A 70166-nucleotide genomic window follows, 5' to 3' on the forward strand; every position below is an offset into this window, starting at 1 on the left:
ATTGATTAACTTTAAAAAGTCATTGGACTACACTGAATTAACACTGAACTGCATTAAGCTATATAATCACACTACTAGCTTGGTAGAGCTGCTTAACAGCAGCATTTAAATTTACAATCTGTAGCCTGCTGTATAAAGTGTTTAGAAAAGAAGGTACAAACGTTGTCTCTTTTAAAGATTTAGTGTACACAGATTTAGTAATACCTAAATGCATATTCAGTACATATTTACAAAGTACTGCAAGGGTGAAAAATTTATTTGTTTCTAAAAATACTTTGTTTCCTAAATTAAACAAAGGATCTGTTGATTTTGAAAGATTTGTCTAGGTAAAGAACTGTATAGATCTGTGACAATAAAGGCATTTTAACCTCATTTAAATGAACACATGTTGAGTTTCCTTCTTCAGTGTGTTGAAGTTCCTTTTATGCAAGAATACTTTAAACTTTTCAACAAAACAGTTCCGTTCTTCGTAAAAACTGGCTTCACAAACACAGATGAGGACACAGTTCACAGTTCATCTGACTGCAGTCATAGTGCTGTGTGTCAGCTTCACTCAAAAGAGACAATAGTTCATGTCCAAGAATGAAAACCTGAACAATGAGAGAGAGGAGCTAATACTCAAGAACACAAACTTGATCAATGAGCAAGATCAGCTGAAACTCAAGAACACAAACCTGACCAATGAGAGAGAGCAGCTGATACCCAAGAACATAATCCTTACCATTAAAAGAGAGAAGCAAATAATCAAGAACATAATTTTAACCATTGAGGGAGAGAAAAACCAGCTAGGAAATTTCAGTCTTTGTAGCTATTTGCTATCCTTTTCTTATTTTTTTATATAAGAGTAGTCACTTGTAAGTTGAATGTGTCCGGCATCTGGTTTCATCCACTTTTCAACTTATTATTACCTGTATGAATTGTTTTGCTGCTTGATACTGCAAACTGATATTTCTTACCATATTATTTTATTGTATTGTTGTAATGATAAACAACCTGGGCTGCATTTCCAAAAAGCATTGTAAGCATAAGTACATCTTAGACCCACTACCACCAATTGAGCTATGATCCGTTTAGGCTTATGATGCTTTTGAGAAATGTAGGCCTGGCCTGTACCACTGCTAGGATACTACTTCTATACTACAAATTACAAAAAATTAAAAAAAAGTGATCATCCAAAAAAACGTCTCGGTTACTTTTGGTAAGCCTCGTTCCCTGAACGAGGGTATAGAGGGGGGCCGGAAAGGATTTAACCTCCTGGCCCCTCTAAGCAACCTGATAATGAGGTCATGCTTACCTAAAGACTTCCCATTCACGGAGTCATGGTACGCAGCAATAGCGGGAACCTGGACTTTGAGGGTGGAGGGAGACAGCCATGCTCCAGGCCTTGCTGCAGAAAGGAAAGCATGACCGGAATCGGGCATCTTCGGGGGTCCTCTTGGCGAGAAGAACACCACTCGACGAACAGGTTCCACTTCAAGGCATAAGCGTGTGTTGTAGACGGTGCTCTTGCCGAAGTGATGGTGTCCACTACCTCCTGGGGTAGGTCACCTAGAACCTCCACGTTCCGTCCATGGACCAGACATGAAGTTTCCAAAGGTATGGACGCGGGTGCCAAATGGTGCCCTGTCTCTGAGTCAGTAGATCCTTTCTCAGAGGAATTGGCCAAGGAGGGGCTGTCGCGAGGAGCACTAGTTCAGGGAACCAGGTCCGAGTGGGCCAATACAGCGCCACTATGAAGACTTGCTCCTCGTCCTCCCGGACTTTGCACAGTGTCTGTGCGAGAAGGCTCACTGGGGGAAACGCATATTTGCGTAGGTCCTGCGAACAGCTGACAGTGAGAGGTCTCTGCAGAAGCAAACAGGTCTACCTGAGCAGCTCTGAACTGTCTTCAAATCAGCTGGACCATCAGGGGATGGAGTCGACATACTCCTGGGAGCATTGCTCAAGACAGTTTGTTGGCCGAATGGTTGAGCAGGCCTGGAATGTGAACAGCACAAAGTGACCTTAGAACTATCTGACTCCAAAGGAGGAGGTGGCAGGTGAGTTGCAACATGCGATGAGAGTGCCCACCTCGGGACTCGGCCATGAAACCAGTGCTGGAGTGGTCTCATATGTAACAGGCCGAGTGGTGTTACTGCCGCGGCGACCACCATAAGCCCCAGGACCTTGGTAGGACCTTGTACTGATATGCCCGTCCTTCGAACACAAACCACAGAAAAGGTCTGTGGCGCGGAAGGAACGATACATGAAAGTACTCGTCCTTCAGGTCAATCGCTGCAAACCAATCTTGAAGACAGACAATGAATTAAGGTCTATAAAACCCCGTCCTCATATCGGGTGGAGGGACCGGCTCTATCACGTTCTTCGCAAGTAGGCAGCAGTGGGCTCGACACCCAGACACGTGAGGCAGCAATCTTGACCATCACCCATTGCCAGGTAACGACCGCACCCAGAAACGCACGGGTGAAATGGCATCCTTATTAGGATGATCCGTCATCTTTACAAAGATGCACCCGTGAAGCTCTTTTAGAGAACTTTGCACAATAGAAAATGCTCTTTTAGTGTCTTTTAGGCGCACAGGGGAATTGGCCACTTGCAACACGACAGGGGGTAGTGCAGCCTGAAGTGTGCAACCCACTCGACACAGGACGACCACTGCTGAAGCGCCGTCTTGCCAACACACGAAGTTTAAACTCGAAGTAGATTGGTCTATCGAAGCGATATCCCAATTTCGTCGTCATTGACGTGACGTTGAGAGTGACCAACTGAAAGGAAACCCAACTATTTCATTGCTCTCCCGACTCACCCCTGTTCGCTGGACAGTCAATATTTCCCGCACAACTGCACTTCTACGTACATAGATCAGTTACCTGATAGATGTTCACTAATAAATGACTACTATCTGATTATCTGACTATAATACTACTGTCAAAAAGACCTCAAAAAGCTTAGTCTATAAAAAAGCTGTCAAAAAGCTTAGTCTATAAGTTGAAAAATGGGTCTGGAGTTCCAGCGACCCAAGAATTTTGTCACATGAATACATATATTATTATAATTATAGCTATATATGTGTAATATTTGTGTATTTATGGTATTTTTAACTTGAATTGGCTAATTTAGTAATGTTTGTATATAACTGGGCTTAAAAGTATTTGTATATTGTTAGGTCAAGTTAGTTAATACATTTACTAATGTTAATAAATGATACCTTATTGTACTGTAAGTGCTACCATCTACCATCTGACTATCATCAGCTTTTTTTTTAAATAAGAAAATGTAACATCAAATAGACACTTATATTTCTCTCTTCATATCTACTTTTGAAATATCTAGCTATGCAGTTTCTGTGTGAATGTTTAAACACAAGAGAGACAACAGCTCTTATCCAAGAATGAAAACCTGACTAATGAAAGAGAACAGCTAATTCTCAAGAACACAAACCTGACCAATATGAGAGAGAGCAGCTAATATTCAAGAACAAAATCCTGACTGATAACAGAGAGCAGCTAAGAAGTGAACTTCTGATTTGTGGTAAAGCTTCTTTAGTGTGTATTTAGTTATGTGCTATTCACCTTATTTTTATTGTATCTGTAAGGTTTCCCCTGAGTTTCCCCTTCTTGTGCTATCTGCTTCCGCCTATTGTTGTTCAAAACAGATTGTTATACTGCTTGACAATGCAAACTGGTATTTATTACCATATTATTTTAATGTATATGTAACAAATGCTCATAGTCACGGGAATAAGGAGGTGGGAACAAGCAAACATTAAAATTAGACTTTAACAACAAAATAAACACAAAGTGCGACAGCCCCTCATGGACGACTGTTGTGCACAAACAGAACCAAAACACAAAATAAAGTCTGTCTGTAGCACAACTAGTTTTACAGTTTCCTGCAATTTGTGGTATAGCAGTTAATGAATCAGTAGTTTCACACATTCTCAGAAAATAGTTCATGTCCACGTTGAGAAATTGGGTGGAAAGAGCAGATATGATTAAGCATAAGCTCTTCTTTGTGCTATTATATCATGTCTGGACCGACAAAACTGTTTTTCTTATGAAACGAGCCTTTTACATCACCGCCAGGTATGACACAAAATCCTCATTATTCTTTTATCATTATTCTTTGACAGCAAAGGGGTTAAGTCAGGTTGCAGTCTTAGTAACTTTAGTGTATATAACACAATGATTATCCGTTATAAGTTACAGACGGATAACTATAAATTAGAATAAATGCTAACAGCTGAACTGGTTGTGTTTACAGTTGGATGGATTTTCTATCAATGCTGTTTTTACTACATGTCCAATGATACAAAGAACTGGACTGAGAGCAGAAGAGTTTGTACAGAGAGAGGAGCAGATCTGATCATCATAAACAACAGAGAGGAATATGTGAGTGAAAGACTGCATTTTATAGTTTTTGGCAGCTTAATGTGAGACGGTCAGATGTAACGTGTCTGTTTATGACAGAAATGTGCAACTGTGTTGTCTGCTCAGGATTTTCTTCAGAACATGTCTGGTGCTGCCGCAGTTAATATTGGTCTGACTGACATTGATGTGGAGGGCAGATGGAAATGGCAGCAATCTGACCTCTAGGTGAGAAATCACTGAATTGAACTTATTAGTATTTAATACATAATTCTCACAGTCAGTATCATATTACACAGAAAGCAGTACATCTAACTGTACATCTAATGCTGATCTGTAGTTTAAGCTACTGGGGATCTGGACAGCCAATTGGAGACAACAATGTAGATGAGGACACACACACACACACACACACACACACACACACACACACACACACACACACACACACACACACACACACATACACACACTTGCATGTGTGGTTTACGGGGACTCTCCAAAGGCTTAATGGTATTTATACTGTACAAACTGTATTTTCTATCGCCCAACACCAACACCAACCCTACACCTAAACCTACCCCTCACAGAAAACTACGGGCAATTTTTAATTTACATAAAACAGCGTTTTGTAAGTTTTTTGTTCTTTTTTTTTTGTATGCTTTTGTTTTTTACTCATTTTACCCACGTTATAGTACCCATGTCATTATACACATTTGTGTCCTATCAATCATATATACCAGTACACACACACACACACACACACACACTACTTACAGTAGTTCACTAGTTAGTGCAACTATCCTTTCTCTTAGTAAAAGGCATAGCATGTTGGCATAGCATTAATAAAATAAGCAACCTTTTTAGATAGCTAAAAAAAAAAAAGACGAACAAAAAGATGGAGAACAGATCCTTGTAGAGGTGTTCAGTTTTGCTTTAAATATGTTAAATATTTAAATCTCACCTGAGAAGCCTGTCACTTGGATTTCACATGGGCCAGATCTAGGCCAACACTATGTTGCTGTCTGGGAATACAGAATCTTAATATTTCGTATTAATGCATTGTGTATTACTATAACCGCCATTATTATTTTTGTGACATGCTTTGGTAACCCAGGCAGCAACATAGTGTTGACCTCGATCTGGCCCACATCTGGCCCGCATGATGTCGACCAGATCTGGGCCAAAACTGCTTGCTGTCTGAGAATGTACACACAAACTATGCTAATAAAGACAATTAAACTGAATAGAAAATCAGACTTAAGACTTATTTTTACACTGAAGAGAGACAACACCTCTTATCCAAGAATGAAAACCTGACCAGTGTAAGAAGCTAAGAAATTAACTTCTGACTCTTGGTAAAGTATTTTCTATATAGCAGACATTGCTAAAACATGGCGTTAAAGATGGCATTCAGTATACTATCTGTAAGTTACGTGGAGGTGAATGGAGGGAAAGCTAATAGCTGAAATGATTGTGTTTACAGATGAATGGATTTACTATCAATGCAGTTTTTACCTCTTGTCCACTGAGAGGAAGAACTGGGGCGACAGCAGATAATACTGTCAGAAGAGAGGAGCAGATCTGATCTTCATAAACAACAGAGAGGAAAATGTGAGTTTTGTGTACATGTGTGGTGTTTAGCTTCTAATTGAAAGATGCATCTGGAATGTGTCTGTTGTCTGTTAATGATATAAAAGCATAATTGTTTCACATGCTCCGGAGTTTGTTAAGAAAACGACTGATAAAAGAGAATTCTGGATTGGTCTGACTGACAAAGAAGTCGAGGGTTGCTGGAAATGGGTTGATGGCACCAACATGACCTCTGGGTGAGAAATCACTGAACTAATTATATTATGTAATAAATAACTCTCACAGTCAGTATCATATCACACAGAAAGCATCACTGAACATTTAATGATGATCTGTTGTTGCAGGTTTTGGGCATTTGAAGAGCCCTTTGGACTAACAATAGAGAATTGTGTTGTGACGTATTTGACAAACTGGCCTTTTTAGGATGTTAGACGTGATGATGGTTATCAATGGATCTGTGAAAAGAGAACTGACCCTCTCATACGGCACTAGGAACATCATACAACTTTTACAAAGCTTTCATAATTAATGATTATCGTGTAAAGCAGGGGTGTCCAACCCTATTCCTGCAAGCAATCTTTGCTGCCGATTTTAGCTTCAATCTTAATTGAACAGACCTGAACCTCTCAAGGTTTTCAGGATTACAAGAAACTGCCAGGAAAATGTGTTGAAATTAAACTCTGCAGGATGGTGGTCCCCCATGAGCAGAAATGAATACCACTGATATAAAATATATACTTAAAGCCTTTTATCTGGATAATTAAAATGTTAAAATGTAAATCATTACTTTACTTTCTCTCTCTCTCTCTCTCTCTCTCTCTCTCTCTCTCTCTCTCTCTCTCTCACTTTTCACTTTTTTTCATTTAATGAAAGAGAATGGTAAACCACATTCAAGCTTAAAAAAGAATCTGTCTATATAGAGTTTAAAGCCCAGTTAACTATTTCTTAGGGTCTTTTGTAGAGTAATGTTTTCTGTTTATGTTATGACAGATTTTTGTTTTATTGCTATTTTTTAATAAACTAACTTTAATATAATACTATGAGCTGATGTTATTTTTGACCATTCTCTCATTATGTTTAGTATAAGTGGTAAGCTTTAGCCCAAATGTTACTGAAAAAATTTCCTTTAAAAAGTCAACCTCCTTAAAAAACACTAAATAATTCACACTGATGGAAGGGCATTCGAATGCAGCTGATGCTTAAACTGTTAATTATACACTGATCAACTCTCTGGACTTTGATGTACCAGCAACAACCTAAAAGCTATAAAAATTTTGAAAACATTACCATTATTAAAATTATTATATGCATTTGGACCTCATTTAAATAAACAGTCCACATTGTTGAAACACATTAAAACAAATAATGTCCTTCTGCGGTAAGTTAAGTTCCTATATGCATAAATATTTAAAACCGTTTCACAAAAACAGTTCCTAATGTATATGCAAAGTAAATACTGGCCACATAAACAGATGAGGAGCAAAATACAGTCCACTCCAGGAGAAAATTGTGAAAATCGTTAACAATAGAGGTAATAATCACTGAGACTGAAATACACTTTAAACAATATTAAAAACATTAATGTTAAAAACAAAATTTATATGAGCCTAATTTAAATTAACACAATCAACATTTCTGAAACAATGAAATATTTCTAATGTCCTTCTGCAGTGAGATGCAGTTCATTACATCATAAATACTTAAAACATTTCCACACAAAACAATCCTGGCTACACAAACACAGATGAGGAGAGCAACACAGTTCACTAGTATGTTAGCATTTGATGATAGCAAAACTGTAAAGAAATCGCTTGAAAAAGCGATTAAATATCATAAAGCAATTATAATGTAAAGCCACCCAATGGCCCAACAACAGAATCCAACAATGTGGATAAAGGTATAATGTGTATAGATCAAGTGCTTCTGCAAAGTTCACTTAATTTATTAGGATTTCGTTTCAGTTAGATTTTAGCTCCGAGTTCAATCTGATTTGACAAGACAGAGCAAGTTACTTTTGGTATGAGAGTCTCAACTTTCGAATTTTGTCATTTAAAAAAAATGTAAACAATGTAAACAAAAATGCTTTAAACTTTAAACTCGTGATTTCAAATTAAGTGAAGTGACATACAGCCAAGTATGGTGACCTATACTCAGAATTTGTTCTCTGGATTTAACCCATCCAAAGTGCACACACAGCAGTGAACACACACACATAGTTTTCACACACCCATAGCTGTGGGCAGCCATTTATGCTGTGGAACCCGGGGAGCAGTTGGGGGTTCGGTGCCTTGCTCAAGGGCACCTCAATCTAAACTCGAACCCACAACCTTAGGGTTGGGAGTCAAACTCTCTAACCATAAGGCCATGACTTCCCAATCAAAAAGCTGGGATTTATGCATTTGCCCATTGTCATATTCATGGAATTTCCACTGTGTGCTGTATGTAAAATGAGTTTTACCCTGGCTTTATTTGAAAAATATGATTCCCAGTGCACACAAACTTCCCAGAATCCAGAGTGCCCTGTTGTGTTTATTTCCTTTTTATTTCTATTTTTTATTAAATATTTATTTATTTGTGAAAAATACTCTGTCTTCTTGTGACGATTATCAGCTGGAGTGCACATGAACTCCAGTAGAGGGCACTCCAATCAGGACTTTTGTATTTGGTGTCCATTTCCATTCCCAACGCCATTTCCCATAATCCCGTTCTTAGGGCTAATAACCACCAGGTGTTCCCCATTACCACTCTATAAACTGTGTTTGGATTCTCAATAATTGTGAAGTCTTGTTTAGTCCAGTCTGTCAATTCCGAGCGTTTCTTCTTGTGTTTGTTCCTTCCTTGTCTGATCTTGGATTGTTTCTACTGCCTGTGGTTCTCTGCTGCCTGCCCCGACCTCTGCCTGGTATTGTTACTGATTCTGGATATCGCTTGACACATTTGATGCTGTTCCTGATTTCTGCCTGTCTGACCATTCTTTAACAAACTACTGCATATGGATCCGAACGTATCTGACTCCGCGTTACACTTCTAAAGTATCAGTATGTTTATTTCACACTTTTTTTGTCAAATGATTTCAGATTGCTTCAATATTAATAAAAATAAATTATATTGGCTATCGGCCCCCTGCTTTCCATGATATTGGCATCAGCTGTTAAAAAACACATATCGGTCTAACACTAGTAATGACAGATTGCTTTAAACAATAAATGCCATTTTGTGGCTCTTTAATGTGTCATGACAGATTGATTTGGTTTTAATATTTACTGTACTTATCAGAGCATATTTTATTTAAACCGTGGAAAGATGTCAGCACAAACGACTTTTCAAGTTTAAGTCCACTGAAGTTGATCTATTCTCCTGTCTGATTTGTTTGTTGGACAAAATGGCAGATTTATTGGTATAAATAGTCAGATCACCTGTCAGTCGAGCTCTTTGCAAAGGGTCAGTTCAGAAAGTATAATGCAATATGTATGAGTTTCATTTAGTGTCTATAGTTAATTTTCACCCTTAGATCTTCAGAAAAAGTTTATTTTTTATTATTCTTTTATGTAATGTAATTATGTCTTCCATGATAACTTATGTTTTAATAATGACTTGGTTACAGGAGGAAATGTTGGAGCCAAAGTATTTTTCAACTTTCCAGAAATGTCCTGGAAAACATTTTGAATAATCAAATACTGGCATGTTCCTGGTATAATCATCAAACTTCTGATAGAACAAACCCCTCTGTGACGTTCTGTGGTGGCCTGAACTTCCTGTACATATTAATGCTCAAAATATTTCCAGACATCAAGGCACACATCAAGAATATAACAAGGTCCGCCTCAGAAAAGCGTCTATTGTTAATTACTTGTTGTTCACTGGAACTATTTGAAAGTAAATGCATCTGTTTTCCTTTCTCTCCCTCTCTTGTGTCCATTTTCTGTGTCATAACTTTATTTACTTTCAAATAGTTCCAGTGAACAACAAGTAATTAACAATAGACGATTTTCTGAGGCGGACCTTGTATCATTGATATCTATGAAAATGCTGATGCAATAAGAGGCGAAATCACAATGGAGATAGAAAACTTGAATATAACGAGAATCCAGCCATCTGAACACACAGGTACAGAATGTTTGTACCTGTGCTGTATTAAATTCTACTGAAAGGACTAACATCATGCCCGTGTTATCCAGGGAGTGATTCTGTGAGGATAAGAAGCTCCAGAGCAGCTGCAGTGAGTTTGGTTCTGCTGTGTGTTCTTCTGCTGACTGCAGGCACAGTGCTGTGTGTCCAAGTCTTTACAAACATTGTTTTAAATCAAGGGCAAAAACATCATGGAAGAAAGAGACCAACTACTATCCAGGAATAAATACCCCACAGAAGAGAGAGACCAGCTACTAAATAATATTACTAGCCTTTCAGGAGACAGAGACTGGCTACTAAACAAGAACATAATTATATAATAGTCAAGAATGACAATCTGATTATACAAAGAGACCATTATAAATTATATTAAAACAAGAACAAAACATGTAAGAGTATACATTTTATTTTTGTTTTCACAGATGGATGGATTTACCATCAATTCAGTTACTAGTACTACTACATTTCCTCTGAGATGAGGAGCTGGACTGAGAGCATACGATACTGTACAGAGAGAGGAGCAGATCTGATCATCATAAACAACAGAGAAGAACAAGTGAGTGAGAGATACTGTGTGTGTTGTTTAGCTGGATGAGTGATGAAACGACTCTAGTGACACTTTTTTAATAGAAATGTGTTATTGTTTAATCTTCTAAGGAATTTGTTAATAACATATCTGGTGGTGCTGAAGTCTGGATTGGTCTGACTGACATTGATGTGGAGGGCAGCTGGAAATGGGTTGATGGCAGCACACTTACTTCTGGCTGAGAAATCACTGAACTGAACTGATTATTATCTAATAAATGATTCTCACACTCAGTATCATATCACACAGAAACATCTAAGGCTGATCTGTTGATGCAAGTTCTGGTGGTCTGCAGAGCCAAATGGACTCAAAACTGTGCTCTAAATATTCAAAGATGGGCTGATGGGTCTGTGACAAAATCATTTTACATTATTACATTAAATATTTATTAGAGAAAAATTGATTGCTAATATTTGGGTAGTTTGGGTCTTTGTTTTACTTGTGATTGTATAATGAATCAGTTTGTAAATACAAATACAATCTCTGTATTTGGAATACTGTAAACCCTAACAATGAAACTTAAGTGAATAAAAAAAAACTGTTAAATTTAGAGCATCCAAATTAAACATTTTTCATAAATCCACACACACATGCATTGTATATATTTAAGAAACAATTATGTTTCATTTATACATTTAAATATGTACAGTATATAATATCAGTTATATGACTATAAATATATATACGAAAATAGATATATTTTCAAAATATATACTGTATGTGTGTGCATTTATACATGTTTAGAAACATACATGTTTCAACCCACTTAAACTGAACAAGTCTCTGAAGACTTCATGTAGATACTGAGTGATTCTGAATCAACATATGCATTTGAATCTCATTTAAATGAAAACAATCAACATTGTTGAAACAAATATTTAGGGTGAAGTTCTGTGGTGAGCTGAAGTACCATTATGCATAAGTACATTTTCATAAAAAAACAAACAAACAAAAAAAACGTTCCTTTCTGTATTAATACTGGCCACACCAACACAGATGAGGAGCAAAACACATTCCACTCCAGAAGAGAACTAGTGTTAGACTGTCAGCATCTTGACAACACAGATACTGTCAGTAGGTGATTAAAAATATAGAAACAAGAAAAGCTTGCAAAATGTATAAAGAAGATGGAAAAATCACTCATAAAAGCACTGATGATATTTATGAAAATATTGATGTTACAAAAGGAAAATTTGGACAAGAGACCACGGACAGTAACACAACGGGAATCCAGTCATCTGAACTCAAAGGTACTGAAATTAATTAAGAATTCATTTAATCACTCAACATAGTAAGCAATTTGGCAATAATGGCTTAAAGGTAGAAGCATTTGCCAAGTTTCCATGCTTTTCATTGATGTGTACTGTGTTAAGAGCATAAATATAGAGAATAACAGCATGTTATTCTTCAGGAAGTGATTCAGTGAAGATCAGAAGCTCCAGAGCAGCTGCAGTGTGTTTGGTTCTGCTGTGTGCTCTTCTGCTGACTGCAGTCGTAGTGCTGTGTGTCATCTTCACTCATGAGAGACGACAGCTCTTATCCAAGAATGAAAACCTGACCAATGAGAGAGAGCAGCTGATACTCAAGAACACAAACCTGACCAATGAGAGAGAGCAGCTGATACTCAAGAACACAAACCTGACCAATGAGAGAGAGCAGCTGATATGGAAGAAAAATGATTTCCAGACATGTCTTGGTAAAGTGGGAGAGGTTTTTTTTTTGTATTTTTTGTAGTTGCTACACGTTACAGAAACATCTGGTTAGTATTCCTAGGTATTTGTACATCAAGAGCAATTCTAGTGCACATATAATGTACAACATGGAAGGATTTGAAAGAATCCCTAATCTAAAATCAATTTAAAGTGTAATATGTAAAGAATGTACAAATGTTTCCTCTTTGAAGGGCCACAGATCACCATGTAAACTTACCGCTGTGCTGGGATTAAGTGATTTCATTTAAATTAATTATTTTATCTCAAATACGTGTGAATACACAATAATAACATATTAAGTGTATGTTGTTTTATTTATTAAAATCATAAATAGATGCTCTCTTACTTCTCTCTATCCCTAAAATCAACCTCTAATTTTGAACCTGCTGATCACTTAAGGTGCCCTCACTGGTCTAGGAATGGTTTTGAATGTGGTACAACAACAAGATATTTTATCCAAGTTCAATTATAAGCCAGATATCTCTTAGCCACCCCATTTTATTTAAAATAAACACCTCTCTGAGGTGATATATACATTTGGAATAAGGACGTTATCATCTTTAGGCAAATTCAATGTTCTTTCACTCCACGCCACAATCCAACTTACTAAATTTGTTTCTTTTGTAAGGATGTTGGGCAAAGTTAGTGAAAACAAGACAGGTTATTTGCATTTAGTGTAAATAGACACTTCATAACTTGCTCAGTTTAGAGTAGACTACAATTAAAATATGGTTGTTTTACACAGATGGATGGATTTACTATCAATCCAGTTTTTACTACATGTCCAGTGATACAAGAAACTGGGCTGAGAGCAGAAGATACTGTACAGAGAGAGGAGCAGATCTGGTCATCATAAACAACAGAGAGGAACAAGTGAGTGAGATATTGTGTTGTCTAGCTGGATGAGTGATGAAATAGGGCTATTGTCAGTTTATGATATAAATGTGTAATTGTTTTATTTGCTCAGGATTTTGTGAAGAATATTTCTGGAAATAATTTTGTCTGGATTGGTCTGACTGACATTGATGTGGAGGGTGTTTGGAAATGGGTTGATGGCAGCACACTGACCGCTTGGTGAGAAATCACTGAACTGAACTGATTATCATGTAATAAATGTTTCTCAAATAAAGCATTACTGAATATCTAACGCTGATCTGTTGATGCAGGTACTTTTTGACTTGGAATTCTGGGAACTCTGACTATCGAGACTGCGCTCTAAGTTATAGCTCATGGTGGTATGATTATCCATGTTACGAAACATCTAAATGGATCTGTGAGACAAGTACTTTACACATTGCTGTGTAATACATTTGTTTTGTTTTTCTCTCATAACATTACCCACATACAACATTATAAAAACTGATTAAATGTACTCTAAAAATATTTCAATAAATAATTGAGCACGCATGATTAACCTGTCAGTCTTTGGTTGATTTTATTTTTTTTATTATTTTCTGGGGAACTCTTATATGTCAGCAATTTCTCATCAATCTTTAACGTATCAAACATATTTGTTTTGAATAACAACTTCTTATTTTTTTATATAAATAATATTCTACTTTTTAAAAAAAATAAAAAATATATTTTAACAAGATATTCCACAGTTCAACAATTCTACAGAATAAAGTATAGCACCTGTTATACAAATATATATATATATATATATATATATATATATATAGATATATATATATAGATATAGATATAGATATAGCTGTTTCTATTTTGTCTTACTCTTGTACTTGTACTCTTTGTACTCTATTTTGTCTTACTTAGTGTTACTCTGTTTGTCCTGTGTATGACCACATGGCTTTGTCTTTGTTTATGTTGGCCATGCACTCCTTTTGTCCTACCCCCTTGTTTCACATTACCACGCCCCCTCATTTAGTCCTTGTTTTGTGCTCGTTAATTGATTGTTCTCACCTTGTGTTTGTGTGCTTTCCTTCCTATAGAAATATAAAATAAATATATTTGTTGTGCTCATTTCCCTCATGTGTTTGCTGGTTCATTTTGTGTGTGAGTTAGTGTTTGCTTAGCTTGCTAGCTGATCTTAACTGATAGAGTTTTTTCCATGTCTGTTAAAGTCTGGTATTTATTGGTTAAAGTTTATCTTGTCATCGTTTACTCTAGTTTCAGTTTTTCTTTTTGTTTGGATCTCATTTTTAGTTTCTTTTGAGTTTGACTTGCTTCTTTCAAGTATTTATTTTGAGTTCTTTTCTTGATTTTAGTCTTTCCAGTTATTTCTAGAACGTTATTGTCTTATTTGTTTCTTTACCTTTTGGTTTACTTTTGGGTTGTCAGCTTTGGTTATTTCGCTAGCTTCCTTTTTTACCTTGTTTGTCATAGCATTCTTGTCTGCCTTTTGCTCTTGTTGTTGTTTCTTGACATTTTGTTGTCTTGAGTCTTGTCTGGTGTTTTGTGAGTTCTGTCTGTTCCTGTCTTGCCTCCTGCTTTCTCCCTGCACCTGCCTGCTCCACTGTTGAGTGCCCTACCCTACTGTCTGGACCGTTCAAACCACTTCATGCTATTGTGCCTTGTCTAATTTGTCAAAATTCCCTTGCTCATTCTGCATTTGGGTCCTGTCCCTCAGTAACTGTGACAAATACTTTAATTCAACAATCAAATATAAAAAAATACAGGGCATCACACTTTTTATTTAACTATATCATACAATATTGATATTTATCATGATATAAATTTACCGTTAATATGGAGGGAAATGTTTTCCATACTGTATGTTTACAGTACAAACATTTACGGTAACATTCTGCAAGTTGAAGTTCCTTTATGCATAAATACTGGCCATTTCAAATACAGATCAGGAACATAACACACTCATAACACTCATAACACACGTATTTGAGACACTAAGTTTGTTGGCACCTTGGCAACGTCGAAAGCATTAAACAGTCTAAAGAAAAATATAGAAAAGAGATAAATATACAAAGAAGATGGAAAAACCACCGACAATATCTATGAAAATATTTTTGCTACAAAAGGTGCATTTGTAAAACAGACAATGGAAAACAATGCAATGGGAATCCAGTCATCTGAACTCACAGGTAATAAGATTAGAATACATTTCATCACACAACATAGTAGCACATATTTGTCAATAATGGCTTAAAGGCAGAAGCATTTTCTCAGTTTTAATAATTTATATTGATTCTGTGTTAAGAGCATAAATAAAGAGAATAAAGTCATGATTGTTAATAAGCAGGAAGTGATTCAGCGAAGAGTAGAAGCTCCAGAGCAGCTGCAGTGTGTTTGGTTCTGCTGTGTGCTCTTCTGCTGACTGCAGTCGCAATGCTGCTGTGTCCCAAACCTAGTGCATGGACTCCGAAGTGCGCATTTGAAGTGCGAATGCGTCACAGTGGCGCGACAAAGGCTGACGAATTTCAAAAGCGACTTCAAATGCGCCCTTCAGTTCCCATGAAAATGAAGTGTACATCTATGGACACTTCGCACCCTACCATATCCCAGTATCACTTGCGTGCATATGACGACGGTGGTAGGTGAGAGTTCTGTGGAGGACTTTACATTGATATGTAAGTAGGCTATTGTATTTTCATTCACTCAAATACCTAGCGTTAGTGTTAAAAGCCAGTTTTTTTACTTTTTTTTTTTTTTTACTTTTTACATAAAGCCCACAAACAATAAGACAGTCGCTATATAAGACAATGGTCTTTCTCTTTTTTGTGTTTTTGAAGTGCTGTCATGCAAGAGATGTCTACAAATGTTTTAACCAAACTTTAGCTCTGCAGTATTTTGTATGCATGGCCTGCTGTGTCATATTTTCTATTGGTAAGATTACAAACCTGTCTTTATATTTTTCATAAGTGTTTCCATTTTCTCTTGCTTTATTACTATTCTGGAGAGAGTGAGCCTGCTGGGAAAGAAAAGTTCATAGTAATTTTTTTTTTTTTTTTTTGCTGAAATTCATTGTGCTGTTGTTGTTAACAGGCATGGTCTATTTGCTAAGTGTCCCAGGACAGGTGAGGGAGCGAGTGGAGCTGCTCAGGGAGGACATCAAACTCCAGAGAGAGAGAGAAGAGCGCAAGTTTTCTCTTCTTAAGAGAATGCATAACAAATACATTCTTTATTGGCCAAGAGATAACAGTAGGAAAAAATGGGTATATTACACTTTTTCAATATTTTTTTTTTAAATTGGTCATATTGTCAATGGAAAAACCTAATTTCTATAGTTTATTTTTGTGATTCAAGTTAAAAATGAAATGCATAAGTTGTATACATTTTTTAGTGTGTAATTTATTCATAAATAAACCTGAGTACTTTCTGTACATTTTGTATTTTTGTTTTGCATATTCATGTGTAAATAAAAGAGAAGTACTTATGTACACTGTTAATTTTTTTAATGCAGCTTATAGTTTTCTTTTTTTTTGTCCTGTAAATATTTTATTACACATTAAAACAAATTGTTCTATACATAACTGAAAGTACTTTTTACAACCATTTACTACATAGCTTAGGTTTAACGTCAGAAAAACAACATCAGTTTGAGCCCAGCGCTGCCTCCATGTGTTCTGGGGTCTTCAGGAGGTGAGTCTCTTGGTGAATGGCCAGCACCTCCTCAGTGACTCTGAGGATAATGGGGTGACAGTGGAACGAGGCACGTCAAATACTTTGGAGACATCTTTATGATGTACCACTGGCAGACAGAAGAGAAACTGCAGGGTCTGGATTGTGGCACTTCTCAGAAGATCCAGCAGCACTGGCAGGGCCTCGCTGCTCAGCCCAAAACCATTAAACACCTGTCCAGTGCTCAAACATTCAGCTTCATCCTACAGTCCAGGGGTCTGATCTGATTTAGGGAAAGAAAGAAAAGAGAAATTGTTTAGAGCTATGACAACGTAATTGGTACAAGAAATATTGAGATACTTTAGTAAACTATAATAACTAATACCATATTGGGGAAAAACTACTAGTTGTCATATTTAAAGCCTTTGCTAAAGGGACAGTTCTCCCAAAAATAAAAAATTCCAAACCTGGAACAACTTAAGGGTGAGTAAATGATTACAGAATTTTCAGTTTTGGCTGAACTGTCCTCTAAGTAAAAGTATTATCTTGCATACTCTAATGTACTGAAGGTATTGAGAGTAAAACTGTTGGGTAGTTTAATCTACAACAATGCATCATGTTGTAAAATACTATATTTTTGTAGTGCTGCTGTCCTGTGAGAAAGAAAAAAAAACTTTTCTATTAGTTAAGATCAGCTAGCAAGCTAAGCAAACACTAACTCACACACAAAATGAACCAGCAAATACTTTATATTTGTACGAGTATACTTAACGAATGTACTTTCTTACAGTTTTGAAAATGAAAGTAACATTTATTGTGAAAATATTAATTAATTGTTGCTAACTATATGAAAAACTGATATTTACCTGATATGTGTGTGTTCATGTATTTTGTAGTTTTTCATATGAATCATTACATTATATTCAAGTAAGCTCCAAGCTAGTACCTGCATTTAAAGTTGTAATCAAACAAAGGATGCAGGAAACCAGTGTAACTTACCTGGCCTTAGTCTTGGCTAAGCCTGAGGTACATCACCTTCTCCACTTTGACATAAAACATAAAAACAAAAGCGAGTAGTTCTGGCTCCACCTCTCCTGGCAGGATTATCCTCTCGTCAGCTCTCCTCTCGCACCGTTGCTATGCGACAGAGCGCTTATCGGAAACACCTGGTGGCGGAATTAGGAAATCCTTCGTGCACTTCGGAGACCTGGTCTTCGATGTCCGTGGCCTTTGAAGTGTGTACACTCAACCCGATCAATGAGAGAGAGCAGCTAATACTCAAGAAAACAAACCTGACCAATGAGAGAGAGCAGCTAATTCTCAAGAACACAAACCTGATCAATGAAAGAAACCAGCTAAAATCTGAGAAAAATCTTAAGAGTTAAGTCTTAAGAGTTTTCTTGGTAAAGTGGGTGAGTTTCTTTTGTCTTTTTAGTAGTTGGTACATAACAAGAACAAGATGTGGTTAGCATTTATAATAATTACATTAAGCTCTTCAAAAGTAATAAGCAGTGTACTAATATATATATATATATATATATAGTAGTAACACTGAAATAATAACATATTTAGTATAAATTGTTACATTTCTTAAAATCATAAATGTATGCTCCTCTACTTGTCTCTATTCTTAAAATCAACCCCTAATCCTAACCATACTGATCCTGCTGATCACCTGAGGTATCCTCTCAGGTCTATAAACAGTTTTGAACAGTTTGGTAATATCATGAGCTACATGCTTTAAGGCCGATGTGTCAACCCGTCTGATCAACTGTGGTTGAAGTTGGTGAAAATAAGAAAGTCCCCTGATGGGAAGAGCTGGGCTGAGAGCAGAAGATACTGTACAGGGAGAGGAGCAGATCTGAATTGCTAATTGCTCAATTGCTAACATCCCTTTGTCCAATCTGTAGTCACATTTTCGAAACTCTAAACACAATTAGCACAAAATCTATTTGTTGTGACCATACCATTAACACAATTCATGTTGTTTTCACACAATATTCTGTAAATTAACGCGTTGCTAAAATGCGTACATTTTCTTTTCACACAAGCTTACTCAAAACCAAAATCATGGATCTTTCTTATTTTATTTATTTTTACAAATGCTTAAACACAGCATGACAGAAATGAAGACATTAAGTTCCAAACTTTAAATATAGTGTAAAGCCTCTACTTCTGCAACAACTGCAGCTAAAATGAGCCGATGAGAATTGTTTTAATTATTGATAATTGAGAAATAACTGATTACAACACAGAGAATCAGAAAAAGAAATCAAATGTCTGGACGCAGGAGAGTTGGACTGTCAGGATATAGACAAGAGGCAGAGGTAAGTGAATCCAAACACAGAGACCTGACATGGACTAAGGAGAGGAATAATTGGACCACAGAAAGAACAAGGTAAACTAGGAAGAGGAGTAGTTGGACCAGGACAAGGGAGAAGGTAGGGGGAGAGGAGTAAGAATGTGTGGTGCAGTTCAAAATAGAGCAAGAGCTGTTGTCACTGATGAAATAAGAGCCACCATCATAGACCGTGTGATGAATCATGGTCTGTCACTGAGAGAGGCAGGTGAAAGACAACCTGGTATTCCAGAATGTGGAAAGCATCAGCCTGGCTACCATCACTCGAACTCTGAACAAACACAGAATTTGAATGAAACAGCTGTACACAGTTCGCTTTGAAAGAAACAGTAAGCGGGTCAAGGAACTCTGCCACCAATATGACCAGGTGCCTACACACTATATCTGATTCTAGAGTGACTTCTTTCACTATTGTCTATTGTAAACATACCCACATAGTGAAAAGCATTTAAACTTCATGTGTTTGATTTCTTTCAGACAGTTTATGTAGTTGGATGGTTATCAGACACCACATGAATTTCTTTATGTGGGTGAGACAGGAATCAACCTGGCAAAAACTCGTACACAATGTGTGCTGCAATGTCAAGTGCTGTTTGGTCCTGCAGAAAAGAAAGATTGGTCCCTACAACACAGAAGCAGAAAGGAAACAAGTGGGGGGAAACATGAGGACATTTGTGATTGCATGGGACAACGTAGCATTCCACATGCAATCACAAATTGGTTTGCAGCCCATACTTCCCTTTTTCTTCCTCAGTACTCTCCTTTCCTCAATCCCATTGAGGATTTTTTTTTCTGCCCGGAGATGGAAGGTCTATGATCACCGACCACATGATCATATGTCCCTCCTGGATGCAATGGAGACTTTTCTGTTTTTCTATCAAAGGTGCATAGCAAGAGACAATATAAGGTGTGATGTCAACGAGAACATGTGGCCAAATCCTGAAGATTGTATAGCTTAGAGCTGTACTTTTTCTGTTCCTTTTTTATTATTGGAAGCAAAGAGCAAAGGATTGTATGTTTTGTTTTTGTTTGTTTTTTATGACCATTGACAATTACATTTTGCAAATAATGCTTTTAATGCAGCAGTTCTGTCACTTTTCTTTTACATTCCATAAAGTACTAAGTACTCCTTCACTGTGCTGTACTGTACAATTACTATTTAAATGAATCCACACATTTACACGCACACACACACACACACAAAATGTAGTTCAGCTGACTGAATTATTATTATTATTATTAAATGGATCTCATATTGTATGTTTTATAGAGGCCGAACTAAGACATGAAAAGTAATGCAATTTTTGTAATGACATTAATTGTTATCATTTTGACAGTATAAGTATGCACTATGATTGACTATATGATCCTGTTGGTTAGAAAAACAGTGCTAATGTTTTCACCAAATGACTCGATTTTGAACCAGGTTTGCTGTGTTTTAATAGAATTGGTATATGTAGGAAAAATGTATTCTGCATTTTGAAATGTTGAGTTTGTATTTATTTAACTAAATGTGGTTTTGGTCAGAAAATTAACTATTTGGCTAATTGAGTAATGTAGGTGTGTTGCTGTGTTAAGAGTTTAGAAAAATTACTTTAAGTATTGGTAAATGCTTGTTAGCAATTTAAAAATAAAACTGTAAATTAACTTGAAAACACACATTCACTCAGGTACAAAGAGCCACTGCACGACTCAAAAGTGGATTTACATAAACCATATATACATCTCGAAGATGATTACTAAATGTCTATTTATCATCAGACAGGATGTTTGATAAGTATTGCAGATGAGCACATCTAATAGCAACCCAGTGAAACAGACATCTGAGTGATGTCTGTGTACTATTATGTAGAATTCACTTTTGTCCACACTGCTTGTGTAAGTCTAAGTCATGTAAACAAATCTATGTAAAGTAACTAAACAAATTATCTATTTTATTTGTCCATTTGCAATATTGATAATTTAAGGAACATTTGTGTTGAATAAAAAGCTAGTTACGTCAGCAACTAACTCAGCTGGGGTGTTGAGCACATAAATAACAGAGGAGACTGACTCTTGTCTGGACGTTACAGGGACAGATGAGACACGTGCGTTTATGTGACTGATGAAGGAATGCTGCCATCAAAGGATTTGTGCAAGTACACTACAAATAAATAAAACATTTTAAATCATAAGTTGTAGTTTAATTAGTGTAATTTTAAACAACTATTACAGCACTGTTCCTATTTTTGATTTCTGCAATTTTTGCAATTTTCTTCATTATCACGAAACTTACAAATGCATTAATTAAACCTGTCACTCATATCTTTTAAGTTATGGTGCTTGTTTTAACTTTATGTAACCAGTGGTTAAATGAAACAACACAGGATACAAAAATTACTTTTTGGGGCTTTATTCTGGCTGCTGCCTCTATGAAGGACAGCGGTCGGAAGGAGCAAATATTTATAAACAAAAAGAATACAATTTAAATGATAAAGTCTTTTGTTTCTTGATGTACTAATTTGGTTTGGAAGGCAATTGGTTAACAAAGTTAAGTCAAATCAAATTAAATACAATGCAGAGAATGAGATGCATTCGGCTAACAAAGTACTTGTATAACAGTTAGCACAATTTCGGAAATGAAATACGGTAGAGGCTAATAGTCAAATGAAAAACAGTACATTAGCATACCATTAAACTTCACAGTTATCTGCATTCACTTTACAAATAAAGAAATAATAAACAGTTCAAACAGCATTCAATTAGTTTCAATAGCTCTTAGCCAGACATGAAATGCTTTTAAGATCCCCTGTTCTTAACATGACAATACATTTAACATTCACGAACACTGGGCTCTAAATAAAGGAAACAAAATAAAAATTAACCTTTGTTACAACACATACCCAGTCTTTGCACGTGTCTCACGCGTGATCAACCCAGATCCAGCGCGCACAAACTCTCAAACGTCCTTGAAAGACGATCTATAAAACATTTATCATTGAACACATATGTGATATGTAATATAACATTCAAACATTCTGTTAACTTGTCTAAGAATGGATATTTACCTCATCAAACCTTAACTAGGTGTGTATTTGATCAAAACCAGGAGCTCTAGCGTGCAATCTCTGCTCTCTCTTCACTCAAACTAGCGCAATGCACACTGCACGAGTCAATGCCGTAAAGTGAGCGTCGCAACACCATCTCTTAAAGGGGTGGTTTGGGATTTTTGACATCGGACCTCATTTTTAAGTCAGCCTGGTTGTTATTCATCAGTGGAGACATTTTTTTTTTTTAATTATCCAGTCTTTATATTTGGATAGATAGCCGATGCTAGGCTAGCGCGAGTCAATGGGTATATGTTAGCCAGCCATTAAAAACCGTTTTACCCGCTCCACAGTGCACCAAACGCAAATCAATTATAACACTAGACTATCGATGCAAATGTCCGTTGATAGAATAATGTTAGAAATCAAACTTACCTTTAATCACATTGCATTAGTTATAATTTGTTCCCTGTAATCATAAGCTTTGTCGACAGCAGCAGCGGAGTGATATTGATTACTTAGGCAACCGAGTGAGCCGGTTAGCTGGATGTAACGACTGTAGTGCGCTTCTGTTCTGTGTTTACTTTTTGCCGCATTACTAACCGGAGCAAAGTAAAATTCCGCAGCGGCTGAGAAACTAGTTCCTTTAGGATCATTGAGATGAAAGGTAAGTTTGATTTCTAACATTATCCTCTCAACGGACATTTGCATCGATAGTCTAGTGTTATAATTGATTTGCGTTTGATGCACTGTGGAGTGGGTAAAACGGTTTTTAATGGCTGTCTAACATATACCCATTGACTCGTGCTAGCCTAGCATTGGCCAACTATCCAACTATCCGATGTCAAAAATCCCGAACCACCCCTTTAAAGGACCCACGACCAATTTATGTCAAATGTCATTCTGTAATGATTATTCCACTTGGCTACATTTATAGGTCACATGATCAACATAATGGATGATGATATCCAAATTGCATTCAGGCTGTAGAGTATGTACTTTTAGTGCTCATTAAATTAGCACTTATTGGAATTAAGTGTTTCCATAGACGTATATTATGTCTATGGCAGTTTCGAACGCAGCCCGACAAAATCTCGTTTTGACATCTCGCGTGGTTCTGTGTGATTTGGACAACTTCAAGTTATGCCTCTTTCATCAAGTTAAGCCTCTTTCAAGTCATGCCCCTGTCTTGCAGTCTCCAGACAGACCCTTTTCGCTGATTGGGCTGACATTTTTGACACATCCACCAAACAAGAGAAAACATATCCCAAACATAGTTCCACACCGTTTCCAGCGAACATGTTTTTCAAACCGGAGAACGTAGCAAAACATTGCGCTCTGGTTTGAACTTGAACTTTCCCCAGAACTAAGAATCACATGATAAAATCAACAGATCTCAGAGAGCAAGACACATGAACAAGACAACCAATAGCAGGGTTACATAAGGGTAAGGGAAAAACATGACAGGAACCATAACTATGAAAAAGACAAAATAAAAGAATAAAACATAAAACCAAACCCAACGGTGACAGTTGTTTTAAGCATGCTCAGATATGAAGACCTTCAGAAGTTCTGAGCAGTTTAAAAGCTCAATGAACAAGACTGAGAGCTCACCGCCTGTGACTTCAAACACTGCTGCTGTAATCCGCATTTAGGAAATGACCCTGAATGACTACAAGAGAAAATCAATATCTTTGAGTACCAGTGTTGGGGAGTAACTAGTTACATGTAACGGCGTTACGTAATTTAATTACAAAATTATTGTAACTGTAATTAGTTACAGTTACTACGAAAAAATGAGTAATTAAATTACAGTTACTTATGAAATTTTTAACGATTACAAAGGGGATTACATTTGAATATTTACACGCATCCACATACAGATTTAACTGATTTCTTTCCCAAATTGCACTGACTATTCTGAGACATACCGGCCGCCCTGATAATTTCCGGGATGCGGAAACACAGTCTGGTTCGTAGAATCCAGTCATAAAAACGGAATGCCTGACGGAATATGCCACATTTTGGATGACTAAATCAAAAGTAGGTCAGTACACTTGAATCAAAACATGACATGGACTAGTGTCTGTGAATATTAAGCCCCAAAAATTCAATATATGACTTGCACATTCTGCGTGTCTGTGGAAATCAGGCGCGGACTGGACACCGGGAGAACCGGGACAATTCTCGGTGGCCTGGCAGACGATTTTGCCCCACTATTTAATATCATTATTGTATAATTGCCTGCCGAATGTACTAAAGCGATCATTTGCGAATCCGCGATTTGGTAATTAAATCTCTAATAAGTCATGAATTGTTAGTCATGACTCGCGCGCTCTCCGCGCCTCCGCCAAACGGTTTGGATCAGACTCCGAGTAATCAATGAGAGAGAGAGAGAGAGAGAGAGAGAGAGAGAGAGAGAGAGAGAGAGAGAGAAAGAAAGAGAAAGAAAGAGAAAGAAAGAAAGAATAGAGTGGACAGCTGGAGCAGAGAAGCAGAACTACTGTTCAGGGTTTCAGGTCAGTTTCATCTGTAAAGATGCTTTTTTGTCTTTGTTTTTTTATTTATTTAATCAAGCAGCAGCACGTTGCTAATCAGTCATCACTCAAAATACTATATAAAGGACATCATTATTATCTGTTGTAATGATACAGTAGTAATTTAGCTGAAAAAAATTCAGATTTTTTTTATAGGTTTAGGGGGAGCTATGACAGACAACAACACAACCCTTACGAAAATTAACGTTTTAATATTTAACTATAAATCCAGAGAAAATGGTTACTATTGTTTAACTGTGATAACCAAAAATGTAAAATTATTTTACAAATGTATTTATTTAAAAATAAATACAAATCCATTTGCAAAAAAAAAAAAAAAAAAAATTACTCAAGGTTATTTTACTTTTATATAGGCTAATAAAAGCATGGTTAATTTTTGTAAGGGAAGAATATGGATTATATATAGGATTTTTCTATAAAGATATTGTAGTATTGTAGAGAGTATTGTATTGTAAAGTATAGTTTTGTTCAATCTTGAGTATTAAAGTCATGAGAGAGATGCATAACAGGGCAAAATAAAGAAACTGAAGAGAAAAATGGAAGTGAAGGTGCAGTTCAGGAGAGAACTTTTAATTATTTTGCATGTCCCCAAATTAAAGATTTAAAATAGATAAAAAATAGTTTTGTCCATGAATTTGTTTGTATGAGTTTGAATTTTCCAGTCTGATTTTTTTTCCCAGTCCTTCCCTCCTGTAAATTAATGGCAAAGACATGGTTTCATTTACTAGACATAGGCCTGCTGAAGCTCGTGGTGTTTTCAACCTCTGCTGCCTCAATATAGGAGTACACGAACACATAAACACAATTTCTAGAACTGCTCTGTGTCACTTCATGTGCATTTTACTTATTTTGAGAAAACTATCATCATATACAAAGAGACAGCAGTTTAAAAGAAACACCAATGTTTAGGATTTTATTACACAGAATACGTCACATGCTTATTAGATAACTGTATTTAAGTTGATGTATATGCTTTTATTTATTATTCTTTAATTTTCACAAATTTACAAAAGTAATCAAAAAGTACTCAAAAGTAATTAGTTACATTACTTTAATAAAGTAATTGAAAAAGTTACACTACTATTACATTTTAAACAGGGTAACTTGTAATCTGTAACCTATTACATTTCCAAAGTAACCTTCCCAACACTGTTGAGTACTGTGTCAGATAATCTACGCACTGCAAAACACAAGGATGAGAGTGGTGGGAAACACAAAGGCATTTGAAAAGGAGAGTTTGAACACCCCCAGAGAGCAGCAGCTGAAATGAAGTCTGAGGGTTTGGGCCTCTTTCTGTCTCTGGAGTAAAATAATGCAACCACGAGATGTCCTAAAAAATAAAAATAGATGTCCCATCATAACAATATCCAACCAGACCTCTGTGACAATCCGAATTACATTTCAAAACTGATTCACAAGGCAAACCTAGTGACTCATATCGTTAACAGAGCCTAGATCAGTGAAGGTGACAGTTACTGTCTCTGTTGGCCTATTAGCTGCCTCTAAATCCTTTCAATCCTGAGTTCATACCAAACATCAGATGGTTTATGATTTCTGTGCCACCCCAAATTAAACTATAATTCTAAAGCGATGCAAGCTTTATTGGCTGGTTGCAGCATCGCACCAACAATATATTGTTTTATTTTTCCTCTATGTGATATACTTTCAGTAAACAGGGACGACAGCTTGCAGGGGAATGTTATTCTGTGATTCAAATGTGAATTAGTACAGCAGAATCAATGCATATAATAAGGCCATGGTGCTACAGACGTCTCAGCTGTGCTCTCAGAGGGTTTTTTAACTCTTTTTTTTCTGTCAAACGCTATTCATTATGCATGCTCAGTCAACAGCCATTGCCATAGAGCATTTTCAAATGCTAATTGTTGCAGTCGGCTCCAGCGAATCTGTTTGGTGTGAAAGGAAGGAGAGCTCCAACAAAAAAATTACCAATAACGATCCTTATTTTTGAATATACATTTTTATTGGCTGCTATTTTGTGCTTAAAGGCAGCTTGAAGGGTGACTTTGGCTGCAAAACAAAGTAAAAAACTAAATCTTCAGTTCAGAGACTGAACACAAATAGCATATCTTTCTTAAAAACTCTTGTAATGAAGATTACTTTTTCTATTTCTTCTGTTCTTCTTTTTAAAAATGTAAATAAAACCTACGGTGAACTGCTAAACGGCATAACTAGTTGTTCACACAAAATGTTGATTAGATCTCACTTTGGCTCAGAGAAAAGAGAGCAACGCTCAAGAGGATGCAGAAAGATCACTTGGATCATGTTGCTATGACGACGGGGGGAGTGTCAGGTGTGAGAGTGATTAAGGAGATGTGCAGGGCCACATTTAGAGATGCTTGATATATACGGGGAGATGTGGGGGAACCAAAACACAAATATGACCAGGAATCTATTTATCTCACAATCTGACACATTTGCTATTAAATCATGCTGTAAATTGTCAGTTGCTGGATTGATTTATTAGGCTTATAGAACTGATTAGTGTTTTATTTATGGTTTTGGTGGAGGAAGGGGATCATTTTGCTACTTTTTATCAGCAAAACAATTGAAAGGTGACAGGGGACATTAGGCAGACACAGTGGGGGATGAAATCAGGATTAAAAAACATGAGACATCTGTATAATTGCTATTATTAAGTGCTATGTAATGGTAGGACAATATATTTGTACCATATTAGTCTTTGGCTAATATTAGTGATTTTTTTATTTGATCTGTATCTTCAGCATTGGATAGGTTTTGGATATTTAATTGAGCATGTTTATTTCTGCTTTTTTAATTTTTTAGATGACTTTTGCCGTAATATTTAAAAACAATAAGGTAATGCTTTATTTTAATATGCCCTTGTTATATATTTTCCATGTATTTTCTATAGCAATAACTGTAAAATATGTGTAATTCCAATAAGCTAACCTAGACACTAACACTTAACCTATAATTACTCCATGTTCTTAATTATTATTATTGACTAATTTGTGTGTGACCAAGAACAATTTTTTAATGACACTGTTAAATGTGATATTTATTCAACCAAAATTAATTTCCATTTTTCATACTGTACATTATAATATTGTGATCCATACATTTTTATAAATTTTAATTGGTTTTCAGTGTTTCATTTGAAATATATTTAAAGAAAATAGTATAGCATTTTAATATCTTCTATTTATCATTTAACCGCCACAAATGACAATGTAATTTATGGAAATCATTATAAGATAATAATCATTATAATAACACTGTTAAACATTTAAATTTTTCATACTGTAAATAACAATGTTGTGATGTCTAAACTTGCTTTCAGTATTTAGTGCTTTATTTTAAATGTATTTAGAGAAAATAGTATAGAATTTTAATATCTGCTATTTATCATTTAACAGCCATAACATGAAAAAATTATATGTATATGAACATGAAAATAGTATCCCTTCGCAATGTGCAATATCTGCCAAGCCACATCTATAACAATTTATGTATATTTGTGGTTCAGTTTAACATGAGCATCCCAGGAGATGATAGATTTTATTGGTTGTTCATGTTCTTGCATAAATATCCATCCAGTGCTTCAAACAAAGGGTTGAACAGGCATTTGAGTGCATTTGTCTTTATGAGAGAACGGAATAGACCAATCAGCAAACCATCTTACAAATGTGGCTTCAGAAGTCAAATGCTGTCTCTGAAGTGACAAAGAAGTTTTAATATGATCTCTCTGGACCTTATCCACACAATTCTGTAGGCTCATAATGTGAGCACAGGAAAGTACACCCACTCTACTACCACCCATAGAGGAACCATCTGCTAGCGTGGAGAGAGACTGGACTAAATGTAACATGCACAGCCCAGGTAACAGCGCTTTTCTTGCAGAGATATGGAAACATCATGAACATGCCAAATCCTACTTCGAATAACACTTAATGCAGGTTTCAGACAGGAGAAAAATAACTATCTCTTCAGATGTGTCTGGGATTGATTCTGCTCGTCTGTAAAAGCTCCCCTGAAGGCATACTATTAGACCTTTGATAAAGTGGTTAGACAACTCACACAGAATTTGTGATTTACCCAATTTGGCTCAAGGACTCTGTTTTAACAGGAAGCTACAGTATAATGGAAATTGTGCTGGTGGGAAATAGAAGAAAATTAAGCGCAGAAATTCAGACGGGAGTAGAAAAAAAAAAAAAACACGAATAGACCCAGTAACCAAAAATTCAAGTCATTGCATTATGCTAATCAGTACCTATTGTGACCTCCTTTGAAAGTCAGCGTTTTATGATGTCATGATTGTGGCGGCCCGGAGGACCCTGGCGAGTGATGCATTTAGCCCTGGCCGTACAGGTGACAAGCATTATATTCACAGAGGTGCAGTCTCTCTACTTCATTCTGCTTTTGATGTAATGCAGCTGGCAGCTGGTTCTGGCTCAAGATTCGGCTGTATTCCATTATACATGAGCGGAACGCATTAACACTAGGAACAATGACAGCTCAATCCATAATAGAGTGTGTTGAACTAGAAATGTACATTAATGATCAGGCTTTGAATCAGAGCTTACCAGGCCACGGAGAGCAAAGTAGAGCAGAGCTTAGCAGTGATTCATGGCTGTATTTTGGTTAAAAACACATGAATATAATGGAGACAGAAATAAAATTGACATATTTTGGAAGATGCGTTACTCCACGTTGTCTTTCTGCTTTGGTTTGGACTGTAGAAAATGGTTAAATTGTCAATCACTACGCTGAATAAACAGCTTTTGTGGGGAAATAGCTTAATGAATCGGCAGGCTGATCAATAATCTTCGACATGTTTTACACTAAACAATACTTTCATTGGGAACAACGTAGATTTTACCCAGATAAAAAATATCAATTTTAGAAATAAGGCAGAATAGTAAATGTCGTGACAGCTAGAACTCATTTATAGAAATTACTAAACAAATGGGTAATACGTAGTATGTAATAATAGATGTTGGGTAACACTGTGTATTGTCTGAAAATATCAATGTTTTCTTTCTTTGGTTTTTGGTTCTTTATTTGATTTAACCAAAGACTTGAATTGTAATGACTGCATTGTGCCTTATGTTGATAGAATGTATTTTAATGTATAAAGGATGTGAATAATTTAAAATATTGTATTATATTGCATGAACGTGATTATTAAAATATAATGATTTAAAATGTACTTTAAGGTTAAACATAATTTGCCGTTGTTATTACAAAGTAAATTGTTTAATAGTGTTCTTAAGTGTGTTAAGAAACATAGTCATGAAATTGTACTGTAAGGATACATTTACATGACAGTTATGCATGCCAGACCAGTATCTGGTGATGGCATAAAGAAACACTATATGTGCATGTGTGCATATACTCACTCTTTTAGACTGAACACATAATATGGATGTGCATGACATCACCATTTTCATAAATACATGTTTTTGTAGTTTACACAGAGACAGTAATGGTATCTTTTTCAAAAGCTTGCACTATGAAACCTTTCATGCCCCCAAAATGCCATTGTTGTGTAAAGGAAAGGCCAAAATACATAAAAAGTTTTCTGTTTTTATTTGAAAATTATGTCATGTAAACATACACTTAAGTGGACTTTTGTTTAATTAATAATATCTGCAAACAGTGTTTTATTTATTTATTTATTTTTGAAGTACACTACAATTGGACATTCAGCACAGTTCAGTTTCTTAAGGGTCATCTTGCTGTGTTATATTGATGTAAAATTCGAAAAGCTTTGAACTGAGTCCACTATTTGTCTTTATTTACCCTTATTTGGCTTTTCTCCCATTATACTTTATGATATCCTGTTGATTATGTACTGAAAAATGGGAAAATGAAGGTACTCTGAAAAAAGAAAAGGGGTTTCTTCATCTTTTTGTGATGAACTGACTTAGCATGAAAGCTCTGCCAATTATATACGAAGCTCCGGCTGTTTGACCCACACCACTCTGACACCCACTTTGGTCCAAACAACCTGTCTAAGGCTTTTCTTACCGCTTTTAATGCTTTTACCGAGCAGCAAGAGAATTGAAGTATTCAGGAGAAATGGGAGTATTGAACTTGTTGTTTACACTTGACTTGTGAGAGGATCGTAAGTGAAAGCTTCTCATCCTTCATCCCCGCAATCTATTCACACAACACATTCTGCTAGTTACCTTTCTGTTCAGAACCTCCAAAACCTAGGATAATTGGCTGCTTTGCAAGCTACCCTGAATGTTTTGCAATATAAAAATGATGTACTGTTCATATTAAAAACACCACTGGGGCATGTCGTACTCACTTACAGAGTGTTTTATAATCTATCTTAACTACAGCGCAAAGTCTCTGCTGTCAAATCAAAGCTAAATGTCATTTTGTGAATGCAGCTTTGTTTATGCCTTAACTCCACTTCGATCCATATTTGATTCCATAAAGGCTGACACAATATTGCTGGTTTTCTCTGTCTCCTTTTTTGAAATCTTTCAACGTTTCTTCTTTAAACTCTTGTGAAATGATGGGGGGTCTGTGTTTGTGCTGGCTGGCTGCTGTGGTTAGCTTGTTTAACAGCTTCAAGGCATATGCGCTCCAGTGAGCTATTTCTTAGATGAACAACTGACAGGCTTGTTCACACCCTACAGTACTGTCAGTCTCTAGAACATAGTAGAGTCATTACCTGAGATTAAACACAATCTATCAACCGCCTGTGGAAAATGATAAAGTCTGAAGCAGACTTCACAGATGGTTCAAAAGGCAGACAGAGTTTAAAAGTTAACTTTCTTTAATGTAACTTCCAAAAGTATTTGTACTTTTGATAATAAAGCTGCACTGTTATTGTGGGTAAAAAAAAAAGTGTTACTCTAAAATGTGGTGGCAGCTATACTGTATACAGTACAGACCAAAAGTTTGGACACACCGTCTCATTCAAAGAGTTTTCTTTATTTTCATGACTATGAAAATTGTAGATTCACACTGAAGGCATCAAAACTATGAATTAACACATGTGGAATTATATACATAACAAAAAAGTGTGAAACAACTGAAAATATGTCATATTCTAGGTTCTTCTGTACTGTAGTTAATCATGACATTTATAATATCTGGATATTTTCATGCTGTCACATTTAGCAGATCAGATCAGAGACTCATTCTCATGTCTAAATGTGGTCAGTCAATGTATAAAGTCTATACTGTATCATATTTGATAGGAAAATTTCTAAGGCCTCTAAATTATCAACATGGTTAAAAGACTGCATGCCTTCTGATGGATAGTTTATAAAATTGTAGTGTAGTTGCCCCCTACAATAGAAACTACAGAGCTTTGATCATAAAAATAAGTATTTAAATTGTATGAAAACATATTATTGGGAAATAGAGACAACTGATATTTACAGTATATGCCTTTTAATCAGTCTGTTGTTTTAAAGATCTCATTGATTTACATTAGTTGCTTTCATAATTTAATTGTAATTTTTGGCCATATAAATATCAGTAGCGACACCAAACTAAATATTCTTGCTTAGTTTAGGCCTCAGAATAAAACTGAGGGTTTTCTTCCTCCTCAAGTATGAGCTCCATATTGTTTTATACTGTATCATGTGAACCATAAAAGCCTGGTGTATCAAATATAACACACGTAGACATATTTTTTTTTTTTTTTTTTTTTGAGTGATAGAATTAAACTAAAAATGCTGCAACCTTAAGTGATGCGGGAAATTAAATGCCAAACCTATTTCCATGCAATAAAAATGTGGATTATGATTACTTGATATCAAGTTCATCTGCAATAATGTTGGGTTTACTAAAGATTTGAACATGGGTCAGTTGGATTTGAAACAAAGTCTGTGCCTCTCACATCTTTATGGAAGCCCGTTTCTGCGTCGGAGTAAAAAAAAGGTGACTTCATGTCTCCAAAATATGAATTTATATCTCACAGTGTTACTTTATATCTCACATTTGTGACTTTGTTTCTCATAATTGCAACTTTATATCTCCCAATGTGACTTTATACAGTAGATTTTCTTTCTTACACTTAATTGAGGGGTTGTATTTATTAATTTAATAATTTAATTTAACGTATCAATTTAGCTGGGACTGGCACTGGTTCCTCCTCTGAATATTATATACACAGATAAATGTCTTTGATGTGCTCCTAAAACTTGCTTCTTGCTTAGAAATTCTGCATCTTTACATTCAGCAATGTCAAGCTCGTTCATCTCCACCTTAACACAATAGAAGGTTAAAAAGTCAACCAATGCTTGAACGCTATGAGGCTAATTCAAAAAGTCAAGCTCCCAACCTAACCAGCACCTCATCCATTGGGAGAAGTTGCATTAATCTGGTCTTTAGTAAGTTGCCAGTGCCTTCATGTTCTCAGCAGCAGTGCACTGTGGGTAAGAAAAGGAACCAGAGTGAGGTTCTTGTTTGGTTACTGGATTAGAGAGAGACAGATGGTCCCCACAGTCAGATCTGGACCGCCATCCTCCTTGTCTTGGCAGCAAACATGACAGCCTATGACTCAAGTCACGGCAGATTTGGAACCGCGTGTACATGTTGAGTTAACGCAGAGGTTTCAATGACTAATTTAGATTTGCAATTAAAATTGGAGATACTGCAAATGAGCAGTCAGTGTGGAAAGACCTTATGAGTATTAAAGAGGACAGTTACTGCAGTTATTCTTAAATATAACAAGTTCACACAGTCTGAAAATGTGGAGGTGCTATCTGTTTGACTGAAGAAAAACGTAATGGAGGCAAAGTTCTTTTAAAAATATTTCTATAGTATTACTATGGAGCATATTTACTACAAGGACAGGGAATAAGCTCAATAAGAGCTTATAAGTAGAGGGATCAAAAGTAGCAGTCTCTGATCTTGTTTAAAGGGATAGATTGCCCCAAAATGAAAATTCTGTCATCATTTACTCACCCTCATGTGAAATCATATAAATGTATATGATAATAACGTTCCAAGACTGTTGTTCTTCAGCAGAACACAAAATAGGATATTTTGAAAAAGGTTTTTGTCCATACAAAAAAAAAGAAAAAGTAATTGGGACAAGTTTTTTTTTTTTTTTTTTTTGGATGCCATTGACTTTCATTGATCAAAAACATGATATTTTGTGTTCCACAGAAACAAGAAAGCCTTGAATTACATTATGAAGGTCAACGACATTGGGTCCAACTGACTTTAAATGTATGGACAAAAAGCAGATATTATTCAAAATGTCTTCAGTTGTGTTCCACTGTCTTACAACGACATAAATGTTACTCAGTCAGTAGTGACAGAATTATCCTTTTAGGTTGAACTATAAGAAGATTCAACTATGTAGAAAAGAGATTATAATTAAAACTCTGTGAGCATTTATGTTATATGGAAATAATACAAACAAAGTTCATGACAATGCATTTATACTGTATCACAACGATTTGGACTTCATACAATCATGTTTAAGAATGGAACATTTGCAAATCTGCATCAAAGATTGCCACCAGAAAGAAAAAAAATATATATAAAAATGAGGCACAGTATACTCCTATCCTTTGTGTTTTAGATACATCAAAGGCTTGGTTGGTTCTTTAGCATACTTTACTGAAATTGCTTCAAAGAGGGTTTGTCCTCTAATGAGACTAAAAGAGTTTTAATCTTGCTCTAGATTCTGCCACTGAATACTGTTAAAGCTGAAGACTGAATGATGTTAATTAGATTACGTGAGATGATAAAACCTCCTTTTGATGCATGTCACAACTTGATTTTAATTCACACTTCTATTTTTGAACAGTCTCTTCAGATTCCAGCCATTTGGCTATTGATATGGAAAAATAACTGCTCTATTTTATGCCATTATTTGAAGATTTACTAAAATCTTCCTCCAATACCATATCATCATCGAGACACTTGACCACAGGTTGTTCAGTCAGGCCGTTTTTGACATGTTAATGTAAAAACATCTGCAAAAATGACAAGTAACCAGGCAACCAAGAAAAAAAAAATCTTCAATTAAGGAACACAAAAAAATCTTCAATTAAGGAACACGGCATTTGCACAAACTGAAATCTTTTCACCAAATGTTAAATAATGAGCATGGCAGAGTGAAAAGATGCCGGCAATTGATGTGTGCAAAAGCAGCATGACCTGAAATTCTGTAAATGAACGAGGCTGATGTTGAATCTCACTCCTCTAGAGGCATCAATCAATGTCCAATCTGAAAAATAATGAATGTTCCTCTGTGTAGCACTGAGCTATGATTAATCTACAAGTCCAACATTATGTAACTCCAAACGTTCATTTGCCACCTAATTCTACTTTCCCTTTCACACAAGACTATGATTATCTTTGAAAAGAAAAGACAAATTATGACAACAGATGCAAAGGTATTGAAAAGAAACAAAAGCACTTTGTTTATTTTCACTGATCTCAAAATCAAAAAGAGAAAGAGACTGAAAAGTGGGACATCTCCCTGAGCTTGTCTCAAAACCTCTCAAGGGCTTCGTCTTGCCTAAGCAGGGAGTCTATTTATGCATTCATTTATAAGCCTGCTTCAAGGATTTGCAGTGGAAAACAAACTGTTTGCTGGAGACACTGATATAAGTCCCTGTTGCGAAAGCACATTTATCTTATAGGATAAATTTGGTATCTACTACTATAATATTGGATGAAAAGTATATATCCACAATAGAATTGTGTTCTTATCCCTATGCTAACAAGCACAGTTTGATGCGGGTGGGCTCCCCTAGGGTCTCCTGCATCATGGACTCTGATGCATGGACACTGACAGGCAATGGTTTGTGAAGCTGCATGTCAGCGTTTGTGTCAGAAATGGTAGTGAGCAGCCTTGTAGCACCTCAGGCTAACCCTTCACACAACACATGTCCTATATATCAATAGTTCACACACTATCTGCTGAAGTTTTGCAACAAACTATCCACTGTCGAATGCATCACAAATGGAGACAAACTATGAATTCATGGACCGAGATTCCACACAGATAAAACAGCAACAATGTTCAAGTCAAGCTATGCAGTATTTGCTGAAGCTGTTTACAACCCGAATTCCGGAAAAGTTGGGACGTTTTTTAAATTTTAATAAAATGAAAACTAAAAGACTTTCAAATCACATGAGCCAATATTTTATTCACAATAGAACATAGATAACATAGCAAATGTTTAAACTGAGAAAGTTTAAAATTTTATGCACAAAATGAGCTCATTTCAATTTTGATTTCTGCTACAGGTCTCAAAATAGTTGGGACGGGGCATGTTTACCATGGTGTAGCATCTCCTTTTCTTTTCAAAACAGTTTGAAGACGTCTGGGCATTGAGGCTATGAGTTGCTGGAGTTTTGCTGTTGGAATTTGGTCCCATTCTTGCCTTATATAGATTTCCAGCTGCTGAAGAGTTCGTGGTCGTCTTTGACGTATTTTTCGTTTAATAATGCACCAAATGTTCTCTATAGGCGAAAGATCTGGACTGCAGGCAGGCCAGGTTAGCACCCGGACTCTTCTACGACGAAGCCATGCTGTTGTTATAGCTGCAGTATGTGGTTTTGCATTGTCCTGCTGAAATAAACAAGGCCTTCCCTGAAATAGACGTTGTTTGGAGGGAAGCATATGTTGCTCTAAAACCTTTATATACCTTTCAGCATTCACAGAGCCTTCCAAAACATGCAAGCTGCCCATACCGTAGGCACTTATGCACCCCCATACCATCAGAGATGCTGGCTTTTGAACTGAACGCTGATAACATGCTGGAAGGTCTCCCTCCTCTTTAGCCCGGAGGACACGGCGTCCGTGATTTCCAACAAGAATTTCAAATTTGGACTCGTCTGACCATAAAACACTATTCCACTTTGAAATAGTCCATTTTAAATGAGCCTTGGCCCACAGGACACGACGGCGCTTCTGGACCATGTTCACATATGGCTTCCTTTTTGCATGATAGAGCTTTAGTTGGCATCTGCTGATGGCACGGCGGATTGTGTTTACCGACAGTGGTTTCTGAAAGTATTCCTGGGCCCATTTAGTAATGTCATTGACACAATCATGCCGATGAGTGATGCAGTGCCGTCTGAGAGCCCGAAGACCACGGGCATCCAATAAAGGTCTCCGGCCTTGTCCCTTACGCACAGAGATTTCTCCAGTTTCTCTGAATCTTTTGATGATGTTATGCACTGTAGATGATGAGATTTGCAAAGCCTTTGCAGTTTGACGTTGAGGAACATTGTTTTTAAAGTTTTCCACAATTTTTTTACGCAGTCTTTCACAGATTGGAGAGCCTCTGCCCATCTTTACTTCTGAGAGACTCTGCTTCTCTAAGACAAAGCTTTTATAGCTAATCATGTTACAGACCTGATATCAATTAACTTAATTAATCACTAGATGTTCTCCCAGCTGAATCTTTTCAAAACTGCTTGCTTTTTTAGCCATTTGTTGCCCCCGTGCCAACTTTTTTGAGACCTGTAGCAGGCATTAAATTTTAAATGAGCTAATTAAGTGGATAAAAGTGTAAAATTTCTCAGTTTAAACATTTGCTATGTTATCTATGTTCTATTGTGAATAAAATATTGGCTCATGTGATTTGAAATTCCTTTAGTTTTCATTTTATTAAAATTTAAAAAACGTCCCAACTTTTCCGGAATTCGGGTTGTATTTAAAAAGAGATTTATCAGAATACTACTGCTTCTTGTTTGCATTCCATTGATGTGGTCTACAACAGTCTTTGCCGCTTTGTTCTCCGCTGTCCCTATAGGACACACCGTTGTGTGTTGTATAGACATCTGTCTTGGTTTGCCCCTTCTGCCAGGAGACAGTATCACTGGTTACAATTTATTTTTAAAAGTTATTACTTGAATTATCCAGTTTATCTCAAGCAACACTTAGTGCTTTATAATTCGCTATACAGCCTGCGACACAATGATCAGATCTTTTTTGTTGTTCCTAGAGTTAAAAGATAGGTAGGGAAATATGCATTTTGTTTTAAGGCTCCATATGATTGGAATAATCTTCCATTTTCTATCCGTTCTTTAACTTCACTTACAGAGTTTCGAAGGGCCCTCGGGGAACATCTTCGGAACAATTTCTTTGTTTCTAGTTTTGTTTGTTTGACCTTGGACTTGAATTCATTGGTCATGTGTTTACTATCTCTCATTTTTATGTCCTTATTTTTATTTATTTATTATTATTGTTAATATCATCATCAATGTTCTTGTTTGTGTTCCTCTTAGTCTTTGATCTTGTGCAATGCTAGTCATGTGGTTGTTTTTTGTCATGTCACTTGTGGGGTTCGTGCTGGGTGGGGTGGGGTTGAGCATTGTGAGCTGGAATGAGTGTGTTGTTGTGTTTTGTTGTGCTGTTTTTGACCGTGATATTTGCTCTGCTGATTTGCTTTGATGTACTGGAGGACCCCTCGAAAACGAGACGTTTCATCTCAAGGGGTTAATCCTCGCAATAAAGATATGTTAATAAATAAATAAATGTCTTTCAACATGTGTGGCATGATAAAAGAAATCTCCAGGCTGGAGTGTTTATTTCTGCGCTGAGGTACACTAGAAGGCTAACATCAATACTATATAACCCTGGATTTCCACATCTATCCATATGTCTAGTCCAGTGGTTCTCAAACTTTTTGACTCCAAGGCACAACAATATTCAACTGCCCAGAGATTAAAGATTAATGTTAAGGATTTGTTTTAAATTATTTATTAATTGTTTTATTTTATTTTTTTTTACAATTTTAGTAAACATTTTTACAATTTTACACAATTAAATATTTTAGAACTTGATATAATTTTAAAAATATATATTCATAAAATGTATATACATTTTTTTTTCATATATTATTATTATGGTATGTTGGTGGAAACCATGGTTCTTCAAATAAAAAAAATAAAACTTTTTTTTGAGAGTAAGATGGTGAAGATGGTGAATTTTAAACCATCTTAAAATCATTTTTTTTTTAAAATAATAATTTAGTGGGCTCTAGTCCCTGGTTGAAGACCACTGGTCTTGGTGGTAGTCTTGTCTGTTTGCTTGATTTTTGTTTGTTTTTGCATCTTTAACTCCAAAAATAATATTCATAAATGAGTCTGTGATCCCTAATGAGTTTAGGCCCAATCCCAATTCTATTTTATACCCCTTCCCCACTTGTCATACAGTTTAAATACTGAATCGCTATTTTCCAGCGACGAGAGGATACAAACTCTGTTTTTAAGTAAACTCACTCCAAAAAGATAAACGCACAGACACGAATACAAGCAACTTCCATTTCTCTCTCTCTCTCTCTCTCAAATAGGCAATATTTGAGAAAATGGTTTAGCGATTTCTAATTATTGGGGGGATTATCCCCCCTCAATGTCAACGGCAGTTATCGCCCTGATCAGACATATGCCGTGGCACTATCATGCAGTCTGTAATGATATGATGTTAGCAAATATTAGCGATTTTTGGCAAACATTTCTTTGAGTAACATGACCGTTAATATGAACTCACAATTGATCACAATCTAACATAAAGCAAATGATTACTTTGTTAAAATCTTTATTTATGCCAAAAAAGCTTACATTTATGTGTCTTTTTGTTCGCTGTAGCAGCCATGTTGCCGAGATAATTCATACCCCTTCGTTTGAAGTGTGGTCCCGAAAAATCTTTGTTTGAAGGGCTATCTGGCCCTTCCCCTTACCCCTTCCCCTCCAACCAAAAGAGAATCGAGGTCAGAGAGGGAAAGGGGAAGGGCTAAGGGGTAGAATTGGGAATGGGCATAATGCAGCACAGGGGTTCTGCTAATTATTGTTTGATAAAGTCATTTTACTTAAGTTTACTTTAGCTTTAGTTGAAGTTAAAAAGTTTAAATGTATATGATAATACTATATGCATTATAGGTCAGGCTTAAAATGCAACTGTTTTATATCATATAGATGTATCTGCTCTCACTCATCAGGGGACCAGTGGCATGAAAAAAGACTCTTAAATTATCCTGTTAATTTATTTACTTATTATTTACATATGTAAATGTAAAAAGTCATCTTTAAACAATGACTGTGTCTCTCCGCATCACCGTAGTGCCATTTTAGAGATTATGAGCTGAATGCAGGCAGCTTAGCTTATGATGTTCTGTGTCAGCCGCTCCACAAGGATACACTTTTTTTTCTTTTTAAATCAAAGCTGACGATGCTTTTCATATTTTTCTGAACTTTGACAGCGTAATTTACTTGGCAGTCTATGGGACAGTCACAAGCCTCCCGGTTTTCATCCAAAATATCTTAAATTGTGTTCCATAGATGAATGAGGCTTTTACAGGTTTCGAACAACATCAGGGTAAATGATTAATGACAAAATTTTCATTTGGGGTGGAGTATCCCTTAAAGGTTGTTTGTATTGATTAAATGATGATGTCAAATCCGGAATTTGTTTGGTACAGGTTGGTTTAGGCTAAAAATAACATTTCTATATTTTTTGTGTTCATATTATAAATGTATTTATAAATGTAATTTTATGTGTGTGAGTGTGCATGTTTTTGTTACATATCAGGACACAACTATATGTATAATGACATGGGTATGACACAGGTATTACAAGGAGAGGGTGGCTTATGAGGATATAACCCTTGTCCCTATTTTTCAAAATGCCATACAGAATGAGTTTTTTGAGAAAGTAAAAATGCACAAAGTTTCCTGTGAGGGTTAGGGTTAGGTGTAGGGTTGGTGTAGGGCCATAGAATATACAGTTTGTACAGTATAAAAACCATTACGCCTATGGGATGTCCCCACAATATGTTTTTTTTTTACTCGTATTATTATTATTATTAGTGGCGGTACCACTCCTTTTATTAGTTAAAAGTCCTGGCACTTGTGCTGAAAACTGCGCTTTCACGCGCGCGCAGTGATCGCAGATTATGAGCGCGCTCTCCTCTCACGCTGCTCGCGCTGCTCAGGTGCCTCTGGTTTTTGAATTTCCCACGCCAGTTCGTGTCACATCCGGTTCAGCACCACTGCTTGGCCCCGCTTCTCAAATTTCCTGCCCACACCTACTCGCTCGTATTAACCAGCCAAGTTTGTCTAGTCATGAAGTAATATTTTCGCCCCTTTCGTGCTCATCCCTACATTCGCGATCGGATCGCCGGTCCAGGAAGAAACAGGACGAGGAGGCGTCGAGAAGCTGAGATGAGATAAATATGCAAAGAGGCGACTCTGCAAACCATTCCAATCACATTTTTCCATTATCTTGGCGCTGAATAAAAACATATACGTACGTTGAAGAGGAGCATCTAACAGAGAGCCGGACAGCCGCACAGAAAACAGCTCTGCATGTGATATCCTCGGATCAGGTGCATCGGCGGCAGAAGATGCAGCCCGCGAGCAAGCTCCTGAGTCTCACCCTTCTGGTACTGATGGGCACTGAACTCACCCAAGTAGGTTTATAAACGCCATTTTCAGCGCGTATCTCGGACTAATTAGGCAGATACGCTCAGAATAAGCCGTTTCGTGTATTATCATAAGAGCAGATTAATCTATTGTGCAGCAGAGATCGGGATAGACTAATGTGATTAAACCTCATTTAGAAGAAAATCACATCGGGGATTCTCTGTTCTATAGCTTTCATGCCACATGGCTAGAGTTTTTAATAGTAACTTTTATGTAGGTTTATTGCTGGTGATTATGAACGTGTTCACAGAGTAGCTAATAATTGGCAGTTTTAGTGAGATAAATGCATCTTGGTAGCATTGAAGTCTCTGTTATTGTGTGTGTGTGTGTGTGTGTGTGTGTGTGAGAGAGAGAGAGAGAGAGAGAGAGAGAGAGAGAGAAAGTGATCATCAGTATCATTTTATCATTTGTAATGTTATCCCTATTCAAGTAAAAACACTCAAGGGCTTGTGCAGTGTATGTTCATTATCCCCACACTGTGATTGTCTATGACACTATAATCTCACTTTGAAGACAAAAATAGCAAGCAAATTGCTTTTTCCACACTCCACACTGATGCTTGCTCTTCAGTAACTAGTTGTTTCTGTACACCTTGACATGAAATCTCTGTTGGTGAGCTAATCAAATGGTAACATTTCAGCTTTACTGAAGGGACAAGGTCATTAGTCTTAATGAACAGAAAATGAATATTGCAAACTTAATTAATTTCACCTCTTTACTGTATTCTCCATGGATTGTTTTGTGCCTGAAACAATTAAGGTTTGATTACATTTATTTGTTTTTGTCTTTCACAGGGCATTTTATTTTACCTTAATACTATACAAGTAGCTATTAATAAAAAAAGTAAAAATGTATTTTAATGGATAGTAATTCCATTAGTAATAGATAATTCATTTAACTAAATCAGTCATCTTAAACTAAGTGCCCTGTGCCATGATTTGCTATCTCAAATAGCAAATCCCAAAATATGAATCACAGAAGGAAAAAAAAAAAAAACAGATCCAGTCTAATTTAATAAAAATCCAGGTATTGCATTAGATGCACATATTATAGCGTGCTATAATTCACATTCAGTTTTATAAAATTGCTCAAAATTTTCATAAATATGTTTGGCCTGCACAGGAAGAAAACTTTTCATGTGTAAATCATTGATATTTCCAGGATATTTATGTGTTAGTGCGGTGAAAAAAAGCGTTGCTAGCCAAAAAATAAATTAAAAAAAGAAGAAGAGTACAAGAATGTTGATTAAATCTTGATTCTGTCTGTGAGTGCTAATATGTCAGTAGTTCATTAAGAACGTCTATGGTGTACAAACACCATAAATCTAAGATATTTGATAAATATGTTTATATATAGCATGGTTGGGAAGGGGGCGTTGGGGTTTGATTGGAACTTTTGTCCCAAAAAAAAACTGAGAAGGTAACCTGTACTGCCCTCTGTTGGATAAACAATACAATGGCATGCTGTTGAGAGATAACTGTTAATGGTCTATCCTATCAAAACTCTCCCGGTCGGAACTGACTTGACTGACATAAATAGCACTCATAAAGCACTCTCTTTTAGACTGTGCATAACTGAGTTATGTTTTTAATCTAACATATGTCGATATTTCAGAGTTTAATGAAATGCTCAGAGAGCATTAACAATCATAGTTACTTTAGAGAGCATAAATAATATGGTTACTATGTACTGCATGTGGAGGAGAGAGCCTGATGGCTGCAGAATTACACCAATGAGCCAAAATATTACACAGCGCGCGAATTATTAAAGGGGGTCCACTTTACAATAACCAATAGCCTCGTCTCGCGTAACACAATGTAGCCTCCAGCTTTTGTACGTACGGTCACGTTTGGATTTGTTTGTTTTTATTATTATTACAAGTCCATGAGTTACAACATCGCAGTTATTGAGAGCAGAGTAGGCTACACTGTTTTGTCTCTTAATACACGTTTTTAACTATTGCTGTCAGTGTAGGTAGCCTATTGTGAGAGCGCGAAAAAAAAAAAACTTTGAGCGCGTTCAGTGATTTTGTATATTCGTGCGTCAAGTGCCTCAATGAGGTTTGTGATATTTATGCATATTTCACCAGTATAGCGGGTGGGCGGCCGCGGAACCAATGAGATGTGATGCTCTGCTGAGCTGCCGTCATTATTCGCGTGAAGAGAGAAGACAGAACAGCACGCTTATCATAAACCGAGAGAGCTCGAGTAATTGTAAAGTTCAGAATAGGATGCGCGAGTAGAAATACCCGAGATGAATTCATTTACACTGGGTGCTTTACAGAAGCACATCACCTCTGTCAGCAGCGCAGGTTTCCAGCACAGTTCTCCACTGGAATCTGTATAATGAAGGTCACTGGGAAAGAGAAGAGCAGAGATGTCGGTGCCTTTGCTGAAAATTGGAGTAGTGCTCAGCACGATGGCCATGATCACCAACTGGATGTCGCAAACGTTGCCCTCACTAGTAGGTCTGAATAGCACCAAATTAAGCGTGGCACCTCCGGGTGTGCCGGACCGGAGCACTGGCGTGAGTTTTCCTCTTTATTCATTTTCATGAGCTGCGAAAAACATTTATATTATTTATACGTTATAAATTATACAATTGAAATCATGTAAATTAGAAAAGGAAAAAACAAATAATAATAATGTTGTTCATACAGTACTCTAAAAACATTCGATATATAGCGCCTGTATGTTTTTTCATTGTACCCTGTCAATACAATGGTTTTTGGTCGTTTGTTCCTGGATCAACATCTTTTTGTTGATCCTGGATCAACGTTACTGTCCAAAAATATAGATCTAACCCAATCCCTACCCCTAAACTTAACCCTACCCATAATTAATTCCTAAAATCAGAGAGAAATGACACAATTACTGATACTGATACTGATTAACAAGGGTGTAGAAGCTTCTAACCCTGATTGTAAGCTGAAAACGTGCATTTCTTGAAAACATGTCCCTCAATTCTGATTGGTTGATTGGAATGTTGATCCAGAAACATGTTGTACTTGGTGAAATCACGTTCACCATGGTCCAATATCTTCTAATGTAGGCTACCTTGGAGTACCATATAAATATTATAATATATAAATATGATATAATTATTAATATCCTATGATATTGCAGTTGTATCAGATGCAATGAAACTATTTATGTGTTTGCCTGTCTTTGATGTTAATTTAGATTTTGGTATTGTGTAATGATGGAACTGTTGCTGTGCTGTAGCCACAAAAAAAAAAATAATAATAATAATTAAAATATAAACAATGGAAAAGAAACAAGAAAGGATCTCTATTAAGTGGAACCTATTCCTGTTTATGTCACTGCATGATTCATGTAGTGTCGCAACACAAAAGGTGGCAAACATTGACATTGAACATTTTTTTTTTATGTTTTTGACAACTTTTGCAAAAGAAAGCCAAAATGCATTATCATTAGTTAAGTGTTTCTTGTTTAAGAGATCTTGTTTTTATCAGAAGGCATTCGTTTAGGGAACGAGGGGGTAGGAACCAGCTGGTTAAAGTTGACCTAACAGTGGCAGTGGTGTGATTAATTTGATCTTTCCTTTCCAATGGACAAAACCTTTGTCTTCTCTGGTTCAAACAGTGCGATCAGGTATAAATGTGTCTCAGCGGGGGGATTACTGACTTAGAACGTGACGTGTAGCCAAGTATGGTGTCCCATACTCAAAATTTGTGCTTTGCATTTAACTCATCCAAGTGCACACACACAGCAGTGAGTATAGTGAACACACACACGGAGCAGTTGGGGGTTTGGTGGCTTGCTCAAGGGTCTCACCTCATTTGTGGTATTGAGGGAGGACAAGAACACTAGTCATTCACTCCCCACACCTACAATCCCTGCCAGTACTGAGACTCGAACCCATGATCTTTGGGTCACAAGTCCGACTCTAACCATTAGGTAAGACCGGTCCCGCACTATACAGACAAGTCTGTTTATAGTCTTGAGTAATTTTTTTAGTCATCTGCTATCTTATAAATCCTGTGTTGAAGTCACTTATTAAATCACTTGTTTGTGAACAAGAGAAAGATATCATTATTTCTCTCTTTATTTATGTATTTGTTTTCTTATATAATACTGTATATGTGTTCACTATTTTGGTATTATGATAAACTCTGTCCTCAAACAATTTGCGAAGATGTTCCTTCGATTTAATAAAAAGTGCTTTCGGCCTGCTCTGGTTATGGATTATTCATTATATTACTCGGGATTAGGACAAGACATACAAAAACACTCACGCTTCCAGATGGCTCTTTTATGTAAAGCCACTGGGTCATAAAATCCCCTTCGAGATAAAACCATTTCACATCAAACCACCAGCTGTGAAAATCCAAGAAAAATAAAATAAAATAAAATAAAACTGTTTTGTCAGTATATTGACCACCAATATACACTGCTCTGCAGCTGATGGACAAGGAGAAACAAAGTGTGAACAAGGGAAATTAAGTTAGACTGAGAGTAATTTCTGTACCTTACTTTAAAATAATAAAAAATACAGTTGTATACAGTGTGAAACATTACTAATTTGTCTATCGTTTTCATTTAATTCTGAAACTCATGCTTTCTAGATTTTCAAAAGATATCCTTATGATTACTAAACCAGATATGAGCCAACTAAATAATGTTACCTTGGGGACATATTTACTTCACAGAATTCATAAAAACAAAATTTCATAAACCACAAACAACCAAATGCCCACGTACAAGACCCTTGTGTAGAGTTCAGGTAATCAACCCTCTCAAAGACTGCAGTGGGAGAAAGAAGAAAACTATTACAAAGCTTCCTAAAAAGCACATCCTGATCAGTCACTGACCTTTTTTCCTCTTTGTTTTGCCCCTTGCCCAGGTGCTGCCTGCTAACCCAGAGGATTCATGGCAGGTGTACAGCTCAGCTCAAGACAGTGAGGGCAGGTGTGTGTGCACTGTTGTGGCTCCTCAACAGACCATGTGTTCACGGGATGCCAGGACCAAACAACTGAGACAGCTCCTGGAAAAAGTAACCTTTAAAAAATAACCCACACACAAAGACCTACTGACAGAATGCACAGCTCGCTGAATGCATTACATAAATCTTTCAGCAAGACTGCCAGTCAACACATAACTTATGATTCTTCTCTTATGTTCTCTTTGCATCTCTCAGGTTCAGAACATGACTCAGTCCATCCAGAATCTTGACCAGAGGACCCAGAAAGACCTGCAGTATGTGCAAAGAATGGAAGTGCAGTTGAGAGGCCTGGAATCCAAGTTCAAACAGGTGGAGGAAAGCCACAAGCAGAATATCGCCAAGCAATACAAGGTGCGTACAAATACATGAGCTCATCCAGATCAGTTATTCTATTGTCATTCCATTCATTTTGGCGATATAGCATCTTTTCCATCTTAACTATTGTTAGCTGTCTGAGATCAATTGCATCTGCATGCTAATGAGGCCATTTCTATTTTTCTAAATGGAGGCGCAGTGATTTGGTTGCACGTTGCAATTTGTAGTGTGTGTATCGAGCTCCCAAAACAGCATAGATTTCATAGATCAGTCTAGCATGGTCTTTTAGTTCATTTGGCATCATCTAACCCTTCAAAGTCAAACAAAATAATGTATTGAGCATTTTTTGTTCTAGTCAAACTGAATGTTACGTTCAGGAATTTGTATTATTATTAAAATTATTTCTAGTTTTATTAAACTATTAAATTGACAGTAAGGACATTTATAATTTCACAAAAGATTTATATTTCAATAAATGTTGTCTTTTGAACTTTACGGAGCCCCGCACATGGCATGCACGAAAAAATAGTAGGCTAACTCATGTGCACGATTTACTATTTCATTCCCTAAATTGTGCACAGAATTTAGAAATCGAGATAACAAATTAGTAAATTGTTCACACAATTTATAAATCGAGGGAGCGAAATAGTAAATCGTGCACACATTTTAGTACATATAGGGAAAAAACTAGTAAATTGTGTGCACGATTTATTTTTTTCTTGCATGTTATTTGCTGTGCTCTGTAGAACTTTATATTAATTAAAGAATCCTGAAAAAATGTCTAACAGTTTACACAAAAATATTAAGCAGCCACTGTTTTCAGCATTGATAATAAAAATAAATGTTTCTTGAGCACCAAATTTCATATTAGAATGATTTCTCAAGTGACACTAAAGACTGGAGTAACTTTAGTAATTTTAAATTGTAACAATATTTATAATTTGTTCCCACAACTTTGTCTTTTAATTATATCAAAATGAGGGAACAAATTAGTACAACACAGCTATGATTTACTAAAATTTGGATACAAATTAAGTTTTGGGAACTAATTTTTTCATTGTGGCCTCAGTTTGTGTAAAATAACAAAATGGTGTAATAAAACAAGGGAAATTATTTTTAATTCTTAACTCTTATGTTTTTTTTCTTCTGCATGTCATTTGCAGTGCTTCGTACATAAGTTAATTCTTTAAAATATATATATGCAAAATATATATATATATACATATACAGTATATATATATATATATATATATATATATATATATATATATATATATATATATATATATATTTACTGGCCCCAGGCTTTTGAACGGTAGTGTATGTATATTTTAATAACTTGCTATTAATATGAAGTTCTTTCTTCATCTATGTCCTGATTTATGTGTTTTAAACATATGGCAGAATCCATCACTTGTGCATATAATTTCAAGCATGTGTTTGTGTGTTAGTTCAACATATCAAATTATTTTTTAAATAAAACGCTGTATTACGTCTGTACAAACAGCTGGATCTGTAAAAATGTATGTATTAGAAAGGCTAGCGAGTTAGTTATTCAACCAAATTTCATTTTCTTGCTTACAGGGCTAACTTTATGAATTAAATCAAAGCTGCAGAGACTGAAGAACAAGTTCAATGCCATTATAATCAACTGGTCAACTGATCGCATCATTCAGTTTATTTTAAATACAAAGCACCTTTGAATTCTGTTTGCATTCTTTTTGTGCATGCCACTATTGCAGCCTTCCATGAGTAGATTTTCTCATGTTATGATATCTCCATGTTTATAATTCAGATTTGTTAATGGACATTTGGATATTTTGAAACAAGGGAAACTATTGTTGTATGTGAAGCATGTAACCCTCGACACCTTGCATTTTAAACGTTGAAAAATAAAGAGTTTTTTCACATTTTTGCTGGTGTACTGAGAACTTGTTTTATACCACATTGAACTCTACATCTATTTGCTGGCACACTCAGAAATTATGGTAGAGAAGGCAGAGAGGGCAAGTGTAGGGCAAGACAGGTGTTTGGACGAAATCGTTGCACGCATGCCTACTGAACCAAGCCTATTTTAACCTTTCAGGCCATAAAAGCGAAAATGGAGGAACTTAGGCCAATGATACCTGTGTTGGAGGAATACAAGGCCGATGCAAAATTGGTAATGCAGTTTAAAGAGGAGGTCAAGAATCTGACATCAGTGCTAAGTGAACTGCAGGAGGAGATCGGGGCCTTTGACTACGAGGAGCTTCACAACAGGGTGTCTAATCTTGAGGAGAGGCTTCGTGCATGCATGCAAAAATTAGGTAGGATGAGTTTGAGCACAAACACAAACAAATGTTACAGTATATTTCATTTCAAAATATTATATATAACAGTGCACAAGAAATTTTATTATTATTATTTTTTTGTATGCTTTAGTATGCAAGAAAATATCATTTTTTACTAGTTCATATTTTTTGAAAAACAAAAATAGGCCAGAAAAAGACACTATAAAAATATATTGGTGTTGCTTTTATGCAGTTATATTAGGAAATTAAAAACTGCACAAATAAAGGCACACTTTACTTGTTTTATTGTTAAAAGAGTAGTTCACCAGAAATGGTGAAAATTTACTCATCCATGGTGTAGATGGGAGTCTTTCTTCATCAAAACAGATTTGGAGAAATTCAGCATTACATCACTTGCTCACCAGTGGATCCTCCGCAGTGAATGGGTGCCGTCAGAATGAGAGTCCAAACAGCTAACAAAAACATCACAATAATCCGCAAGTAATCCACACAAAGTCAACATCTTGTGTAGTGAAAAGCTATTTTTTTATAAACAAATTCATCATTAACGTTTTTTTAAAGAGTCCATAATCTATAATAATGTTTCCCTCAGTGAACAGGCCTGTCCTGTTGTCCTCTGGCATCAAAATCCTCCAACATATTTGTTTAGAACTGTTTTCCCTTCAAACGGTATTTTATCTGTGTATATTTTTTTCTTGATTCAATTGAGACAATTATTTTTATTTTTACTGGAAAAGACAATATGGATAAAGGATTTATTTTTTGCCAAAACTACTGTTTGAAATTAAAATTTTCTTAATATTGAATTTGTTATTAAAAACACAGCTTTTCACTTCACAAGACATTTATTAATGGACTGGAGTTGTTTGGATTATTGTGATGTTTTTATCATTTGTTTGGACTCACTCTGATGGCAGCCATTCACTGCAGAGGATCCATGAGCAAATGAAATATTGCTACATTTTTCCAAATCTGTTCTGATGAAGAAACAATCTCATCTACATCTTGGAGGGCCAATTTTCAGCAAATGTTCATTTAAAAAGTAAATAAATAAATAAATAGCGTGTTCATGGCATATTTGAAATAGCTAACATGGTGTAGCCTCTATATTTATTGAAATTGCAAATTCAAGGATGCTTCTCATTAAACACATTAGTCCTGACTCTCTGAATGATGACTGAGCAAAATACAAAACACTGTAATTTAATGTGCTGCTTGGAGGTATTAGCATGCTGAATTTAAACAACACAACGTAAACACCGGTCTTCCTTTATCCCTGTCATTTTCCCTTTTTGAAATGCTGTATCTCAGCATAGCTAATCTGATCCACATAGCAGCAGCACATTCAGATGTTGCCTTATTCTGAAGTGAGGAATGGATATCATATGGATGTTAGACACAGACGTGACTAATGAGAAGCTGCTGTGCTGTTCTCTCATCTAACAAATGCCTTTGGGTCCAGCTGAGCCATGGCATGAATTCATAGCGACTTTACAGGTTAATTAAATAACATTATCAAAATTCAGTGTGACAGGACACATTTATAAACAAATCCTCAGTTGAATGAACATCATACAGTTTTATCCAAAAGCAAAATGCGCATTTTTACAGAAATTTTAATAACCATTCATACACTGGAATATAGGTCAGAGGCTCTGGTAACAATAGAGACTTGCTCTTTCTGTTTGTTTTAGATTCAGACGAATAACAGATTTAGTACTATTCATGCATAATGCAAATGCAACCTCACTTTGACTGATTAAAGGAGGACACCATGCTGGATTTTGATGCTTAACAATAAATACCAAAAAAGAGCTGCAGTTTTAAGTTTTCTACTGAGCCAAAAGCTGCATGCAGTGATAAAGAGAGCCATCTAAATATGATCATGGGATTCTATTGAAAGATTACTGCTTTCAGTACAGTAATCTCCTGGCTGTATGAATTTCTGATGCTGCATTTCGTAAGAGAATTAAATCACTGGATGGGAAAAAACACTGATAATTTGTTCACCGGTATAAATAACGTGAACTACATTCATAGTTAATATTACATTCATAGTTAATAGAGTTTTGAGAGAAGCCTTAGCCAATTATTTTGTGATTGTTGTCCATAAAATTTGAAGCAGTTTCAACAGTATCCCATGATGTGCCACAATTTTTGTCCAGTATTGTAATTATTATACTGTAAAACAGTCATACTGTGAAATATTGTTTTCTTTCTAAATATATATTTTTAAACTATTTATCCTAAAAATAATTTGTTCCTGTGATGGCAAACCTAATTTTTTTTGCAGCAAATTACTCCTATTTTCAGTTTCACATTAAAAGGCTTTTAATATGCCGAATGCTCAAGTAACATTAATTATCAATGTTGTAAATAGTTTTTGTGAAAACCGTGATACATTTCTGAGATTTTTTGAAAGTTCAAAATACAGCATTTATTAGAATTAAAAAAAAAAAAAAACAATTCTTCACTGTCACTTTTGAGCAATTTAATGCTTCCTTGCTGAAATATCTATCAAAAAAAGAAAAGATACATAGATATTTTTGACCCCAAACTTTTGAACGATAGTGTGTTATATTTACATACATTCATTTAAAATTTAATCTAAAATATTAATTTAAAAAGTCAACAACCATTTACAATTCCATTTATTTTCTTGGAAAGGTGCATATGTTATATTGTAAAAGATTAATTCACAAAGAGTCAAAGCAAAGAGTTATCCATACATTAAGGTGAGTATTAGGTTTCTGCTTAGCTTCTCTAACATTACACATAGCACAGTAGATTTCGCAAAAGAAAAGATGGGATGAATTGGCAACATTTAATGCCATGACATTATGCAAATAAGAGAAAATTATATAAACGTGTTATCTATGCAACAGTAATCACACATTAGCGATGTATGGCTGTGAACTCAGTGTTACTTGCTGTATATTTCAACATAATTGCATCAGCAGTCAGTGTCAGAAGCATTATAGATCCTAGCCTTCAGTCTGCTGTATATTTAGTTGTACGACTGCTTTATGATCCTAGAAAAGGTTCTTCACCACGTTATCACATAAATACACTAACAGAACTGCAATTTATCACCTGTAACAGACTATTTAGCTAACATTTGGCCATCAGGTCTGGTGTTAAGACCGGCCACCTGTGCCGAGACAATAATCAGGCTGGTAACTGTGAATATTATGTGCCATAAAACATCTCTGAATGTAAGTTTTGTCTACAGAACTATGTCTGAAACAGAGAATTGGGTGAATAAATTGCAACTCATTCAATCCCAAAGGGATTTTGGAATTGCACAGGTCAATATTAGCAGATTACGAGTAATCATATAAAGAGGTCAGTCTGTTCAAGGGCTTTGCACTTGAATGTAGGGTATATCAGTAATATTTGATAGCAGTAATTTTATTCCAAAGCTTCTGTTTCAAAGAAAATAGCTATATTTCAGTGATTTGTAATTACAATATAAAATAAATATGAGATAATGGGCAGTCAGCCAGTCATGATCACAAAATAAACTCAGATGTAAAGCAGAAAGTTCTTATATCACCCTGAAAGGGTTTATTTTGCGACAATGACTGGCTGACTCACCAAACAAATAAGTACGTGAACATGAAATATTACGTTTTTCATGATGTGAGAAGAAAGAGAACACAGGGGAAATGAGAGACTCAAAACCAGCATGGAGACTGGTTGCCAGGGACAACTGTCAGATATAAAGTTTCACGTCATGATGACCGCAGAATTCCAAGATTGACCAATCAGAATCAAGTATTCTGGAGAGCAGTGTAATGACACCAGCTAGTCAGGTCAGTGAAATACAAAACAGTTCTTTCTCCAGAACTGGCTCCTGTGAGGTTTTACATAAACCAGCATGATGATTGCATTTCAGCGCCAAGAACAGAATATTGGAAAAGTATCATGGGAAACGGAGGAATATCTATAAATGTACATTTAGTTTAAAAGCAGTTGCTTTGCCCCAGTGGACTGCCAGAACAGCACAGCCAGAGAGAGAGAGAGAAAAACAGTGAAAGAAAGGGAAAGAGCATCAGTTCTCCGAAATACATAAAGTGACAGAATAAGAGAGAAAACGCAGTATAAATGAGAGAAGAACACACTTCTTTGTGTATGAGGACTCTTACAACACTGCAGACGACTATACAAGTTATGCTCCAGTGTGTCTGTCTGACACTGTGTCAAAACAGAGAGTATGAGAGGTTCACCGATGCCTGCAAACTTCTGCCTGAGTGCCTAACACACACCAGAACATGACAGGAACTCCAACGCCTCCCCCATCCACCACATGCCCATTTACCAGTGCAAAACATTAAAGTTTAACAGCATATCACTCACTAATAAGAAAGCAAAGGATCAGCATGTTAAAAGAAAATGGAAGAATTCACCAGAAATTAAAATTGTCATCTTTTACTAACCCTCACACCATTATAAATACCTATTATTATTATTTTCCTAGAGATGTCAGATGGGATGTTCATGTTGCTCTTTTCTACACAATGAAAGTGAATAATGACCAGACTACTGGAATTAAAGTAGTCCATATGGCTCGTGCACTATTCCAAGTAAATCTTGTGATTTGAACATGCATATTAAAATGTGGGACATCACAAACAATTATGAGACACATGAGAACAAATGACATTTGGTATCATCAACGCGAAACCTGGTGTGATACATATCAATGTGCAACACAGGGTCATCAGTAAATAACTTATTTTCAGTTTAGTTTTTTTCTCCACAAACTTGTTATATGGCTCAAGCGGACTAATTTTAGTTTGATTTTATTGTGCATGACAGCCACTGGTCACCATCCACTTTCATTGTATGGAGCGCAGCATGAACATTCTTCAAAGTATGTCTTTTAATGTCTTATGGAATAAGAAAGTTGAACATGAGTTTGAGGAAATGGTGACAATAAAACATTGTTTTATTGTTACCGTTATCAGCCTGTGGGAAGCTGACAGGAATAAGTGATGCTATAACCATAAAGACATCTGGATCAAGATATGGATCCTGGATGACTGATCCGCTTGCCCCTGACGGTGATACGAGGGTGAGTTTATTAAATATTCACTGTCTTAACTGAATTCCTCTGGATCGTTTGTGTAAGAGAAAAACAGCTTTAATCACTTCACACCCCTTATTTTAATCACAACCGCTTTTGTTTTGTTTTTTCTTCCTTGCTAAAATGTATTTGACTTCGTCTTATCAGCACTCTTTTTGTCCCTGCAGTATATTTTCTCGTAAACATGCCAAGAGTGTGGTTTATTAAATTACTGGCAAACATTAAGATGCAAATGATAGGTGTAAATCTTGCAAGATTTCATTAGCGTGGCAGCAAAGTCATTCCCAGTAAGAGCTGAATGATGTCTGTTCATTCCTGCTCCAGTATTTCCCGCACACAAATGCTGGTATATTTCTGTTGGTTTCATATCTTTGTTTTCAGACAAACTTAAGTATTATGTGCTAAAAAGCAAAATCTTGTACAGCTGTTTTAGTTCCCTGCCTTTATCTTTCTCCAATTTCTTGGACAAATCTAACACATCCATCTTGGTTAGATGTCAGTAGCAAGTGAGTTGCTTGACAACTAATCCATGATCCCATCATATATTAATGCAATAACTTCAAAGAGGATGGCTGAAGGTGAAGCAGTGGAGTTTTTAGCTCCTTTGAGATGGATCGATCCAGTAGAAAAGCCCAGAAACAGAAAGGCATCTGGCCTGCAGATCTGTCTGAGCCTTAAATGATTGATGAAGGGTCAGAGAGCTGCCCTTGTGTGAAGCCCTGATAGCCTTAGTATTAATTTTAACAGTGAATATACACTTAAAAGGGTCAGACAGTTTAAAAACATGCTTTTTAAGAATCAGATCTCAGTACCAAAGATTCAGATTGCATGCTGACCTTGACTGTGAAGGGATCAATGACATAAAATAGCACCCACAATACAGAAAAAGAAAAAAAAAATCACATGTGCCAGGTGAATGTAATGTGGTATAGCTATCAAGTAACATAGAAAACATATTTTTCTTTTAATGTATATATGTTTGCATACATGTAAACATTATTTAAAAAAAAATAAATGTAAATATATTTGAAGGTATTTTCAAGGTACTTTTCAATATCATGAATTATTAATTTATAAATATGAAATTTTTGGAGAGTCACAACACATGACATTTTACAAACAAAACTGTCCTAACTAAAAAAAGTCAAACTCTGATATATTAAGAGGTTTATTGATCCTGATGCGGTAAAGTTTCTTTTTTCTTTTTCTTTTTTTTTTTTTTTTTTTTTTGGTCACACCACTTTTATTTGGTGGACAGATGTTTTTCAAATTTTAGTAAGCAGTGAAGCAGTTTAATTATTTTATTCTACAAAATAATAATGAAAAATTATACTAAACTGCTTAATAATGTGTTCCTTGAGAATTTAATACTTCTGTTGAGTCTTTTTTTTTCTTCTTCATGATATCAGGACAGTTTTATCACTCTTAACACTTTTTTGTGACTGTATGCCCCCAAAATGATCCAAAACATTTGGCTATGTATTTTTGAAAAAACAAAACAAAGACCATTTTCAGTATCACTTTTTTTTACTGTCCCATTCCACATGTACATACTACATAGATAATAAGTAAGTACTAATTGTGAACCTACCCTTAATTCTTGTGAAGCTACCATAATCTTAACCCGTGTAGTTACCTTATATTTCCCGGTATTTTCTTATGTAAGTGCACGTACTGTAAAATAAAGTGCAGCCCCATTTTCGTTTGCAATGTAAAGCGTATAAACACTGATGTGCATTTATTTTTCCACCACCAGGTGTGGTACATGGATGGATACCACAACAACCGCTTTGTCCGGGAATACAAGTCAATGGTCGACTTCATGTATTCAGACAACTTCACCTCACATCGACTTCCTCACCCCTGGTCAGGCACAGGGCAGGTGGTCTACAATGGCTCCATCTACTTCAATAAGTTCCAAAGCAACACCATCATCAAATTTGACTTCAAGACAGCTACCATCAGCAAGTCCGGTCAGCTGGATTATGCCGGCTTCAACAACCGTTACCACTATTCCTGGGGTGGTCACTCCGACATTGACCTAATGGTGGACGAAGGTGGGCTTTGGGCCATTTATGCCACCAATCAAAATGCAGGGAACATTGTCATCAGCAAAATCAACCCACTTACCCTGCAGGTCATCAAAAGCTACACCACCAACCACCCAAAGAGGAGTGCAGGCGAGGCCTTCATGATCTGTGGGACGCTTTATGTCACCAACGGATACTCAGGAGGGACAAAGGTCTACTATGCTTTCCATACCAACTCCTCTACTTACGAATATATCGACATCCCCTTACAGAATAAGTATTCTCATATCTCCATGTTGGATTATAACCCTAGGGACAGAGCTCTTTACGCATGGAACAATGGACACCAGGTTCTGTATAACGTCACCTTGTTCCACGTCATTCGCTCTGAGGAACTCTAAAGTGACATTCTCCACCATTTGAGATACACAGTAGCACTGGTATAGTTTATTAACGAGAAATTGAGTAATGCCTGATGATTGTTCAATAAAAGAAGACATTGAAATGTATCAAAAGTAATAGTTAATTGCAATGTAATGAACAGCTGCCAAAAGGTCTTTTTTTCTTTTTTAGGCTTTTCTTAGATGACTATGTTTGAACTATCGCTGCAAAAATATCGCTGCAAAAAATATCAATTTACTTGAGAAGCAAATTGCATAAAATGATGTTTTTTTTGTTTTGTTTTTAAGCATAAATTACATACAGTATATACTGTATATTATCTGAAAACAAACCCAGTTTTGCTTCAAGTAAATTTATGTTGATTTTTAGGTATATTTAGATATTTTAACTGCAAAACAAAAACACTAATTAATCAAATTATTTTTCATGGTGTTCTTAGTACATGTGCAGCTTTACGAACATGATTTATTTACATGGTAGAGGGCAAAGAAGGGTGACGTAAGAAAGATGTCATTTCGTTACCCAGTTATGTCCTTTGTATCGAGAGCAATCAAAACTAACTAACATCAAGTAAAGAACTGAAGGCACTGACTGTTGGAGGCACTCTTTTAAATAACGGCAGCGTGTTGTTGTGACTGTATGTAGTTAGATTTTTTGCAAAGATTTGCATGAACATTTTTAGCACTACGTTTTACATTTGAATTATTTTTCTCACATTTATATAAACCTTATATGTGAAAAAGAGATTAGATTCGTGATGGGTTTGCTATTGTTCTTGTCATCTTTCATTTTTGCTGTATCTTTTGTTGTTTTTAAAATCTGTGTTCATAAAGTGACTTAAATAGTAGGATGGATTGTAAGAAAAAGAAACCAAGAGCATATATATAGATATAACTTGTCAGCAAAAAAAAGTGTCAAAAGACAATGTGAAAACATTTATTTACAAGGTATTAATCTTTGACTGTATTTCAAGACAGATCCATGTGTCAGCTGTTAGAAGAAATAGATGGCATCATCTAAAACTGTTAAGCTTGCATCCGTGTTGTACTTGCAATGTGATTCATATCAATAAAGTCAGTTTTTATTTTACAGTTATTGCCTGGAGAAAATGAAATAATGTGCCATATGTGCATATCAAATTAGAGTCTCAGAAATATAGATCTAAATAAATAGAAAAAGATTTCTGTGGATAATGACCCGACTCCAGCTTCAGGAGCCAAGGGAAATGTCAAATAGTCTAAAGAAAAACATAAGACCAGTCTAAAGGTGGATATCATTACCAGCCTCTATTCTTTTTCCATGGCAACGGGGGCAGAAAGTGATGACCTCATCTGTTTGGTTTCAGTGAAAGCTGATCCGGAAGCAGTGGGACACGCACTAAAGACAGAGCAACTCATTAGCCCTCAGCTCTTTTCTACAGGCAGTGTCAAATTGAATTGTCTGGTCTGTCTGCTCTCAGCAAATGCACATTTAATTCAAGCCACCGTGACACTGGCAATCTGCTATTCAGGGAAGACATCAAGCTCTAAAGGTGCTTAGATTTAATGGCATTTCTTTCTTCTTTCATCTCAAGGTAGCCATCAGATCAGCTAATCTAATTCCCCTCAACTCCTCAGCTGCATGGAGCCACCGCATAGTTGAGCCCCTCTGTTACATTCTCATATAGTGATGATGAAAGAGTCATCTTCATTCTTTATAATTGTCTATAATGTAATAATTTCACAACAAACATATTCTAGTGTCACACTTTGAGATACACTGGACATTTAAAGGGATAGTTCAGACAAAATGGAAAATTCTACATGTCGTGTAGTGTTGCTTTGGATGCTAGTTTTTGGGCAAAAATGCTTTTCTAAATATTTTTTGTTTGTGTGTGTGTGTGTCCCTCAGATGAAAGCAAATCAGATTTCAAGCAATATGAGAGAAAGTAGGTTACGACAGAATTTTTATTTTTGGGTGAACTATTCCTTTAATAACGTATTGAGCCATATTGCAGATTTTTTAACAGGCGGTTTGGCTGGGTAACATGGCCCTGTTAGCCCCTGTTGGTAGATAACGTGACTGGCACCATCTGGCTGCAAAAAAAAGCATCTTTCTCCACTGAGGGCCATTCAAAATTGCCATGCAGTACATTCTGATGAAGATGTTTTTGCAAGCAACATATTTCAGGTTGGAACCAGCAATATTAGCCTTTTATTTTCATATAGACAGAATACTTTACAGAAAGTTTTAGACTTTATTTTGTTTTTGACTTTTAAAATAAAAGCGGTAGCCCCTTACCGACGACTCCCACCCACAAACAAGACAACATAAAATCCAGGTCTGGTCCTCTCTCTTCCTTACTCCCCCCTTTTATTTTACAGTTTATAGCTTAAACTTTACCTGAAGGTTCCTGCTCTGACTCAAAAGCTGAACTGTACACCCTCTCTTGTTCAACAAGATACTGTTGCTTCCTTTGTCACCTTCAAAATAAATAAGCATTGTACACTATGCTACATATTGTAGGCTAGAAATGGAAAATCAATTTCTGGTCAATTTTGGCACTAAAAAAAATACTGTATCTTCATATGTAAAACAGTGTGCTAGTTTGTCATTAAGATGCTCTTTTAAAACACATATCATTATATACATTTGTAATATATATATATATATATATATATATATATATATATATATATATATATATTATAATTTTTTTTTTAATCTATTGTAAGTCGCTTTGAATGAAAGTGTCCGTCTGCCAAATGATTATGTAAATATTAGGGTGAAACAATTCAACTTTTTCACAGGTCGGTTTGTTTCACGGTTTTAGAGTCACAGTTTCCGTAGTTGTATGTGCTATGTTTATGGAAAAACTATACTTTCAATATATATATATATATCTCAATATCAAATAAACTGACTTTCAGGTTTTTTTTTAGGTAGGTCTTGCATTAGTTTTTAGGTACAGAAATTAATCAAATGTAAAACAGCATTGCATTTTGGACTATAAATTAAAGATTATTCTTTATTAAAGTAAAAAAAAAAAGCTTTTTAATCAAGAGCAGTAAGTTATTTCTTGGTTGTTGCTGTTCGATTAATATAAAGACTGTCACTCTAAGAGAGTGCACTGATGCAGTGTTCGTATTAGTATTGAGTGAATGATAATTTGTAGAGGTGTTTTTCATCGCTGTTGTTGTAATGCCTGGGAATCCAGAATGCGCATGCATCAATAGAAACATATATTATTTGAACGCTGTTTGTTTAACGTGTTATTTATAGTAAACCATATTACAGATGCTTTGTCAGATTTAAGTTGAACAGCGGTCCCAGCGCGTGTCGAACCTTGTGTGGAGAACTGAAAGGTTCGGTTTTTTCAGTTATCCATAGGAAATATAAATGTAATTCTGACCGACCTGCTCCCTTACTGGCGAACATGGCTGGGATTTTGCAGCAACTGGCTGCGTCTGTGGCCAGGGCTTTTCTCCTTTCCGTCTCTGCTCCTTCTTTGCGTTTACGCTCCATTTTTTGCACGATTTTCTAAGATAAAGCCTGCCTCTGAATATAGCCAATTAGCCAGTGCTTCGCTGATGTTTGGTCATGTGGTCAATTAATTAGCAGCTGCATTACAGCCTATAGACCCCTTAAAGGTTTGTAAACATTCCAACGTCTCTGGGTGGGCGGGGCTTAGCTGGAGGCAAAAAGAGGCGCGGACGCAATGTTGACAAGCGTAAGCTTGCACGTTTTAGGAGGGATTTATTAAACATGGATGCAGAAGAAGGTTCGGAACTGTCCGAATATTTACAGTCCCTGACTCTGCGGGACCGTGACAGCTTTTTTTTATTTTTATTAACTCTCACGGATGGAAGCAGGCTACCTGACCCGTATGCCAAACGGCCATATGAATTACTTTTGGGTGGTATGGGGAATTTTGTCAAGGCTTATTTTCTAATGTAACCTATCGCTGGGCTAACTATGATTAGCAATGTGTATTATTTTAAGAGACCATTCAAAGGATGGCGCACACATCTATCGCTGTATGTTTGTTTAACATTTAAACTTGCTAACGTTAGTGCACTGAAGGTTGGCGACTTTCACATATAAAACAGAAACTTGCTGATTTACTAGATAAAACCAACACACCAATTTCATATGCATAGATTATTTTACCTGATATGAAGTGTGCACTGCAAACACGAGCATTATTTATGATCATCTCCGTCCAGTCTGTACGCCGTATTGCATTCAACCACAATTGTCTTCTTGATTTCTGTGAAGGAATGGCTGCCGGGATCCGGTAAAACTTTAGTTTTGAAACAAAAGTGCTGTTCCTTCTGGCAGCCAAAAACCCAACAAGAAGACATTTTAAAGTAAAAACCTCAAACTTTTAGCGCACCTGCTATGAGTTCTGCCTTATGTTTTGCCTCCAGCTAGAGCGGTGACGTCACAGTGACGTAGGTGATTAACGGGTCTATTGCACGTCAGCCTGATCGACTGCACAGCGGGAACAGGCAGGCCAGAATGACCGTCAGGCCACCGGGAAATGTCCTGGTGCTCCCGATGGCCAGTCTGCCCCTGTCCGTGGGACTCGAGGCAGTTGAGTGGTGCAGGTGCGGCTCATTATCATTTACTCGCTCTGGTCCCATGGCTCTCGCTCTCGCCCCCTGCCCCACTCGTCACAGAGATGAATGGGGAAAGCTAACAAATAGCTCTCTTCAGGTATTATAGGCCTCTTCATACCTAACCAGCTCAGATTTAATTAAACAGCAAGTAAAATGCATCCTCATAGAGTTTAAAGTTCAGAAATGAACAGAAATCGCTGGCAGTATCGTAGACAGGTTTCCAGTGCAGCCCTTATTACAAGCACAAAAAGAAGTACACTTAATCTTAGACTTCATCTGATCTTTTTTTTATTTTCCAACAGAAAAGTAATGGTCCTAATGTGAGCTTAATCAATTACATGCTATTATCTTTAGATTTCTGTATACTTTTCTGTACTCTTGTATAACTTAATTAACGAGAATAGATGGTGGTGAAGTGACCGCATCAACCACAGCAAGATATTTAATCTAAATAGCTATATGGTAGTTATTACTAACAGTAGTTGTAAATGATGTCAGAATGAAAAGGAAAAGTTATTTATTATGATTAAATGAAATATTATGAAGACAAACCATTTTTTCCCCTTGTTATAATATACATTTGTGTACTGTATATACATTCATTAAAGACCATTAATATGCATTAAGAAAAAGAGTAGTGTACATTTATATTTCATCTTTTTCACATCATAGTTTACTTAAATGATAAACTAAAGATAATTGATTTTGAAAACTGTCTGATACTCTATTTTTTATTTATTGTTATTATTATTTATTTAATTTTTGTTGGTGTTCTGAATTCAAATAAGTTCAAAACACTTTTTTATTCCATTCTCAAAAAGCTATATTGTCTTAGAATTGTTTGCTAGCCCAGTTTTAAGGCAGCTGTTCAGATGTGCTGTTCATCAGGAAACGTGAGGCCAATAGGGTTTGTTTGGTCCCAATGGACATCCTAAATGTGCACTTATCTTTTTAGCTATGGCATCAGCTTTCTTCCTCAAACAGCTCTCCTCTCTCAGTCTTCCTATAGTGGGGATGGCTTTTAAGTAAATCACATAAAGTGATCCACATTGTAAAGAGTCTATCCCATGTTGCTTTGCTCCTAATGCCTCTGAAGTGGAACGTGTTTTACATTCTCTCTCTCTCTCTCTCTCTCTTTCTCTTTCTCTCTATGTATATGATACACTTTACTCATATTACTTAGTGATTTATCCAAGCCTAAGTAATAGTCACTCATTAATAACCTTAGTACAATTTTCCAACACTGTGGTAGAGTATACAGTATTCTCTGTTTAAAGATTGGCCGGGATGGATCTAGACCAAACAAAAAAAATGCAATGATGTCATACATTTTTCTTCTGTTTATCTCAAATCACACTGAAAATAACTGTTGTATGCAAGTATGTATGTATTTATTTATTTATTTATTTATTAACTGGTCTATTTAAGGCACATGTACCTTCTATAGTTAACAGAATTCCATTCCTACACTTGACATTTAGAATTCTGCAGTCATGATGTATTTTTCATATGTCTAAGGCACGAAGGCATCGCCGCGTGACCTTGATAGTTCGTAATGGATTCCCCCTTGGGGAAAACCCCTTGGTCTTGAGCCAGCACTGCAGGGGTCTCATGTGCAGGAGGCCAAAAGGTATCACGTTGGACGCAGCTGCCATAAACCCTAACAGTCTCTGGAACTGCTTGACAGTGAGTGACTGGCCTTCTCTGACTCTCTTGACTGAGGTAAGGATTGACTCGATCCGAGCAGGAGACATGCGTGCCTGCATCGTGGTCGAATCCCACACTACGCCTAGATAGGTGGTTCTCTGAACTGGAGAAAGTACACTCTTCTTGGCGTTCAGTCTCAAACCCAGCTCCCCCATATGGGCGAGAATGACATCTCGATGTCGAGCCGCCATCTGCTCTGATTGAGCTAAGATCAACCAATCGTCGATATAGTTCAGAATGCGGATGCCCTGCATACGGAGGGGTACCAGAGCCGCATCTACACATTTAGTGAACGTGCGGGGTGAGAGTGCAAGGCCGAAGGGAAGTACTCGATATTGGTAGGCTTTGCCCCCGAAAGCGAACCTCAGAAACTTCCTGTGTTGTGGAAGGATGGATATGTGGAAGTATGCATCTTTGAGATCTATCGTGACAAACCAGTGCTCGGATCTGATTTGAGCTACAACCTGTTTGACAGTGAGCATTTTGAACTTCAGTGACATTACTGAGAGGTTTAAATGACATAAGTCTAAGATCGGACGCAACCCCCCATCCTTCTTTGGAACTATGAAATACCGACTGTAAAACCCGGACTCCCTGTCTAGAGGAGGGACCACCTCGATGGCCACCTTCCTTAATAGGGTATTCACTTCTTGTTTCATCACCAGAGCCTGCTGGGGACCGACTACTGTCGGTGTAACCCCATTGAACATCGGCGGTGGACGGCCGAACTGAATGCAATAGCCTCTTTCTACTGTGTGCAAGACCCATTGAGATACATTTGGCAGTAGTTTCCACGCTGCTAAATAATATACTAAGGGAATCAGTCTCTCGAGACTGATCTCTGGTGTAAGAGGCCTCCGAAGGGGTGGCGAGCTTCCCAGCTCCGCTGCGCTCGCGGGCGGAAATAACTGGGAGTGGTGCTCGCGGGAGACTGCTGAGCCCTGAAACACTGGCAGGGTTGGCAGACTGGCCTCCAGAGGGCACTGAGGTGAGACGGGCCCCATATAATGAGGTGGACACCCGCTCTACCCCAGTGGGGGCTACCCTCAGGGTCACTGCGCTTCTGGCGTCAGGACCTCTTTGTCGAGGACTTCCTAGCTTCAATAATTGCACAAAGATCTGACTTAGCTTTGGAAGACCCCGACTCAGAGCGTTGGGGAGCACGAGCGGCGACACTCTGCTTTTGAGCCTCGCGGTATGAGGAGCTCGCTTGTGGCGTGGGTATCTCCTGCCCAAATAGCCCACGAGAGCGACGAGGGAGGAAACTCTGGAATGCCGCCGTCTGTTTACGTGCCTCCTGGAACCTGTCGACGACAGTATTGACTGTGTCGCCGAACAGGCCCGAGGCTTGAAGCGGGGCGTCCAGGAGGCAAACCCTTTCATGTTCTCTTATTTGTGACAGGGTCAGCCATAAATGCCTCTCCGCGGCCACCAAGGCTGTCATAGATCGCCCAATTGCACGAGCGGTCTCTTTGGTGGCGCGGAGGGAGAGATCAGCGGTCCGTCTAAGCTCCTCATACTGGGGCGATATGGGTGGCGAATCCCTGCTAATAGTCTCCACATCCACCTCATCAAACGAAAAGAGATGGAGTGTCGAACGTGCTTCCGCACCCAGGGTTTGGGCGCCGGATCTGGCAGATGAGGAAGGTGATGAGAACTGGCCCGTCCACCTGCGAACCCCACGAGTGCAGCAGCCGTTCTGACTCGGCAGAAGTGGGGCCGGTACCGCGGGGAATGCTGGCGAAGGCTCCCTCCTCGAAAAGAGCCCTCCGGGATTGAAGCGTCCGCATCGGCAATCGTTCACAATGCGGACAGTCGGCTCCCTCAAGAGCCGACTCAGCATACTTCGATCCCAGGCAAACCACGCATAGACTGTGTGTATCCCCATCTGTAATGTAGCGCGGGCAGGGAGGAACACACAATCTGAAGCCAGCTGCGTGGCACGTGCCTTTATAGCTTCCTGGTCGCTACGTCACACCGCCTGTGACGTCACGCTCTTCCATTGGACAGATTGCACACGATATTCAGAGTTGATCTTGCCAAAGGCGTTTCCCCAAAGCGCTCGACGCAGCTCAAGTTCCTAAAGAGGAACCACAGGTACACAGACACACTCCAGGATCCAAAACTCCACCGATGATGAAGACGATAGAAATCTATTAAATAAACAGAGTCAGGTTTAATCCACAATAGCTCACAATGTAGTTCGCTTAGACGAGACCAGACAGAGAGTGTGTGTCTGTGGCTGATTTATATAGAACAGAGATAATGAGAGGGCGACGGGTGCAGCAAATCAAAAGTCCGGTGATTGTGATCAGGGATAATGAGTAGTGTGTGTGGAAGGACCTGATGCATCCGTGACACACAGGGCCTATTTTATAAAAACATTTGAAAAATACATTGACTTAAGGACGATGGGACCGGAAGTGTTAAAATATTAATTTCTAGGTTTTTGCCTACAGAAATATATCAACCCAGTAGCACACTACTGTGAAAAATATTTTACATTAAAGTATTTTATCACTTGGTGAGATAAGGGTTAAGAGGCTTATCCTAAAAACTTGTTTACTGCACTGGCTGCATGGAGTATCAAGAAAAGTGACATAATTTTACATTTTTAAAGGAACTGAAGCACGGACATTATGAAAGCAATGAGCTAAAAGTTATCTTTAGAAGCACGGATAAACTGCAAGCATGATCAAGTCAATGCATTATTTAGCAGCTGTTTTATACAATCAGTACTATATTATTTCACTTGGTTGTTCCTCTTGCCTTGCTGCCTGTTTCTCACTTCACCTGGGATGTGTGAGGGTGCTAAAGTGTTACTGTGCATACCTCTGCAGCAGCCAAGAGCTACACCTCTCTCCTGACTGATAATAGCTTTTCAGAAAACGGAGCATCTGCTCTGTGCTATTTTTATCTTCTTGATTCCCTCTCCGGTTCTGTCTTCAGGGGGGCTGAGCTATCACAAAGATATACTGTCTGAGGCACCAAGGAAGATCCAGAAACCTGTTTGGCATCACAAAATTCTGGGAATCCTCCCATCAAGGAGCGTTTTCTCAGGGGAGGCAGGAGATCAGAAAATGTGTGGATGAAAAAATAATTGAGAGTACAAAAATAAAACAAAATGAGATGGTAACAAAAGGTATGTAAATACAATAATAATAATAATTTAAAAAAATAAATTAAATCCAACAACAACATTGTCCAGCAGTGACACAAGCAGATAATGATTCAGATGGAAGCATTTTTAGCAGGCCTCCTGAGGTTGTTGATTCTCACTGAGGTCAAAGGATCATGGTGTGGATGGCCAACATGACCCCTTTAGCCCCTGCTGGTAAACAATGAAACTACAGTAGATCATCTGCTTCAAATCCATCTTTCTCCATTTCTCTGTTTAAATCATCTGCGTATTCCAATACAATACACACACACACACATACACAAACACATATATATAGTATTATTTCACTTCTCTTGATATATTTGTGTGTGTTGTATGCAGTGTTTGGAATAACGCCGTTTAAAAGAACGGCGTTAGGGAACGACGTTATTTTTTCAGTAACGGGGTAATCTAACTAATTACTTTTCCCGTCGTTACAACGCCGTTAACATTACTGGACGTAAAATGTGGTGCGTTACTAATGCATTGATTTATCCGAACGCACCCCTGGCTCGCACAGCGAGTAAGGAGGTGGGTTAATAAAGAGATAAGCGATTATGATTGGCTAAGGCAGAGTCATGTCTTTCATGGTAGCCAATCAGAGCCAGTGTTTTTACGCCAGGCGGCGCCAAACACACACGTACGAACGCAACACCTAAAGAGAGATTCGAAGCAGCAGCAGAAATGGCGAGTCAGGAGCAATCCGATGAAAAGTTGGCATCTTCAAGGTGGAGATATAAGCACTACTTCAAATTCATTGCGGTCAAAGGCAAGAACGTGCATGTAATGTGTACATGTAATATGATACACAAGCATCTACAAAGCTAGTGGCCAAAAACACTTTTCTTACAAACATAATACTTGAAGTGCAGAATAAAACTCTTGCTGTCTGTTGACGTGCAATAAATATCTAAAGTTATGTACGAACACCTGTCTGTTCTACTCATTTTAACTGACTTGTGAAAAATTCTTAGACATACAGCAACTTTTTTTTTTTCAGTAACGCAAATAGTTACTTTCCCTGGTAACGAGTTACTTTTATTATAGAGTAATTCAGTTACTAACTCAGTTACTTTTTGTAACAAGTAGTGAGTAACTATAACTAATTACTTTTTTAAAGTAACGCTATCCAACAGTGGTTGTATCACTGTATACTTCTGTGTGTGTTTACAAATATTTCATATTAGTTGACATTTTAAGGTGATTCAGTCATCAGATTCAAAATCATCTCTTTCTGTTCCTTTATTTAAAATATCTATGTATTCTGATACAATAATGCAAGTAAATTTACACTACAGATATATTAGATACTATTTTAAATATTATATGCAGTGTGTGATTTTGAAACTTGCATATAAAAATTTAGACAATGTACAAGTTTTATTTATTATACAATTAACAAAAGCAAAAAAGGCCTCTAATTCTAGCTTTCTCTATTCTTTTTCTGTTCTATCAGTTTTTTATATTTATTATATAAAAAAAATTGCAATGTGTACTGTTTTAAGCTAACTGAGACTTTTTTATAGCACCTGCATATCACTGCTCTCTTGTTGATTTTAATTGCTTTCATTGTCCTCATTTGTAAGTCGCTTTGGAAAAAAGTGTCAGCTAAACTGTAATGTCAATTGTATTGTTATATTGTGTTTGATGTTTTGTGGTTTCTTATTTGTTTTGTTTCAGTCGTATTGTTCAGCACTTTGGATCAACCGGTAGTTGTGTGAAAGTGCTTTTTTCAAAGAAAGAAAGAAAGAATCCATATAATCAGGGTGTGATTTGTGCATATACTGTAGATAAAGTTTGTTACTCTCACCAACAAATCACACCCAGATTATATGTATTTTTAAGCACAAATATTTAAAGATGCATAAATACTATAAGTCAAAGTCAAAGTCACCTTTATTAATATAGCGCTTTAAACAAAATACATTGCGTCAAAGCAACTGAACAACATTCATTAGGAAAACAGTGTCAATAATGCAAAATGATAGTTAAAGGCAGTTCATCATTGAATTCAGGTATGTCATCTCTGTTCAGTTAAATAGTGTCTGTGCATTTATTTGCAATCAAGTCAACGACATCGCTGTAGATGAAGTGACCCCAACTAAGCAAGCCAGAGGCGACAGCGGCAAGGAACCGAAACTCCATCGGTGACAGAATGGAGAAAAAACCTTGGGAGAAACCAGGCTCGGTGTGGGGGCCAGTTCTCCTCTGACCGGACGAAACCAGTAGTTCAATTCCAGGCTGCAGCAAAGTCAGATTGTGCATAAGAATCATCTGTTTCCTGTGGTCTTGTCCTGGTGCTCCTCTGAGACAAGGTCTTTACAGGGGATCTGTATCTGGGGCTCTAGTTGTCCTGGTCTCCGCTGTCTTTCAGGGATGTAGAGGTCCTTTCTAGGTGCTGATCCACCATCTGGTCTGGATACGTACTGGATCCGGGTGACTGCAGTGACCCTCTGATCTGGACACAGACTGGATCTGGTGACCACGGTGACCTCGGAACAAGAGAGAAACAGACAAATATTAGCGTAGATACCATTGTTCTAATAATGTAGCAAGTACATAGGGTGTTATGGGAAGTGTTTCCGGTTCCGGTTTACCTAATTAATGCAGCCTAAAAATCCTTTAGCAGATTTGGATATTAAAAGCATATTAGTATGTTATGTGTATGCCAGGTTAAAGAGATGGGTCAACTACCCAATAAAGCATTACAATAATCTAACCTTGAGGTCATAAATGCATGGATTAACATTTCTGCATTTGACATTGAGAGCATAGGCCGTAATTTAAATATATTTTTGAGATGGAAAAAAGCAGTTTTACAAATGCTAAAAACGTGGCTTTCTATGGAAAGATTGCAATCAAATAGCACACCTAGGTTCCTAACGGATGACGAAGAATTGACAGAGCAACCATCAAGTCTTAGTGTTCTAGGTTATTACAAGCGGAGTTTTTAGGTCCTATAATTAACACCTCTGTTTTTTTAGAATTTAGCAGTAAGAAATTACTCATCATCCAGTTTTTTATATCGACTATGCATTCTATTAGTTTTTCAAATTGGTGTGTTTCACCGGGCCGCGAAGAAATATAGAGCTGAGTATCATCAGCATAACAGTGGAAGATGATATCTCCCAAGGGTAAAATATAAAGCGTAAAGAGTAGCGGCCCTAGTACTGAGCCTTGAGGTACTCCATACTGTACTTGTGATCGATAGGATACCTCTTCATTCACTGCTACGAACTGATGGCTGTCATATAAGTACGACTTAAACCATGCTAATGCACTTCCACTGATGCCAACAAAGTGTTCAAGTCTATGCAAAAGAATGCTGTGGTCAATTGTGTCAAACGCAGCACTAAGATCCAATAAAACTAATAGAGAGATACACCCACGATCAGATGATAAGAGCAGATCATTTGTAACTCTAAGGAGAGCAGTCTCAGTACTATGATACGGTCTAAATCCTGACTGGAAATCCTCACATTTTCTCTAAGAAGGAATATAATTGTGAGGATACCACCTTTTCTAGTATCTTGGACAGAAAAGGGAGATTCGAGATTGGTCTATAATTAACTAGTTCTTTGGGGTCAAGTTGTGGTTTTTTGATGAGAGGCTTAATAACAGCCAGTTTGAAGGTTTTGGGGACATATCCTAAAGACAATGAGGAATTAATAATAGTCAGAAGAGGATCTATGACTTCTGGAAGCACCTCTTTTAGGAGCTTAGATGGTATAGCGTCTAACATACATGTTGTTGGCTTAGATGATTTAACAAGTTTATACAATTCTTCCTCTCCTATGGTAGAGAATGAGTGGAACTGTTCCTCAGGGGGTCTATAGTGCACTGTCTGATGTGATACTGTAGCTGACGGCTGAATGGTTGCAATTTTATCTCTAATAGTATTGATTTTAGAAGTAAAGTAGTTCATAAAGTCATTACTGCTGTGGTGCTGGGAAATGTCAACACTTGTTGAGGCTTTATTTTTCGTTAATTTAGCCACTGTATTGAATAAATACCTGGGGTTAAGTTTGTTTTCTTCTAAAAGAGAAGAAAAGTAATCGGATCTAGCAGTTTTTAATGCTTTTCTGTAGGATATGTTACCTTCCCGCCAAGCAATACGAAATACCTCTAGTTTTGTTTTCCTCCAGCTGCGCTCCATTTTTCGGGCTGCTCTCTTTAGGGTGCGAGTATGCTCATTATACCATGGTGTCAAACTGTTTTCCTCAACCTTCCTTAAGTGTAAAGGAGCAACTTTATTTAAAGTGCTAGAAAAGAGATAGTCCATAGTTTTTGTTACATCATCAAGTTGTTCTGAGGTTTTGGATATGCTAAGG

At 36.8% G+C, this 70166-nt stretch overlaps 1 protein-coding gene and 1 long non-coding RNA gene across 3 annotated transcripts; both read left to right on the forward strand.

The window, feature by feature from the left end:
- The first annotated feature begins 3417 nt into the window (after positions 1 to 3417).
- LOC132129761 (uncharacterized) lies at positions 3418 to 4577 on the forward strand. The gene is made up of 3 exons (XR_009428574.1): positions 3418 to 3531; positions 4264 to 4391; positions 4497 to 4577. It is a non-coding gene; the product is annotated as an uncharacterized LOC132129761 (long non-coding RNA).
- A 36267-nt stretch (positions 4578 to 40844) lies between these two features.
- On the forward strand, positions 40845 to 57458 carry LOC132137464 (noelin-like). 2 transcript variants are annotated; one of them, XM_059547490.1, is made up of 6 exons: positions 40845 to 41262; positions 46142 to 46291; positions 46436 to 46591; positions 48642 to 48861; positions 53817 to 53923; positions 55692 to 57458. In XM_059547490.1, exons 1-6 carry the CDS (start codon positions 41197 to 41199, stop codon positions 56364 to 56366), a joined length of 1374 nt encoding a protein of 457 aa, XP_059403473.1. In that variant the 5' UTR covers positions 40845 to 41196; the 3' UTR covers positions 56367 to 57458. The 2 variants fall into 2 exon arrangements, with proteins under 2 accessions (XP_059403473.1, XP_059403466.1); XM_059547483.1 differs by lacking the exon at positions 40845 to 41262 and adding an exon at positions 43416 to 43801.
- The last annotated feature ends 12708 nt before the right edge of the window (positions 57459 to 70166 follow it).

This window comes from Carassius carassius, chromosome 4, assembly GCF_963082965.1.
Source record: "Carassius carassius chromosome 4, fCarCar2.1, whole genome shotgun sequence".
In the NCBI taxonomy this organism is placed as follows: domain Eukaryota; kingdom Metazoa; phylum Chordata; class Actinopteri; order Cypriniformes; family Cyprinidae; genus Carassius; species Carassius carassius.

What these genes read in the sequence shown, in the direction of transcription:
- LOC132137464 (XM_059547483.1), top strand. Translation starts at nt 43,652, where the DNA reads ATGTCGGTGCCTTTGCTGAAAATTGGAGTAGTGCTCAGCACGATGGCC. An exon ending in TGCCGGACCGGAGCACTGGC is followed by an intron (nt 43,802 to 46,141) that starts GTGAGTTTTCCT and finishes CCCCTTGCCCAG; the next exon opens with GTGCTGCCTGCTAACCCAGA. An exon ending in TGAGACAGCTCCTGGAAAAA is followed by an intron (nt 46,292 to 46,435) that starts GTAACCTTTAAA and finishes TGCATCTCTCAG; the next exon opens with GTTCAGAACATGACTCAGTC.